A 72,089-nucleotide genomic window follows, 5' to 3' on the forward strand; every position below is an offset into this window, starting at 1 on the left:
CTCCGTCCCGTGGCAGCTGCGGTGAGCGGGGTTTTTGCTCTTTGTCCTTCAGACTCTTGAAGCAAGTTCTGAATATTTTCACGGTCAACCGTGTTTGCTAAAGTGTTCTTATAGCCAAGTTTGCTTGTTCTACTGCTTTTATGTTTGGAACTGTTGCCGCACGTTCGCGTTACGGAAAAAGTTTGCCGTGCAGTGCACACAGTGCATTGTAAAACGCTTTCCATTGTAGCAAACAGTTTTCTAGTGTCTCACTATTTCCTCATTCAGTATTTGAGCCTTCAATATATTGGCTGTTTTTCTTTAGGTTGCTCTTAACACCCTTTTTATTGCCACGTGTTGCTTGCAATATTTGTAAATTATTAAATGCTTCCATTGTGCAGAATGCAGCTAGCATGCTATCATAAATATTCCTTTGAATTCGGATAGCTGTGAGAATAAAGCTAGCTCTGTTCTCATTGCAATCAAGGGCATGTTAGCCTCACACATGCAAATAACGACAATTGTATCCTTTCCGAGATCCAGTGTGCACAGAACGAATAGTTCTTTGCAGTCAAAATTGTTGAAAAGAATGGTCGCACTGCAAAGCCTTAAGCTGCCTCTGTGGCTCCAAAGCAAAGCACCGGCCTACGGATGCCCAGGTGGCGGGTCCGAATCCCGGCCGAGGTGCCCGCAATTTGACGGAGGCCTATTGCGGAGAAGGCTCCGTGTGTCCGAGCTTTCGGTTGCATGTCAAAAGATGCCAAGGTGGTCCAAATTAATTCTCAGACCTCCGCTGGGGCGTGCCAGGTGCTCGTCGTTGGTTGGCATGTAAAATCCCCAAATTCGACTGACTGCAAAGCTTTGGATCCCCTCTCAGCTGATAACAAAATATAAAATTTCTCACTTGGTATGTAAAAATGGACTAATTTTGATGTAGAAACTTAAGATGGCAGAAAACTAACAAATTGAATGGACAACACACAACTTTCTGCTGCCAGGTGTTAGACTTGTGAGCGGTTTATCCTTTTTAAAATTTTCGACAAGCCTTGGATCACTATCATAATTCAGAAGCCCATACTAACTGAAGCCTTATTATTCTCTAGCTTTCATTGATTTCTCTGCTTTCATGTTTTACCCCTGTCATGATACCGACTGGCATTCCTGCTAGAAGGTAACGGCCTAACTTGTTGCATATTGATAAACTAAATGAGTGCTTTCCTTCTAGTGTTTTTTCTCTTTTGCTCAGACAAAGTAAAGTGCAGTTACTGAACAATTTGGTTAAAATGTCTGCTTTCGAATGCACAGTTTCTTGATATAAACAAATGCAAGCTAGGCATCTTGAAACTCGTACATAATGTGCCCTTCAAGTAGCTTGAGGTCCCATGTCACGCTGCATAGATGCATATACTAGTACCATAGGACATTGGTGATGTGACACAGCTTGGAAAAGAATAGGAACGCTGGATCTCAGTCGTTCCTGGGTTACTAATTTCTGTTGCCTGTTTTCGTTCTAGGCTGCAAGCTGCTGCTATTGACACTGCTCAAGAGGAGGATGCAACCATGGACGACCATTAGTTTGAACACTTTAAAAATTTCTTTTTGCTTTTACCCGAACTAGGTGACAATTCCTTCTAGACGCTATGACATCACTGTGGGAGGAACACTAAACAAACGCTGAATGACGTCATAGCGTCTCTTAGGAATCGTCCTACTTTCGGTAGAAGGAAGAAAAATCATTTTTGGTCTGAACTGGGTTTTAATGTTTCTTTTTCTATTGTAATAAATGTGCTCCTTATAATTTTGCTTGTTTCTTATATTTTGCAAAGGTATCTGGCACCATTTTGTGTGACTGCAAAAAACTCATAAAAAAAGACTAGAAAAGATGCGTTTTCTAAAATAATGTGTTATTTCAGAACAGGCTTCAAATGTTTTGTATATAGTAAAACCCTATTTGTTAGAAACATATCCAGCTGGCATATCTGGACATACTTATGTGAGACATGCTCAATTTGAAATTTCATTTGGGAGTCCTACCTTTGGCTGTGTAAATTGCTAATGCACCAGAAAACCAATTTCTCTTGCTAGCTATCTTTCTAATTGTTTTATAGTTTGAATTAGAAATGTACGAACTGGCTGTTTTCTAATGGGAATTTCAGACCAATTGGAGAAATACCAATTGGTGTGCTTCCGTTTCAGAACCACACCAATTGGTATTTCTCCAATTGGGCGTTCCAAAACACAGTCGGTCACGATTCTAATTGGAAAAAAACCAATTGGTATATTTCCAATTGGGCGTTCCAAAACACAGTTGGTCATGGTGCCAATTGTAAAAAAGCCAATTGGTAATATTGAACCAATTGGCATTTGTTCCAACGGGGCGTTCCAAAACACAAATGGTTTCGGCAATTGGTACCAATTGGAAAATCCAATTGGACCCAATGGGTATTTTTAACTGGGCCTGTAACTATAATTTCTAAAAAATGCCAGTAAAAACCAGCATATCCACTAAAATGTCTATCAATAAAAATATGTACCCCCAAATTCTATGAACCTACCAAACTCAACATTCTAATATGATGCACTGCAAGAACAACCACCCGAAAATATTATCAAAACCTGCAGTCATACTTTAAAAGTGACCACTTCAACGGCATTGAAACCAAAGTTCAGTCTAAGTTCGCAGCCCTTTCGGCTGACTGCTGCTCGGGAACTATCTTGATAACTGTATTTATTCTAGTGATATAGACCCACATTTGTTTCCCCTTTTCCGGCACAGCTTTTTAATATTAGAGGTCAACCTACAGTCAAAGACCAAAGAAGGTCCACCTGCAATAGATAGTACCGAGCACAATTTAAGAGTCAACTACACTGATCCAGGCGCTCCCCCATGTCAGCTGCTGCTCCCAGCACTCTCGTGCAAAGAGATGGAACTCAACGCACATGCCCTCGTACGAGGCGGTGGAGGTTAACGTGAGCGGCACAAGTGCCACAGGACACTGTAGCCAAGGCACAGAGGCATGTGGTAGACATGATAATCATGTGATATCATCAGGAGCAAAAAAAACTGGTTCTGTCTTACCACAGTAGCCGTTATCCTACTAATTCGAAAATTTTTCTCAAAATTTTTAGCTCCCGACATTGCCAACCTCGTCCGGAAATTCAGATGACGACGGGGCCAGCGTGACTGACAAGCGATTTCAATTCTTTGCTTCACCTTAAGTCAAAGCGCAGTTGACTTACGAGCCAACAAGACCAAAGTTTCAAAAGCGCGACATCATAGTGTTTTGTAATCTTTCTGTACGCGTTCTTTTATCGGCTAAACCAATCAAGGGTGGCGAGTGTCCTGTGTGCTCTTTTAGTATGTGTCTTCACGGTTGTGTGTGTTTGAGCCTCCGACTGTGCTCCAACCGAAGATGAAACAAACTATATGGTGAATAGAGACGCCGTGAAATACTTGCGTTTCCACCATTTTCTGTTTTCTTTCTACTCCTCTAAACTGCTTTTAATTTTAATTTCAGTGCGGTAGCTTTATACGGCCAACCAACCTCAGGAGTGGCGTAAGCAATAAATGTGTAGGTCAGTCAGTCCACAACCGCTAAATGGTCTTGAAAAGTATGGCAACCAATGCCAGGGATCAACCCCGTCCACCAGCGCAGAAGCCGGGTGCACTGCTGACAATCACCCAGTGCGCAGTGGCATTATGAACACCAGGGGCGTCACTTGCACGAAGGTGCAACGCTGGTCCAAGGACGCTAACTAGCTTTTTACTTCTTCGTCCCTTTTTCTTTTCTTTTTTAAACAGAACCTACTATTGTTCCACCCTCGCCACGCCCGCCATTGGTTGGGGCGTAAGATTCCTAACGTCTCGTGCTCATATGCTCCGTTTTACCTTACGATGGACCACAGACAATGCTACGATCTATAGAAGTCAATTTAACGCTGTGACTGTCACATGATTTTTGAGAGGGGTGCAGTGATGCGTTGTCACTCAATACACTAAATTGGCTGACATAGCTTGTAATGCCCGCTACAATCTATTGTAATTATAGACTGAGTATAATGCATACCCTGGGAAAGTACAGCAGTGCAGTGCAATCAAACAAGCAAAACATCCTAAGGACTGAATGTGCTGCAAAGTTCAGTTTCCATACGCAATATCAGACACATCACTAATAAGGGAACTCACAGGTTCTTTCGTTTTCTTTGTATAATGCTTCATCATGTTTGGGATATAAACCGATCAACTACGGCCACTGTGGATGTAGTGTTCGAGTACCAATAGGCAATGCGCCAGAAAGCCTGAAACAGTAGCTGACTGCAACAACATGTTTGCAGACTTTGAATTACCCATTTCTAACAGTCCATCAAAAGAAACTTAAAGAAAGTTGAGGATGATTATTTATTTTTAATTTCCGCACAAAAATAGCACAATTATGACTTTTTCAATATTTCGAAACTTCCGGGTGCAATACGAAAAAACAGAATAGTTGAGCGTAACTATTTTGTTAAAAGTGAACAAAGCATGAAATCCTCTGTACAAAACGTTTCTGCCTAGAAACTGAATATGCATAAATATGAAAGAGTTTCACAAGAGGCCAAGTTTGTCATGTCATTTCACTTCAAATATAAACTTGAATAAACTAAAATCTGACTGCTTCAGGTTGAGTAATTGGCACGCTTTATACAGAAAAATATTTACGTTGTAGAAAATGTATTTCTTATTCCTGTGACCCTAATATTTGTGTCTGCGCGCAATCAGAAAAATCAGTTCCGCCTCCTCAGACAATTTTTTTAACAAAAACATTTTTTTTTTGTATGTAAGATTTATTTTGGTGGATGGACATGTTTTGCTACCACATATATGAATTCAACTGAAAAAAAAAAAAAATAGGCATGACACCCCTATGTCTTTATGATAAATAGTACTTGAAGGGTGCTTTATTTCATAATTGTTTATGTTATACAGAAATAAGCATGAAACAAAGACATGCTGAAGACATCACTCATTCCTGAGCCAAGTTAAGGAAAAATTTGGTTCAGTAATTAGTTCAGTTTTTAGTGATCACAGTGGGAAAGAAGACTAGTGTTTCATTCTAGAATGAAGCTTACCATTGCTCTGAACCTCTCCTGCCCTGCGGTGTCCCATATTTGCATGCTGACCCGGACATTGCCGATAGTCCTAGAAACGGTGCAAGTTCCAACAAATATTACAAACCCTTCTAATACACATTATAGCTGAACCCACATAAGGAAATCACTATCCATGCATGACTGTAATTATAGCCTATAACAAAACAGTAAGGTCAGCCAATCCCAGCAGTTGAACAAATATTCAACAACAACTAATTCCAACCTTTACCTGTACATGAAAAAAGTAAGGACAGTGCTGGAAAGCATAAAAGTTTTACACTTGAATTCCACTCTTTGTCAGTGGTATATCATCTTTGTGGTATTAGATGTGATGGGTACAATAACGTTGCCATGTCCAATCTTGTTTTGCTTGAATGTATGCTGCACAGTAGTTTTAACCCTTTAACCACCAAGTTATTTTCGAAAAAAATTTTCAAACTTTCCCAAATTTCATTTCTACATATGGTTTCTTACGTCGTTCTGATATTACAAATACATTACTTGATTGGTATTAACACAAAACTTTTAAAAGAAAAAGTTGATTTTTATGGAAGCTTTCCCTCGGTGCATGTAAGAGTAATAAAATAACACGTGCTGAAATGCGCAGTATTTATTTGAACATACGCACCGTAACAAAAGATCAAGTGCCTAGACGTTTCTCTGCACTAGCGCTAACAAATAGATCTCAACTTGCGGTTTGCCAACGATTCCTTGCAAAATTATTAGCTCAAGGAACAGTATCATCTCTCCGCGGTCCACCGGTTTCCATAAAGAACCCCGCGCTGCGAAATGCGGGACCGCGTAGCGGTTTGTCCCTGTCACAATGACAAGGTCCCAATAAAAGAAAACCTCGAACCAGCCGAGAATGTTTTTTTCGTCAGTGGGTTGCCGCAGAATCCCAGGCACTGCACAAAACGGGAAACCTCGGAGGCGTGGGCGGCGGGTTTTCAGAGTTTACGCGGTTTACGTGTTGCCACACTCGAACACTACCCAGCGCGTCGTCGTTTTCGTCACTGTGGACGTCGTCTAAGTCCGTTTCGTATTCCAAATCCATGTCCGACTCACTTCCAGAGAAAAATTCGATGTCTTCATCGTCGCCACTGTTCAAACTGCCGCAAGAGAGAGCCCGTTTCCGAGGGCCGTCACCGGCATCACTCAAGCGTCCTGCCGATTCTGATCACTGTTGCAAAGACTAGATACGCGCCAAAAGCGAAAACACGCTATATTTGCGCGACCTCTCCTACCCTCCAGTGTTGAAAATTGAAACTAAAGCCGATGGACGAACCTGTATCGTGTTTGGCAGTGAGAACAAACCCTCATTTTGGCTGGACGAGTGTGACTCGTCATCGGCGATATTGGCACAACCTTCCATGTCGAGTGCAGCTCGGGCCGGGAGGTTAAAGGGTTAAAGGCCCGTTCACACTCTTGCGACCGAGTACGACTGAGAGAGACGAGATCTCTTACAACTTCTTAAATGTTTCTAGAATGAGGGAACACACTGACATTGTGGCGCCATCTATGCGGTGACCCTAGAACTGCATTTCCCAAAAGCGAAGGTTTTGCGGGATTTCCGAGGTCAAATGTGCGTAATACCCATAGAAAGGCTCGTTTATAACATTGACAAAAGTTTTTCGAGCCAAAAAAGAAAGGATAATGCACGAGAAATAAAAACAAATATGCCGGACCGCCGAGTTTACACTGCTTCCCAATAGATGGCGCCGGTGTGTTCTCTGGTTTAAGAAGTTTTAAGGAACCCAGGTTTAAGAGGTCGCTAGCAGTCGCAAGGGTGTGAACGGGCCTTAAAGGGCAACTCTAGTCAAAATTTTTAAATTCGAGATTATGACTCTTTTTAGCTCAGGTTATGTCCCTGAATTACAAGGTGTAATCTGGTTTTTAATATTGTGTAGTTTCATAAATATCACGGCTCAAAATTTGGTTTTGGGCGTATATGGCAAAACCAAAACAATCTGCTAGGGGGATGGTAACACTGATCATCTGCCATACTGCCACGACGCGACGTCACCGTGATGCTGCAGTGCACAGTACAACGTGTGGAACTAGTGCGGAATCAACCACAGCTCCACAGCGACACGACGTCACGGGGGTGTTGAACCAGTGTCCGTTGACTAAAAGCTAACCCACTTGTTGCCCGCTAAATAGCAGCCGGTCGGGTCTTTAAAATCGGTTTTAGTGGAATACGTGGCTTCCCTTTGCAAAATATTTCGGCTGTGATCATATTTTGTGCCATTAAAGCGATACCAGCCATTTATTTTGGCGTCGTTTTTGACCGTAGTTGCCCTTTAAGAAGACATTTCTGGGGAAATCATATCAACGATACTTCTTTATTGCACTGAAGCTATCATGTCAGCCACATCTTCTAAAAATAAATTTTGTTGTTTAGTTTTGTGCCTTTATTTTGTATAGAAGCATTGTATGAACAAGAGCCCAAATTCTCAGGCATATTTAGGGACTGGTTGAACACAAGTGCAATAGGGTTATACTTAAACGTAAACCTTTCGGTGGACATCCACCTGGTTAGGAATGACAATGAATGAAAGGAAAACTCTAACCAAAAATTGATACGGAGCCCGACGTTTCAAGGCCAGTTCGGCCGCTTGATCACGGGTAACTGTTTTTGTCCTTGTCGTCGTCTTGCAAGACGACGACAAGGACGACAACAATGCTTGGAAATATAAAAATAACGCACTGGGCATGAAAACTAAGTGCATTATGTTGTCAAAGGATACTGGTTTTTGCACCGATTCCAATGTACCTAGTAGTCTGTGAGCCCTTTTTGTCATGTTTTTCAAGCGTATTCCTGAATGACACAAAATCTGCAAACACTCACCCATGGACACATAATATAACAGTTTTTGAGAAGACCGATAATGCTCTTGCCACTTTCAGCATCGATCATTCCGTAGTAAAATAATGAATTAGACATTCTAAATTCGAACTTTTGTCACAACCTGCTAACATACAACCGTGTATTGTTAAAGCTGTTCTGAACTTTTTTTTTTTACTAGCATCAGAGCAATAAATCAATTTGTCATTACAAATTGGTATTTGCTCAGAAAAATAAGGATCAACCATCACAGTGCCCATTTTCAAATCGGAAGGCTTGGTAGATGTTACAAATTAAAGACCTGCTTATTTAGTGTCTAGATTTTCAAAACTTTTCAAGAGTAAATTATATGTGTACCTACCTAGCTATTTTAAAAGAAATATTAAACAAATCACAACATAGCTTTGTTAAGTCAGGGTCAGTTGAGACTAGCTTAGTAACACATTTCTGTTACGTTGGTCCCATAGTTGTGAACTGTGGGAATATTCGCATGGTTTATTTTGACTGGAGCAAAGCATTTCATTTTGGGAATCGCAACATATTAGCAGTTAATAGACTTTCACTATAGGAAGGTATGTCTATCATTAGGTTTCTCGTTTCTGAGCTACATTTCTAGATGCACTAAGTTTGCATTGGTGGTGTTTTCTCGAGATAATACATATCTCACCCAGAATTCCTCAGGGATCTGCTTTTGGATGTTTGTTGTTCAATATTTTTGTCAAAGATCTTTATCTCTCTATAAAACATTCCAAATTGCTGTAGTTTGTTGCTGACATGAAGTATAGTTTATTTCGTTAATAAACTAGATGATGAACCCTCTCACCGAGAAGATTGCTTCCGGAATTCGGAAGTCTACGCAGATTCTTTCCTTACTTTTAATAAACATATGTCACATGTGGTTATTTGTGTTTTGCACCTTATTGGGTCGTTTTCTTGTATAACTCATAAGTTGGAAGAGCCATCATGCCTTGCTAAACTTTATACCTTTAATGTATGCTCGAAAGTTGAGTTTGGCATTATTGTTTGGAGCTGTTTAGGAGTGACTACAGTTCCTATTTGTTAAAATGTGTTCATGACCGTCATTATGGTCACCAGATTTTGTTTACCTATGAATCAATGTTGTTAAGGATGAATTTGCAAACAACGGCAGCGTTGTTGGTGTCTTGAGGACATGAAGGGAAGAAAGACTGCCCATTCAAACAGTGATCGAGGTGCGCTTTACTTTTCATGAGCAACAAAAATTAATGTGTATAACACAGTTGCCAGATGAGATGAGGGATAAGAACAATGTTGACAACTTAACAAGAACACACCATCATCCCCTCCTAAGAACAAAAACAAGTAAAAACAGGAACTTAATTAAAACTGCAAAGTTGCTTCACATGCAAAAGTCCTGGAAATGTGCAGGCATTCATCGTGACTTCGTAGATGGTAGCCTGCTGCCGGATGCGAGACCTTGTGCTTGTGCTCCATGCGACATGGCCTCCGGCTGTCGTGCTGTCGTCACTGCGGGCTCCACAGCTCCAAAAACCGGGTCTGTGCTTTGGTCTCCAGGATTGAGCTCCACAGACTCTCCAAACGGGTCTGTGCTTCTGCCTCCGGGAATGGGCAGCAAGTGTAGCCGCTGCTGACCTCTGCCAGCAAGGCATTCCCTGGGAAGTAACACCAACTTTGACGCATTCCAACTCCGTCTGTCTTCAAGTCGAAACGTGCCCGGACCCAGCTGCTTGACAATCTTTAACGGCTGGGAGTAGGACAGCTGTCCCTTTCCGACACTTGTAAGCTTGTGCACACTCGCGTAGTCACCCTACTTGAACTTCAAAGTCCATGCACCTCGTTTGGCATCTATGTATGGCTTCACTGAACGCTGGCTGGCTTGGACCTAACCACGTGGCCGTTCCATATCCGAGGCTGGCTGCTGGAAGATGTTCCCTCATGGCAGGCCCAGGATATCAAGCGGGTCCTTGACTGGCAACCGTGCAGCAGTTTGGAGGGCAGCAGTTAGGTGGTTGAGTGTGGGGTAGACCGATACACACCCAGATAGTCCACGACAGCTTTTTTCAGCAGGCGACTTTCCAATATGAATAGTTGAATGAAGTCCTTAAGACACCGGTTGAAACTTCGAACCAACCCGTTGGCCTGCGAGTAATATACTGACGAGACGCGGTGCTTGAAAGCCCTTTCAGGAAGTCCTTAAAGAGCTGCAACTTGAACTGCGGTCCATTATCCGTGACGAGTTTTTTCAGATCACCCTCTTGGCTGAACACAGCTCGCAAGAAGGCAATCACCCCTTGTTATGTGAGCGTGTTTGCAAAACAAACTTCTCGCCACTTCGAATGGTAATCTATAAGGGTAATGACGAACTTGGGACTTGCCTTCATCAGGTTGAGCGGACCAACGATGTCCATTGCCAGCCTTTGCCAGGGCTGTTATGGAAAGGCGAGCAGTTGTAATGGTGCGACAGCCGGTTTTGCTGACTTGTCAGCTGCTGGGCACAGATGACAGCTCCTTACTGCATGCTCAAATTGTCGGTCCATCCGTGGCCACCAAAACTTGTCCTCAAGCCTTTGTTTCGTCTTCACGATGCCGGGGTGTGCCTCATGAGTGTTGGAAACCAAATCTGCGGTCGGCGACTCCAGCACGATAACTTTGTCCCCTCTGAAGACATAACTGTCCATAACGGACAGTTCCTCTGAAGCTGGTAGAATGGCATCAGCTTCTCACCCAACAACTTCATGGCTGGCCATCCAGTCCCGAGGTACTTGGTTACAAGCTGTAAAGTGGGATCCGTGGTCGTCGCTGCTTGTACTTGCTCCTTGGTCATGCAGGATGACACAAGTGAGAAAACTTCTTCATCCATGGCCAGCTCCATCGCTGACACCATGGGCAACCTGGACAGGGCATCTGCCACAGCATTGTTGCAACCTCTCTGGTACACAATGTCAAAGTTTTAGTAGTAGAAAAGTCTGGCCGACCATCCTGCAATCCACAGCAGCCTTCTGCCGTTGCCTCCAGATGACAGCAACGTCACCAGTGCCTGGTGATCAGTGCTGAGCAAGAACCTTCTCCCCACAGGTACACATGTCAAAGGTACACATGTCAAACAGACAGGCCACAGTGTCCTTTTTGCTGCCTGAGTACTTCTGCTCGGCAGGTGTCAGTGCCCTGGATACAAAAGCCACGGTCTTCAGTTCTTTTTCCCCTTACCACTGCAAGACAGCTCCCAGACCTGTAGTCGATGCATCGGTCGTCACCACCACTGGAAGATCTGGATCGAACAAGTGGATGACGTCGTACGATGCCAGGACCTGCTTGACCCTCTCGAAACCACTCTGTGACGACATGTTCCAAACGAATGCTTTGTTTTTCCGCAGAAGCCTTTGGAGCAGTTCAACAACAGCTCAACAACATCTGCATAATATGGCACAAAACGTGAGTAATAACCCGACAGTCCCAGGAACGATCGCAATGCTGAGACACCCTTTTGGCACAGGCACCTTGATGATGGCCTCCACCTTCAAATGCAGAGGGGCAAGGCCCTCCTTGCTCACTACATGCCCCAGAAAAGAGAGCTGGTCCACGTCAAAGCAAACATGCACTTTTCATTCAGCTCGAGTACAGCTTCTGCAACTCGCACCAGAACCTCCTGCAAGTTCTCCTGGTGCTCAGTGGAAGTCTTTTTCCAGACAATGACATCTTCAATGTAACAGAGGACTCCTCTGCATTCCTAAAAGATCACCGACATAACTTTTCAAAAAGCGGCTGCTGCCAATGCAAGTCAAAAACAAACAAGCCTGAATCTAAAACAGCCATCGTGGGTGACGAATGTTGTCAACTCCCGGCTGTCGAGCGTGAGCTCCACCTGATGGTATGCCGATGCCAAATCGAGCTTTGAAAACCTGGTTGCTTCTACCAGCTGGTGCAGTAGCTCCTCAGTGTGCGGTTGATGGAAACCATCCACGACAACTGCCTTGTTGAGCTCTCTCAAGTCAACACACAACCGTATTGTGCAGTCTTTCATCCGGACGATGACAGTTCGCAACATGCATTCCGCTCTTTCCACGCGTTCGATAACCTCCAGGTGGTTGAGTCGATGCAACTCGGCAGATACTTGCTCGCGCAACGTCACAGGCATTCTGCGCAGCTTCGCGGTGACTGGCTGAACAGACACACAAACTTTGACTTGATGAATGAAGCCCTTGACCAGTCCGAGTTTGCTTCAGAAGAGATCCGAAAATTCATATTGCAGGTTAACTGGCAGCAGCTCCGACTACTGCACATCAGTCTGTAGACAACTAACAGTGTCGCAGTGAATACCGAGCTGCAGGTTCTCAATGGCATCCAGGTCAAGAAGAGACATGCCGTGTTCCACAACGTGAAACAAAATACATGTGCTGGTGTGCCTGTAAACGACATCAACAAGAAAACAGCCTTTGATTTGGATGTGCTTCTTTGAGTAATCCAGCAAAATCGTCCTAGTTTTGGTCAGCGGGCGGCCGGCAAAATGCTTCCTAAATTATTTAGAAGCGAGACAGACAAGCCGGTATCGACGAGAAACCGCACTTTCATGCCGTCCACATACCGTAGATATCGATGTAGATACCCTTGTCTTGCACGTAGTCGGGGCTGAGGTGCAGAATGGTGGCACCATTCGTGCCCTATGACGATTCTTTAACTCTGCCGTCGGCCCGAGGCTTGTCTTGATTGGGGCTTGGCCTACACACAGAAGTGAAATGTCCCAGCTTGTTGCACTTAAGACACTTTTGTTTCTTCGCCGGACATTCCTTTGCATTCGTGCGGTGCGCACTTGAACCACAGCGGTAGCACAATGTACTCGATGTCTTGCCGGTGCTTCCACTTGGAGGCCTGTCAACCTCTTGCTGAAAGGCAGGGTGTCCACCAAGCTCCTTAAGCTCCCGTTGCGTCTCTTCCATGTGCCGGCCGAGGTCGACAGCACGAGAGAGCGAGACTTGTATCTTTGAAGAGCAAGTGCTCTCATATCTGATGAGATGCCGCCCCCTCCAACAGCTGGTCATGCACAGCCTTATCAGCTGCTTCGCTGAAGTTGCAATCCGAGGGGAGTTCATACAGGGCAGCAGCGCAGGCTTCAAAAGCCTCAGCTGGCATCTGTTGACCCTGACAAAAATTATGTCGCTCCATCAGCTCGTTTGTTGCCGTCGAAAAGTGCTTGTCGAGCACCGCGAGTGCTTCCTCGAAAACGTCCCCGTCACCCTTCTCTTGAGTCGTTTCGTTGCTTGGCTGAGCCGTGGTTGCTGGTGTCATGCTGTAGTATATCTGTTGTCCCTCGACCCCAGTGCATTGAGCAAAGTAGCCTTTCTGCGTTTCAAAGTGGTCATTACTGCAGACGACTTCCACAAAGTTGAGAAACGCGAGCTTCCACTGCCGCCACGGCTTGCAGGTTGGTCCCGGCATAGCGAGGAAGGGTGACTGTTACGGACTGCGGTTAAATATGGCGGCCATCCACCGGTCACAGTTCAGACGAAAGGGGTAGTACTTTCGTAATCCTCGCCACTCTTTATCTGGTGTCCTGAGGACACGAAGGGAAGAACGACTGCCTCATTCGAACAATGAAGAGAGTGTGCTTTACTTTTCATGAACAAAAGAAGTCACGTGTACAACACACTTGCCAGATGAGATGAGGGATAAGAACAATGTTGACGACATAACAAGAACAGAACAGGCAGCTCGTCACAATTTTTGTGACCACTTGTAAAAAACTATTTACCACAGAGTAGGTTGTACTACAGTATTGTTTCTCTTCTGTCTTTATCTGTCCCTCGAGCAAACAGTTGTGATCCTAAAACATTCTACCGCATTTACTTGAGTAATAACCGCACTGTTTATGAAGAAAACCTGAGGGTTCGCTTTTCTGCGGAGCACTCGGATTGCCAATCACCGTGATCGACAGCGTGATTCCAGCGGTTTACAGGACAGAGATAATGTCTTCGCGCGAAGATTCCATCTTTGAAGGTTGCATTCGTATAGAGACTCGTGTTCTTAAACTAGTTATTCGCTATGTTATTTATGCGCAACGCGATGATTGGCTGTATATGTGCTTTGCGATAAGTAAACACAAGGGCCTTGTTCATTAATAGTGCGGCTATTGCTCGAGTAAATATGGTATGTATAGGGAGTATTCACCTAGGGCTTATGTGCGGGTTGCGGGCACATTGCGGGTACCCAGGATGTACCCACGGGTTGCGGGTACATCCTGGGTACATTGCCATCTTTGGGCCCTTGACAGCAGGCAGCCATGCCCGCGCGGCTGCACCAGGACCAGCCGCATTATGCCACAAATCTTTCTCTGGTTTCGGTGACACCGGAATTTGCAGTGCCAGTATTGTGTCCTGCGTGATGGTCGGCTGCTGCACCGAACCACAGTCGAAGAAGGAAAAAGAGAAGAGCAAGCTTGCAGACTCCCATTTCTTCAAGATCCCGAGAGTCTGAACACACAAGTGCGAGAAAGCATGGTCACTCTCTGTGAGAAGGCAGCGTGAATGGTTTGTGCGCATCAACTGGAAAGACCTCGACAAAGGCGTCGACAAGTACTGAATGTGTTCAAGGCACTGTACTTCGTCTCGGGTAACTGTCGGCACCAGTTGCTTTTGTCAGACATCAGTGGTAAGATTTCCGCAAAACTTTGCCCGTCGCTGCTGTTCATCGTGACGTGCATCACTTACATATGGTTTCGACGAACCGAGCAACAGTGGGTCCTGTCGCGTCGCTTGGTATCGATGAAAAAAGAGCTGTAGGGGAGCGCAATGAGGGTGTGATTCTTTTTGCTTGAGCCGTGGCAACTAAAAGGCGACAGAAACAAACTCATGAACAGAGATATTTTTCGGTGCTGGTTTTTTGCCACTCCTGCGATAAACTCACGTTCCAAGTTTCTAAAGCATGTTTCTTTGTTATAATTGAACTTTCACCGCAACTAGGCCTAAAGTATGAGCTATATACAAGTGATTCTTCAAGACGAAGCGACGTGACAGGACTTGCTGTCGCTCGGTCCGTCGAAACCACATGCAAGCGATGCATGTCACGATGAGCAGCAGCAACGGGTGGCGGGAAAAGTTTTGTGGAAATCTTACCACTGATGTCTAACGAAAGCAAAAAGTGGCGACACTTACCCGAGACGAAGTGCCTTGAACACACTTGGTACTACTTGTCGACGTCTTCGTCGAGGTCTTTCCGGTTGATGCGCACAAGCCATTCATGCTGCCTTCTCACAGAAAGCAACCATGCTTTCTCGCAGACGTGAGTTCGGACTCTTGGGATTTACAAGCAACCAAAGTCTGCAAGCAATTGCTTTCCTCTTCCTCCTTCTTCCACTGCGAGTTGGTGCAGCAGCCGACCATCAAGCATGACACCATGCTGACGCTGCAAATTCCGGTATCATCAAACCAAAGAAAGATTTGTGGCGTAGTACAACTGGTCCTCGTGTGGCCGCGCGTGCTAGGCTGTCTACTGTCGGACCTAAAGATGACAATGTACCCAGAATGCACCGTGTGCAACCTGCACATAAGCCGCAGGTGAATACTCCCTATACTCTTGCCCACTTTCCCTTATCTTACAAATGAAGAATACATACAGTTAAACCTCGATGTAACGAAGTCGGTAAAATTCGCAATTTACTTCGTTACATTGAAATTTCGCTAAATCGAAATTTGGCTTTAGCATGCAAAAAAAAAAAAAAAATTCCGAAACATTTTACGGGTATGAAAACTCACCGAAAATGACATTTATTTAGGGGCAAAGTAGTCCGCGAGTTTTGCTTGAGCCTTGTCCGACAGCAGCAGCGGCGTCATACCCGTCATACGGCCTTCGAGCGCCCAGAGCGCTTGCACGGCATCTTGCTGCCCGTGCGACGCCGTGTACCTCCTCAGTACGTCCATTGCGTCGAGCACTTCCCAAGTGCTCGTGATCTCGGCAGTTTCTTCAGGATGGTGTCCAAAACGTTTGCTTTCTCATCCAAAGAAAGAACTTTACGTTTCTTTATGGCAGCAAGCACGTGAGTGAACCGCCCGGTTGAAAAATAAAGCTGTTTAGTTTAGGCGGTGCCAATGTTTCCAACCTACACAGCACTCTTGACCGCACAGTTTACTTGCCCCCTTGCGCCCACAGTGTGCTTGCGCCTTTGCTTTACTACAGCCTTACATCACGCTCGCAAGACGATAATCGGTCTTCTCGGTCTTCTCCTAGATGACACTGCCCGTGCGGTCGCGCGCGCCATCACGTCGCTCCCTTGCTGAAGTTTGCTCCCGCGCTACCCGCGGTACAGTGGACTATGATGATCAGTGAATGTCAGTGGTGATGCTGTTATGCCGTGTTAACTTTTTGCTCGGCATTTTCTGGCCGGCCCCGCGGAATCCGCTTTGCCGCATGCCTCGCCGGCGCTACCGGCGCCGCATCCTCGGGCAGCCGAGGAACGTTGGAAGGCCTGTCCCCGTGAAGTAACCTATCAAGCGCTCGCGTTAGCGCATAATTTTTTTTTAACCACAATTTTTTTGCGAAGTTATTTTTTAGAGTCTATTTATTTATTGCCTTTTATGGCGATGGCGCTTCGTTATATTGAAATAGCAGCAATATAGACTTCGTTATATAGAGACTAAAAATACATGGGGTCTATGGGCAAGAAATTGTGAAAAATAAAATACTTCGTTAAATCGAGGATTTCGTTACATTGAAGTTCGTTATATCGAGGTTCGACTGTAGTTTCAATGTGCTCAGTGCTGTTGTAGATATTTTTGGGAGTGTGCACTTTTAACAGTGCCCTGACTGCTCAATTGTACAGGCCCTATGTTCTGTTTACTTTTTCTATTAACTTGCTAGTTGCTTTTTTGAAGAGTGTCTGTATGTACCAGTATCTAGGCACTGTCTGTTTCTAGACACAAAATAAATAAATTAAAAAAAAGTACTGAATTTCAAAGCAACGAAATGTGCAGCTTAGATGAATTTGAATGAATTTTGATCTGAACTAAGAAGAGTCATGATTCTTTGCTAGAGGTACTAAAGAGGGGTGTTGGAGAGGGGGCAAGCAGCTGATAACAACGTTGGCTTTTAACGTCTTGTAAGCTTGACTCTGCAATCGTCACAAACTTTGTCCAGCAAAGTTACATGAAGTGAAGCGCTTAGAAGTGAATGTCAGGGGATTGCTTATTTGTCCAGACACAGGTGTGAAATATAAGGGATAGCCGCTATGTTACATTTCACAACTCAAGTCAGATATAAAAAAGAACCCACCTCTTTTGCAAAAAATCTCTAAAATGAATCCTTAAAAAAATGACCGCATCTCCACGTGGTGAATGATGTTGATTGGGGTGAAGCTCTGGTTGTGCTTGTCTGCATAGACGCTGAGCCGCAGCATGCCGATCCTTTCGTTCGTTTTTGATCCATGTCAGAAAGAGAATGTGTGGTATGGAATGTGGTTATATACGCATTTGAGCATTTGACTGCAGCGCCCTCTCGTCCATAAATGTTGAGCCAATGCATGCAAAGTTTAACGCGATTATATACACATTTGACCGCAGCGCCCTCTCCTGTATAATACGTCGAGCGGCTACATGCAACGTTTCATCCATGACATCCCCAGCTCTTGAGTTACTACCACATCTCAGAGCCCCCTACTCGTCCCGCAGTTGTGGCCGAGTGGTTAAGGCGATGGACTAGAAATCCATTGGGGTCTCCCCGCACCAATTCGAATCCTGTCGACTGCGCAAACATTTTTTTTCCATCATTTTTTAAAAATTTTTTGCCATACACGAGCACGTGAGCACGTGAGCTCACGAGCACGAGCACAAGCAAGATCGATGTGAGCACGGACGCCGGACGGACAAGGCTAGACCCTAAGGAGCTTCGCCCCTAATACAGAGAAAGAGGTAGCTATAATTATAACTGATTAGGCAGTTCATCCTAAAGTATAGGGAGATCATACGGATTTATGTGGTGATGAAACTTGACAACACAGAACTGGTGTTAATGTCCGGTAAAGCATGCTTACACTTTTACTGTCTGGAATGATGCCCCTATCGTCGGCGATGTTGCTCCGACAAACTTCTTCTCCAAGTACCGTGCGATAATGCTTGTTTTTCCCACACCTGTAAATAATAAAAGAAAAGAAGCTGTAATTGATTTTATAGTGTTATCACAACATTAGCAGTGATGGGATTGGTCCAAGTAATTTTGGAGCACCTTATGGAGCAGCCAAAAGTCAACTTTGAAGCAGCAAAGAAAACTTTTGGAGCAAGCATATGCTTACATTTAATTTTCGTTCCTACCACTGCAAAAGTTAAGATTAATGTGTTGGCCTACTCATCAGAAGACAATGTCTACTTTGCTCTCCCACTTCTGTGCAACTTTATGTGAGTCATTTTAGAGAATATTGTTTTCTGAGTCAGTTTGGAGCGCTTTTTGGAGCAGCAAAATTAACTTCTGGAGCATATCTTTAACTTCATTTTCAGCCTATCACTGCCAACCTTAAGATTATAATGTGTTGACCTGTTCAACAGGCCTTCCCACTTCTGTGCAACTTTTTGTAAGCAACAATTGCACGGCAGGTTTGATTCCCTCAAACACAGAACTAGCTGTTGCACGTAGAAGCCCCAGGCATGGCAATAATATGCTGGATGATGGACAGTATTATACTGCTGTGAATTGTTATTTTAGGTAGAGAGACAAAGGTAAAGTGGATAGTATATTCCACGGAAATCATGTTAGAACAGAAAAATATTGAGCACCCAAGTTGATGTTTCATTGAAGGCCTAAATAAAAGTGCAATTATTAATTGAGATAAAACAAAGTTTTTGTTGTTCGATTATTAACATAAATTAATATTATATGCGAGACTTCATGGTAACAAAAATCGACATGTGAACAATAAATAAGCCCTAGAAACAATCCAGTCGAACTCGTTAAGGTTATTCCCAAGTTTCCATCCACTCCTACAGCTAATTGAGTTTTGAAATAAAATTCGGTTGTGTGTGTGTTTATACAGCCTCAAGCTTAGTCTATCTGAACGGACAACTTGTCTCCCAGCTGTAGATGAGCAATATAGCCAGTGCAGTACAACCGCTAGCCTGGGGTATTTAACGTGCACCACGCAGTAGTGATACACGACCGCATGCCGGTACAATGATCATCCTGATCGAAACAGGCATAAGTGGGGACTGAACCCAGGATCCCTGGGTTCTGCAGCGTGATCTTTCACTCCACGTGCACCGAGCTGGTGTGCGCTAGGCCACTCAGCCACCGATCCCCCTATCGAGTTTTAATTTGCTCTGAATTCCCTCTGCCCCACAAAGATGGAACCTATTTAAAGGCAATAACCAAACCAGAGTTGACATAAAAAATAAGTTTACCGTAAAATACCGCGGAAGCGCCCACTTCGTTCAAGTGCCCACTATTAAAATTTCTCAAACTTGGAAATCATATGGCAAGTGCCTGATTTGACCGGACAAGCACCCATGTCTAGATTAACCCAGTTTTCACTGAAAGTGGGGTGGGTGCTCCCCCAGTATTTTACAGTATAGAAAACTTCAGATAAATCTTCAAGTAATACACAAGCACCCCTGCTAAATCTTGAATTTGAAAAAAAAGTCATCAGAATACCACAGTCTATATAATGTACTAGCCACAGTTTTATTCAATATCTTTTACTGCAAGGTAGAGTTGTTACAGCAGCACCCACCAAGTTTGCCTTTCGTAGTATGCTTCTCCAGAGCAAGGCTTTGCCTTGCTCTGGAACAAGGCGTGAAGTTGAGCCAGTTGGTTCATGATGCAAACTTGCAAACAGCGCAATAAAGACAAGGGACAAGAATGAGAAGTGAACGAACACAACGCTGACTGGCAACTGAAGTTTATTCCTGCGAGGAACAGAAAAGAAAACATAAAAGATGCAAGATAGATAAAACATAATCCACCCCCTTGAGGCACGTGTGAGCACTTAAACAAATCTGCCGAATTTCTTAAGGAAAGTCACTTCGTCATCCGCCAGTGACACGGGTGGGGCACTAACACACGTGTCCGCTCCGCAGGTAGAAATAAAAAATGCCTCATCAATTTCTCTAGTCACTTTGTTACGGTGACGAGCCAGAATCTTAATCTCCGTGAAAACCGGAGAACACGAACACTTCTCGCAGTGAACTGCAAGGTGTCCCAATGGTGAAGACCGAAGGGAAAGGGAATGCTCCCTGGCCCTAACATTGACACACCTCCCCGTCTAACCTATGTACATCCTGCCACACGACAAAGGGATCAGATACACGACACCCGTCGCGCACGTAATATACCGGGTTCGGTGGCTAACCACACACCGAGGCCCAGATAACCCAACACGATTAACTGTGGCTTAAAGACGGGACAACTTTGAAGGAGCTGAGAACACAACAGGCACGTCAAACTTTTCAGTCACCTGCTTGATCCTATGTGAAAATTTGTATACATACGGCAGAACAACCGGCCTGGAGGACATTCTCCTCCTTTCCCCTCAAAGTCAAAAAACCTCTAAACACTTTTCTCACAGCTATGGTGACAGCCCTCTGGTGAAATCCTGTCACCATAGCTGCAAGAAAAGTTTTTTGTCTCAGGCCAGCAGGCTGCATTCTGCTGGATTCCCGTTCGCTGTGGTTGTGGGTGTTGCGGAATCACTTCTCAAAGTGTTTAGAGGTTTTTTGACTTTGAGGGAAAGGAGAAGAATGCCCTCCAGGCCGGTTGTTCTGCCGTATGTACACAAATTTTCAGATAGGATCAAGCAGGTGGCTGAAAAGTTTGACATGCCTGTTGTGGTCTCAGCTCCTTCAAAGTTGTCCCGTCTTTGCGCCGCAGTTAATCGTGTTGGGTCATCTGGGCCTCGGTGTGTGGTTAGCCACTGAGCCCGGTATGCTACGTGCGCGACGGGTGTCGTGTATCTGATCCCTTTGTCGTGTGGCAGGGTGTGCATAGGTTAGACGGGGAGGTGTGTCAATGTTAGAGCCAGGGAGCATTCCCTTTCCCTTCGGTCTTTACCGTCGGGACACCTTGCAGTTCACTGCGATAGGTGTTTGTGTTCTTCGGCTCTCGCGGAGATTAAGATTCTGGCTCGCCACTGCAACAAAGTGACTAGAGAAATTGATGAGGCGTTTTTTATTCCTACCTATGGAGCGGACACGTGTGTTAGTGCCCCGTCCGTGGCTTTGGCGGATGACAAAGTGACTTTCATTAAGAAATTCGGCAGATTTGTTTAAGTGCTCGGATGTGCCTCAAGGGGGTGGATTATGTTTTATCTATCTTGCATCTTTTATGTTTTCCTTTCTGTTCCTCACAGGAATAAACTTCAGTTGCCAGTCAGCGTTGTGTTCGTTCACTTCTCGTTCTTGTCCCTTGTCTTTTTTGTGCTGTTTCCAACCTTGCTCTGGAGAAGGATTTCCTCTAAGTATATGGCGGCCCAGCAGCAAGGCAAGATATGAAAAATATCAATGCCTGTTTTGCAGTTTTTACTTCTCTGCAGTGCATCAGAGTGCGGTCAGATGAGCACTCAATGAAGCTATCTGACCCACCAGAACAGACTACAAGCATGAGAATATTGCACGACGTCCGAATGCTGTCAGTATTTGATATGGAGATTTACTCGAGTAGTATGTCATTTAAGGCAATAATCAGAAGTTCTGAAAATTCGGAAAAGCTATACCGCAATGACCCGGCCGTGCAGTGGGTCCTCAGCTATTCCTTTTTCAGTATTAACAAAGTGAAATTACATTTTGGTGCAAAACTAGCCCAAATTCATCACATTTTGTGGCAATGTAGCAGGATATAGCAGGGTTAGCACTTCGGTGCAGTTTGGCGCAGCAACCATATCACTGCATTAGGGCTGTGCTTCACTAACTTTGGACAAACCGCCACCAAAGGCTTTCCAATTTGGTCAGTGAATAGGATAGTTTACATAACTGCCAGACTAGAAGCATGCACTCAACTTCCAAGTGCTTGCAACTAAATTTTTGTGCAGAACATTCTGAAAAAGAACAAATCTTCCATTTTAAAATTAAAACTTAGCATAGGTAAGGTAAGTGAGGCAAGCAGGTATAGTAATTAAGTATGGCTGAATCAGTGCCATGAAGGCTTCCTCAACACACGGGAAAGGGGGAAGGAGGAACCTTGGCATACTTTCCTGCTGCACCGCAGATCACAAGCCCATACAGTCACGTCTTGTTAATATGGAGCCCGTTAGTATGGTACTTTGCTATATAAACAATATTTCCAGGACTGAAGTGGGTAAATACATGTATCTTTGTCTTGTTATTATGGACAACTTACATTATGAATGCTTTTTGCAGGTAACAGATGTCTATATCAGAGCAAAAAAAGCTAGCCAGCTTGCCATCCTCGAATAGATGAGCTGGCTGACCAAACTGGGCACGAGTAGCATTGTGTGATGCACTTGAGCATGCAGTGAACGCGCACATACAAGCAGCAGAAAGGAGGAAATTAAAAGCGGAGACGGAACATCCGTGCCCAGGCGCCACGCCAGTGGAGGCAATGCCAGGTGAGGAGGAGGAGGAGGAGAGGAGGAATACCTCTTCTCTACATTCCTAATGCTCTCCCTTTTTCCACTCTCCTTCCATATCCTTCCTCTCCCATCCCAACTTCCTAGTGCTGGTCCTTTCTCTCTTCGCCTGCACTGCACACAACTAGTGACACAGAGTATAGTGGTTGAACAAACCGCTTGTTCGAGGTGGCTGTTATGGGGCCTCAGCCTTAAAGGGTTACTGACAACCCAAACATTAATACTTTTTTTTATTTTCTCATATGCTTGAAGAGCATGTGACAGAACCCCCCCAAAAAACTTGATTGTGAAAAAAAAAAAAGTTCTAGAATGCAAAAAAGTTAGTCAAAAATGCCCCCCTTCCCCCTCCCCCTCCCCCTCCCCCCCCCCCCCCCCCCCACACACACACACAAGCCGAGCTGCTCCTTGTTTCTTTTTTGCGATAAAATAGTAGACGAAGGCATTTCTTTTAAATTTAGGTGTGTTGCAAGTTGCACATCTGTAACAATTGTTGACATTCAGCCATATGTATTTTACAACTGCAAATATACCAAGAAGTGTCCTCGACGAAGCATCGGCCGTCTCCTGGGTTTTTCTGATCACTTCCAACCTAGTGATGCCCGGCAGCTGTGCCTAGGGCAGCATGGGGAATGAAGACAATTGGGAAGCCAGCGACGACTGGGATGACTTTTTTTTTTAATACGAAAGCGTTACCCGTTTTATGAATTGAACCGGCACTCTCAGCTTTTGAAGCTGCGCAAAATGACACCTTAATTCCCCTGTCCCATGGAGTGAAGCCTGTAGTGTGTAACAGTTATTTGATGGATAAATTTTCATTGGCTCCGTGACCTGCGTGCCCCATGGCCCGCGCTCGGTCGCCGCTTTCGTGTCACGCATTGCCAGAGCTGCAGCCGCTTCTGCTCTTTCGGCACCTGGGAACATGGCGAAGCCTGAAGAATCTGTATCCTCGGCGGCCGCAACCTCAGCAGTAGCAAAACGTGACCGTCCGTGCCAGTACACTGCATACAAACTAAGGAAGCTGAAGAACAACATTCATGCTTTCGCATTCACAACTCATAAGAACTGCTTAGGTGTCCTCTTTTTTGGTGCCAGATTACCTCTTGGATTTTGAATGAGCAATTGTCGGGGGATCAAAACGTTTGGGTTATCCCCCTTGTCGTTCAAAGAGTCTGCAATACATTGCTTTGTTCTTTACCTCTTCAAAAAGTATCCACTAGGAAGAACACTGATCAAAAAGGAACTCAAGCTGAGAAGTGACGCAGCATCTCCATACAGAAAAAGGGCACATGGCAAGCGCAGAGTGAAATACACATGCGATTAACAGGTGCATGCTCCCGTGGTTGCCATGGTCGTTGAGACGGAAAGAAAGAAAGTTAAATGACACTTCTGGTTTGAAGTCATCCAGAAAGTGAGGAGTGCACCATTTCAACAGTAAGTCATTGATTTGGGCAAGAATTTCAAAACGGGCTTTCTGAAATTATTATTTTTTTTCTATCCCAATATGCTGTTTTCAAGCTCAGCATTTTTAAGGATGATGCCCAGGGAACATTTTCAATCATTTCGAACAATAAAAGTAAAAATATTGATGTTGGGGTTGTTAGTGGTCTTTTAAGGAACAAAATACCTCCATATGCTCATCACTCTTTGGCAGCATTGGGGACAGCTCAAAATTATTGCTCGATTAGGGAGTATGTGCACTAATTAGCCAAAACATTATGACCACCCATTTAATACCGTGTTGATCCACCTTTGGCAGGTCAAAACAGTTGCAACGCATCTTGACACAAATTCTAACTAAGTCCTTGGTAAGTGGCTTGAGGAGAATTGTACCCGATTTTCAAGCACAGGTTGCACAATTCCTGCAAAAATTACGAGGAGGCGGTTTACGAGCTGGGAAGCAGTCCCATCCCACATGTGCACCATGGGATTGATACCTGGCGAGTTAGGCGGCCAGGACACTAAGTGGAATTCATCATCAGGGTCTTGGAACCATTGTAGCACAATTTTGGCATTGTGATTAGCGATATAAAGCAAGGCTGAAGCCATGAATGAGTTTAGCTGGTTTAGCGCGAACATCAGACAAGCTTTTCACGGGGTGTCTAGCAAATTATTTTTTTGAAATTCCCTGACTTTTCCAGGTTTTCCCAGACAATTTCAGGTGAAATTCCCTGACCACCCTAGAGGCGGTTAAATATATAACATTACAACACAAGCCATTGAGCACAATGAAGACTATCTTGCACGGGCCTAATCTAACTTGCATATTCCGAAATATTTGGGTTCGTCCAGCCAAGATTAAATGAGCGCTTTCTTGCCGCTGACATCGTCGGTGAAAAGGCCCCTTCCGGAAACACGATGAAAACACGACGCTCAACCACATACAACAATAACCAAATGGCAACATGGCTGCCAGGTGCACTTTCGGATACTTTTGTCATAAGGCTTGGATTGGATTGGAGTCTGCAGCTTTCCCATTTGTCACTGAATCTAGTAGCTCTAACTGGATCTAGTTTAGTGTCACACTCTCAATCCAATCCCATCCATGGCTTCAACTGGATTTCTCGATTCTCTTTGCATTAATAGCACACTCTACATCGGGGGAGGAGAGCCAGCGCCTCACTCTAAGCAGAATTTATTGCCTATATTATTTCTGCCCCCAAGTCCTCAAGTTTTCGCTCGGGGCACTCGATGGCGTTTCCGGCTCGTTTTCCCTGACTGGGCTTGCTTTTTGACAATTTCCCTGACAATTCCCCGATTTTTTCCGGTGATTAAAATTTCCCTGACTATTCCCGGTTTTCCCGGTCGCTAGAAACCCTGTTTTCAGTTTCCAAAATACCTGTTCTGGGCCATCAGGCCATCATGATCTACTCATCGTCGAAGTCACTTAAATCCTGAGCAGCAGGTATCTACCTCCCGCAACTGGTAGATATTACGAATAGCACCGTCAGCTTGGCACACCCACTCCAACAGCACAGGAGTGGTCATAATGCTTTGGATATGATCAGTGTATGTCACAGTTATTCAGTGGACCTCACACAAGCCAGAAGAGACATAGCCCCTGAGGGAATGGTTTTGGAAGAAGTGTTTACCTTTGACAGTTACATCTCGGGGATGCTTCAGGGTTCATGCAAAACTTGTTGCCTTTGCAATTCTTATTGGTTTTCAGGTAATTTCTTTTTCCTCAGATTAGGGTGAAGATTAAAGTGCTCCCATTATTTACAGTTGAATGCATTCTGACTGAAACAAAGTAGTTCCCAGTATGTTTATTCTTTGTGCTCTTTAAAAGGTAAAATTTGTGGGCAAGGTAAGCTGATGAGAGCACCAGTGAAGCAAAGCAATGATGTAGTTATGGTCATCTGCAACAAGCATGACAGTTGGCCATCAAGGCAGCCCCTGTTGGTGCCAGAAGATTCAATTCTCATTTCTTATTGACAGAGGTTTTACACTTAAAAAGTTTCGCCTGGTGAAAATGACAACAAAAATATAGATGCAAGGAAAGTTTGAGCTTGTTAGGTCTTGACATCAATCTTGTCATACACATTTATAGGGCAAGTAATGGTTGGCACGCTGAATAATGGAGGCATGCCATTGCCAAATGCTTTCTGCAGTAGGAGGCTACGGAGGTTCTTTAAAAAAACAAGTTAGAAGTGAATTCTAGTGTATTTTTACCCCCTGAACCCGAATACCGGAACCATTTGCTGCGCAAGTATTGTTAATCGCGAGAAAACGCGAAAGAAAGTCGCTGTACGTGACGTCACCAACGGATCTTTTGGCTGCCCAAGGCTAGGGTGGCGGGGCTTCAGCCCTATCTTGAAATTGCTCTTATGGCTCTCCGGCGCGTCACATTCAAATATAATTGTGATACCTGTTATTCTAAAGGTCAAATGAATGCAATTCAAGCGTTTTTCTCAAATGCAGAAGTGCCCCATCTTCCCTTTAAAATTGCTGTGTATAAAAAAAAAACAAAAAAACACACACACTACTTTATTTGCTGCATATGTCGAGAACGCATAAAAATCTGTGTGTTAAGAGGGAGACATGTTGCATGTAAGACCATGTAAATTGTGATTTCTGTCCAGGGCTGAAGTAGATAGTAGCTTTTTATTTGTTTCAAAGAAGAAAAAGCTGTTTACATCCAGGGTACTAGGAAAACAAGCATGTAGCCAGACTATATGACAAAACACTAGAGAAATGGCACGATAAACCTACTGCAGAGAAATCTACTTAACTAGAATACTTGCAGTGAGCACTCTTCAACTGTCTGACTGGGAGTGACCAATTACGAAAGACTCATTATGGAACTTAGGCTATTTTGACATACCTTATATGTTAAAAATATTTTCCAACATAATCTGTTGTGGCAGTGCAATATTTGGGCTAACAATAATCACTTTAATGCCAAGAAACATGTAGCCAGCAATTCATTAGAGGGGCGAGCTCCGGCATCAATTTTAACGTTTTCAACTAAATATATTTTCCAAAAGAGCACAAGAAACTGAGCCTAGAGCAGAAAATAAATTTTCCCCAACTCTTTAAATAATTCTTAATTGCAGAAGTATGATAAAATTGAAACAGAAACTAACTTGCAACTTTACTTGTCTGCCATTTTGTTGCGACGTTAGATGATGTATAAACATCAGCAGTCAGCACAAGGGCAGCTTGAGCCTGTCTTGCACAGCGTCAGAAGCCACCAAAAGGTTGTCGCAATCATCCGCGGGAAAAAATAGACTATGGTTTATCAAGCTTGTCCGAGTCAAGCAATGATCAGCAAATGTATCAAGATTTTCAGCACGAGATGATAGACAATTCGCCGATCACATTTGATCCGCTGTCATTGCCTCCACGGGGACAACCTGCCACGGCTACACTTGCGGACTGCCGACTTGTGGACCCAGATGATGCTTCAGAAGCAAAATGATATAGAAGGTTCTTTTTTTTTTTAGCACAATGCGAACTGTTTGATCGCGTGACGAGAATACTGGGCACCAGCATTTGCGTCGGACTGCTCGCACCAACTTCTGTCGCAGACTTCTCAATAGGAAATCAGTGAGATTTCCGATCGAAATGCTGTGCTATTTTATGATTGTTACTGCACTCCACAGCACAGCACCAGTTCCCCCACCTGACATCAGATGCCATGACTAGCCTAAAGCAGACATTACCTGCAAGACTACAGACGCTCACTATCACTGCAATCGAAAATGCTATAAGGAGGGGGTGTCTGCTGTCGGGTACAACATTTGACGGCACAATCGATCCCAGCGCCACCGTTGCTCGGTTTTGCCAATAGAGCGAGAGCTATTGCCATTCGGACGTGTACACATAAATTTCAAAATTCGTTTTCTCAAAAGAAAATTAATATTTTGATATTTTATAGACATACTTAGGAGTGGATATTTAGAGCATGGTAAAAGTTTTATAAAAACCTATGGCCATCAATATTTCACCGGTGCTCCCCTTAAATGAAAATTGAACAAGGCACCGGGTAATTTAATTTCACCTTCTTAATTGACCCTTATTAGTTAGAGTAAAGCTATACGCACTACGTAGTGCACTTCGGCCGGAAATGGCTATACGCACTACGCAGAAAGCTCATGCCGCTTGGGTCACCCTTTTCGAACGGCGCATGTATCACTGGAGAGCTCGTTAACGCACACCCCTGCCTGCATCCACACCGCTTCGCAGCGACAGTGTACGGCTACAATTAGAAAACGTAACCCGTACACGCTGCTTCGCGGCGTCCAGCCGGCAACCCAAGCCCCGCTGTCCCCGATCGCACCTCCGGAAAGGGAGTCCCATACAATTTAGTTCTGTAAAGTTCCGTTCTTTCAGTGTTCATCGTAAATATCGCCAAATGCCTCGACAAAACAAAACGTTCGAGAAAAAAAAGTAAGCCCCCACCGCGGATCGAACCCGCGTCCACTTACGTATTAAGCAGACACCTTATCACTATGCTATGCTACCGCTTAGAAAACTCGTTGTAACCATTCGTTTTATACGTGGCTTGCACATGACGTCATTTCCGATGACCTCCAGAGAAAAGGGGAAGAAGGAGCTCCCCACTTATCAAGATCCTCCTTTAAGCCGCCCGGATTTTCACAGGCGTCGCTATTCTCCCAGAAGATTATAGATTAACCTGTCACTCAAAATTCTTACAAAAGCAGCTTCCCTCTCCTCCTTTTACATGGTGTTCAAAAGTATGCGATGTGACGTCAATGCAAAGAGCCTATACGAGTTTTGCGTAGTGCGTATAGCCATTTCCGGCCGAAGTGCACTACGCAGCGCGTATAGCTTTACTCTATAGCTATATCTAAAACAAGACAGGGAGGAACTCTACTTCCCGATTAAATAAACACTCCAGAAGCCGATAGAAACTTGCTCAAAGCGCTCATGCTTCAGAAAATAGGACCCACGACAGAGCAAGGGCCCTAAGTGGAACGAGGAGTGCGTGGACGGAGCAGCTAATCTTGGAGAGATAAAAATCGACGTGCGCGGCATTCGCACTTCGCTCGGTTACTTTCGCATGTAAACATAAGACGACATCAGCAACTACAGCGTTTAGTCATAAAATCCTACACCATTTTACGAGCGACAGCGACACATGAGGGGTTCAAGCACACGCGCTAACAAAGAGCTGCACAACGACGCCTAAAGGCGTGGCAAGAAGGAGAGGAAAATGCACTCCAGGCAAACGCAAACCTTGAGATCCAAGTACCACCACTTTGGCGTTGACGACTTTCACATCCATTGCAGTGAACGACGCGGCTCTCAGCGTACTTGTTGGGCTCAGAGATTTACTTGCTCCGTTGTCATGCCGACGTCGTTCGCGGTCAGCAGCAGCCCGCGCGAAACCGCGCGAAACAATCGTTCCCAAATCAGCGCAAGCGAAGGATGCAGACAACCGCGCTGGGCGACAGAACTTTTCTCGTTCATCAGAAAACCTGGTTTCGGATTCAGTTGGATATGGATCGGATTCAAATGGCTCGCGTGTTTTTCGTGTCAGTGTTGCAGGATCAGCCAGAGGTTCGCACCAATTCTAGCCGTACTCATCTGCCTAATTTAGGTACTGTTTCGCTGGAAATTTTTTAAATACCCCTGCATATTTTTCTATATTTTTTAAACCTTTATTTTCGGAGCAGCTGATTTCTGCGCGCATTTTAGCACAAAAGCCGCGTGAAACCGCATGTTTAAAGAAAAAAAAAAAAACTGTTACTGGTCAGTTTTATGTTTTTATTAACTAAATCACATAACCCTGCAACGACTTATTGAGTAGTTCTTAATTTGCACCGAACCTGAGCGCACTGAACGTAGTACCTTAATGAAACTTTTCTTTTCTCGAATTTCGCTTTATTTTAAAAGTTACAGGCAAATTAAAATGACAAAAACAAGCAAAAAATAACCTCCTTCATGACGTCATTGGTCGCTTGAGTGGCCGTAAACCAACGTTACTAGATTACCTCAGCTGTGGAACTCAAGCGGAAGGGGGTACCCCCCCTCAGAGCCGTATATGTAGAGAGTTTGGTCAATGGGAGGTGCGGGCAAAGCCAGGGCGTGAGGCAGACTCGAAAAGAGGCTTGGCATAGAGCACTATATAGCTCCTACGGAGCAGAGTAGCGCAATCCTTTGATCCGCGTGTTTCGCCGACAACATGGCAGACAGAGCAGCTCGGCGCGAGTCACGTGGTACTCAGGGTTCCAGGAGGCGACCCGCCCTATGGGAGAATACACGGACATCGATACAACACGGCTGATTAAAAAATGAACGGCGAGTTCACACTTTTCAAAACTAGTCTGCCGTGAAGTTAGTAAAGCACTAAACACTTTATCAAAGTTTTAATAATATCGGATGCGTGTGCAAATTTTGAGAAGGCAATTTCCAAGGCAATGGCGTTTGAAGCAGACGATTTTTGCTTGCAGCGGAGATGGGCTTTTCGGGTTGGCCGGAGCGGGTCACGTGAATGGTGTGACGTCGCCGTGTCGTCTGCTGCATGATGCCGCTCAAGCAATTTTTCAAAAAAAGTCAGCTCCTTGCGGGGCACAAAACTTAGCGCAAATTATTCTAAAATGTTCCATTATTATGTCAAAAACAATTTCCACTCCGTACACCCCCACAATACTGAAGAAATAGCGATTGTCTCACGTTCTCCATGCATTTCTGACCGCAGTTGGAACCTCCGGGCGTTCGCCGCTAGTCGCCGAGAGGCGGCGTTCTAGATTGCGCTACTCTGCTCCGAAGGAGCTATATAGTGCTCTAGCTTGGCATGCTCTCTTGACCAACCAGAAGCCGAAAAGAATCCCCTAGCGGTGGTAGCGAGAAACAGTTCTGATCAAAGGTATATGTTCGTAAATGGTTTTAATAAGCGCGTAAGAGTGAAGTGTAGTAACTCTTCGTGGTTGATAATAGGGTCACGTGTTGTTTTGATCATGATCACGCAGAAAGATGTAAGAAACGAATGCGCCGCTCAGCTCTGTTTTTCTCAGACAGAGTGTGACTGCTCGGACGGCAGATTCCCGGCCCTCGGCGCTTGGCGTACGGATTATGTCGACCGTTTCGCTAGTCGCGCTCTTCCACCATCATTTTGGATGAGCGTGATTGAAACATCACGTGTACCATATTTTCAGTCATCGAGAGTTACTCTAATGCAGTTATCAGGTTTGTTTCTCGCGACCACCGCCAGGGTATTATTTCCGGCTTCTGGTTGGTCACATTCGAATTTCTGAAGACGCCCTGGAGCACGCCCAGCCCGCTTTCGGCCAATGGCGCCTCCTCATTTCCAAACTCTCTACATATACGGCTCTGCCCCCCCTCACTCACTTCAATCCGCCAAGTGTCGTTCGAAGCGCCATCTAGATTTTCGTTTCATAACTGTGCGTTCCAAAGAGCAGAGATGAAGCGCCATCTAGACGCCGTGCTTCGAAACGTACGTAGCGATTCCAGCGATCCCGACCCGATTTCACCGTGCCTGATTCCCATAGAATACGCTGCAGTTACTAAAGCAGCCGTCCGGCTCTGGTCCGGCGGCACGTCGAGCGACGCTTGGCGAGTCGTGGTGAGTGAGCGGGGGGTACTGTTCGTGCATGCAGCGTCTATGAGCAGTTCCGTAACTGAGCTAATCTAATAACGTTGCCGTAAACCAACGTTACTAGATTACCTCAGTTGTGGAACTCCCGCTGAGGGGGGTACCCCCCCTCACTCACTTCAATCCGTCAACCGTCGTTCGAAGCGCCATCTATATTCTTGTTTCATAAGCATCGTAATCAACCTATGTGTAGCAGTTGCAAGCGAGCTGCCATGCCGCGCAATTTGTGAGCTATTCATACTGGGCTAAAATAAAGCGCAGCGTGCCCGTGAAAGTTAGCTTCGGTTCGGGCTGCGCCGGCTGTCGGAAATCGATAGCGGATAAACCAGAGTTCTTTTTCCTGAGATCCCATTGTTTGTTTGCATATCAATTAAGTTATATCACAAAGTGCGTTACGGAATACGGTGGTCTGTGCTACATGTGCGAAAAACTAGATGTTTACAAGATAACGCCCCACCTTTTCAATGAGTACCTACAATTATCACGAGGTTTATAAAAAAAAAATGGCGAAATCATTGCGAGGTGGTTGTAATAAACGCTAGAGGCTCAGCTGGCGCTAGTGTCTACGGGACTTCCGGTTGCAAATTGAAGCAGACAGCATGCAGTCTACTTTTCCAGTCTTCCTGTGTATTCCTATGGGAAAACGCGCGTGAATTTTGTCTCGTCGCCGGAAAATAACATTAATAACTTTTGTTATTGCGGTTGTACCGGATAGTATGTACCTTTATTAATATTGCGAAAGTGTAATGGCTTTAGTTACAGCATTTTCCCTTTACCACTGAACGATGTTAAACTTCGCTGTATTTCAGACCCAAACCTGTTTCATGGCAGGTATAGAAACGAGCGACGATTCCAAGCAAAATAGCAATCGAAAGGAATGTAGAGTGTGTTCAAAGTTCGCCAGCATTCCGTTGGTGCTTATATATTGCTAATATACCTGTCCTCTCACTATATGAAAATGCCCCCGTCGTGCATCTTTACGAGTGGCTAAAAAAAAAACGTTCGAAACGTAAATAATAAAGTACGTGGGCTACGAAAGGTGTATTTTCCTATTATTTCCTATGATGGGCAGTTTTTATCGCACACCTGTTCTCTGGCTTCCCTCTATTTGCAAAGATCTGGAGATGATTTGAACACAGAACAAGCATCTTCGCATGTATTCATGAGCAGAAAGAATAAAGCAGTACTTACTTATTGCAAATCAAACTATATTACGCGACTTTCAATTTATTTTGATCGTCGGCAAGCACAAGGAGTTACTTATCCAGTGTTACTGCGTAGTTCTTGCCGTCTCTCTTGATTTTCCACATGTCCTTCGTTCGCTTGGCACGTATACACCTTTCCAAAAACCGCTCCTAGGCCGCCGCCATGTTGCTGATGCTGATGCGGTTGGTGCGACTCTCGCGCCCTCTATCAGCTAGAAATTTTCTGCCACTCTCTGGGACTGTGAAGACCCGCTCAGCGCGGTTCTCTACCTACGTTTTTGCGGTTTTGCATTCGACGTTTTCTCGCCCCTCTTAATAGTTTCCACTTAATTTTTTTTATGCGTGCTGCGTACCCTTTCTGTGTTATCTTCCATTGTGAGAAATAAGGCTGGTAAGTGCCTGCCATTCAAGCTTTCCTGCTCGACATTCACGCGAAACGAAGGACGTGAAGGACGTCGAACGACCCTCGACGCGATTTTGCGAACATTGTTCTCCCCCCTCCCTGAGATAATCCGCGTAAAATCCTCAGCCATCTCCAAAAACAGTTGTCCGGGTTGGGGTGAGAAACGGGTCAGTCACGTTTGTTTCTTTGCCTTGGTGCGGTTGTGAAAAAAGGAAGCTCTCCCCAAAACGTGCCCCAAAACGAAGTCATCCCGGATTCAGTCCGATCGTCAAGATGTGACTGTCGTCGACTGTGACTGTGTTATTTGAGATGTTTCTCAAATAAATTCGTTTCGGATAACGCTGCATCGTGTGGTACGTACGAATGTTAACACTTCCTCAATTGTATGTCCGTGTCCTGTCCATCGGTAAACACGTTATTTGTGAGCGTGAAAAATGCATGCCTTTCGGCCCTCTTCTGTTGCAATTTATTTTTGACAGCAAAGCCCTTTGTCGTTTCGCATGCGGCGAATCCAGCGGTGCCGTCAAAACTTATCGCAAGAAAAAAATAAATAACTAGAACTATTCATTCCAGTCGCATTCGTTCTGTCGCGCGTGTACCCAACAAAAATAGTTTAGATTTTTTTTTTTTACTTTTTTGTTTCTTTAAATGTGACGCAATGCTTTCTCAATGTCCTCGGGAAAATACATGTACCATGAAACACAAAATATAGCGGGAAAAGACGAAAATTTAGCCGCCAGCAGCGTTTGAAACTGCACCTACGCAGGCTGCGCCTATTGAAGTCACAGTCCACTCGGTTAGGGTTAGGAGGGACGCCGGTGAGAGTCTAGCCTCAAACTCAGTGACTGGGCTCGAAAACGGTTTGTTGCCCCTGGGGTCGAGTGTTTTTTGGAAAGGTGTATAGACCGACACGCGGGCTTGACGTCACGGAGCTGCGGCGGCGCTGCGATCGCGCCGGAGCCGGGGGGTGTGGGCAAAAGCGCGCACGTTTCGCATGGGCGTCATAGCATTTGAGCATGCCGCGAAGCTTTGTTGGTGTTAATTGCACCGAAATGGTGCAATTAACACCAACACGAACGACCGTTTCTGAGGCAAACACTTTCTTGAAAGCAAGTGCGGCTTCCATTTCAATCTCCGTCCCGAGGCTTGCTTATGTGCAAGGAAACCGTTGTCTGATCGAGACCACCCGGATTTTGTTCCCATGGTGTTCGCGCACAAAGCACCGGCCAAGCGCTCGTCGGCGGCTCGTTACGCCCGTGCTACCCAGCAGAAGGGGAACGGCGACAGAACGGCAGTGTTGTAGGCGTTACCAAAAAAAAAGTAACGAAATACGTTACTCGTTAATTCCAAATAAAAGGTACGCGTTACTGAGCTACGTTACCTAAAAATAAAAGGAACGCGTTACCGCTACCGATAAAAAGTAACGCACGTTACTTCTGATTCTGCGTTACTTTTTTAAATTATGATTTAACACATTTTACAGTTTTGACGATACAGGTAAGATATCAAGAAACATTATGTTCATGCAGAAACTGAACATAATTACTTTATCTCTTTTTACGGTTTCACCTAAATACTTACGAGAAAAAACGCACAGAAAATCATGGCTTGACGCCTAAAACACGTAAAAAATTGAAGTGTAATTTCTTTAAGACTTAGGAAGTAGTAACGAGTAATGTAACTACGTTACTTGAAATAGTAACATAAGTACGTTACCCGTTACTGTGTCGAAAACGTAACGAGTGGGTTACTACGTTATGAAAAAAGTAACGCGTTACCAACAACGCCGTTACTTGTAACCTGTTACAGCCAAGACTGCAGAAGGGACAAAGCGTTACTGCTTGTCATGCCTTGTGGTCATGAGGGCAGGGAAAATATCATACCTTGACTTGAAGACGCTGTGTGTATTTAATCAATTAATGAATACACACACTTCCGCGGACCCACAGGCTGCTGATCCCGCCGGCAGTGCGGAAACCAACTCGAAGTAATCGTAGACCTCGAGAGACGTGTACGCCTGCACCGTGTCAACCGTGAACTGGCTTGGCGAAAAAACTAAATAAACGACGACCTGAGCCATCGACGTCGGTGGCAGCAACTTTACGTCGGAAGTCCAGCAGGTCTTGTTTATACGGCGTACGGATCCTCGTAGCCAACGCCGTCCACGCACGGTTTGTTTCGATACCGCTGCCGTTCAGGCTCGGGCAACGAGCTCAAATAGTCGGGCATAGCATACGACATACGCTGTGAGGAAATACGACGCACAAATAAAAATACAAGCGTCCCTACAACGTCAACAGCGAGCGCACGCCGTAGAGCGCAATGGCGAAAACACGGAGAGCCGGGCTTCTTTTGCCCACATAGCTACCGCGCGTGCGCGGTCTTCCGGTCGTGTTGGTAAACAGAGCCGCTCCGCGCGTCGGTCTATACACCTTTCCAAAAAACACTCGACCCCAGGGGCAACAATCCGTTTTCGAGCCCAGTCACTGAGTTTGAGGCTAGACTCTCACCGGCGTCCCTCCTAACCCTAACCGAGTGGACTGTGATTTCAATAGGCGCAACCTGCGTAGGCACCGTTTCAAACGCTGCTGGCGGCTAAATTATCGCCTTTTCCCGCTATATTTTGTGTTTCATGGTACATGTATTTTCCCGAGAACATTGAGAAAGCATTGTACCACAATTGAAAAAACAAAAAAAAAAAGCAAAAAAAAAAAAGAACTGTTAACTATTTTTTTGGGGTATGCGCGCGACAGAACGAATGCGACTGGAATGTATAGTTCTAGTTATTTTTTTTTTCTTACGATAAGTTTTGACGGCGCAGCGGGATTCGCCGCATGTGAAACAACAAAGCGTTTTGCTGTCAAAAATAAATTGCAACAGAAGAGGGCCGAAAGGCATGCATTTTTCACACTCACAAATAACGTGTTTACCGATGGACAGGACACGGACATACAATTAAGGAAGTGTTAACATTCGAATAATATATCGTACGTACCACACGATGCAGCGTTATCCGAAAAGAATTTATTTGAGAAAGATCTCAAATAACACAGTCACAGTCGACGACAGTCACATCTTGACGATCGCACGGAATCTGAGATGACTTCGTTTTGGGGCACGTTTCGGGGAGAGCTTCCTTTTTTCACAACCGCACCAAGGCAAAGAAACAAATGCGACTGACCCATTTCTCACCCCAACCCGGACAACTATTTTTGGAGATAACTGACGATTCTACGCGGATTATCTCTGGGAGGGGGGAGAACAATGTTCGCAAAATCGCGTTGAGGGCCGTTCAACGTCCTTCACCTTCCCCTTGAATGACGAGCAGAAAAGCTTGAATGGCAGGCACTTAGCAGCCTTATTTCTCACAATGGAAGACAACACAAAAAGGGTACTCAGCACGCATAAAAAAAATAAGTGGAAACTTTCAAGATAGGCGAGAAAACGTCGAATGCAAAACCGCAAAAACGTACGTAGAGGACCGCGCTGAGCGGATCTTCACAGTCCCAGAGAGTGGCAGAAAATTTCTAGTTGATAGGGGGCGCGAGAGTCGCACCAGACGCATCAGGATCAGCAACATGGCGGCGGCCTAGGAGCGTTTTTTGGAAAGGTGTATACCCCCATGCTGGAAAGCTCCGGCGCCGTGTTCGCGCTAACAGTGTCCGACAGTGCCCATAAATACATGTACGAAGCGGTTTTAGCACCGTTTTTCATGCCACGATTTTAAAATAAAAACGCCGTAACTGAACAATTATTTCATCTGCGTGTCTGGGAAATGTTCCAATGTGCCTAGTAGGTACGAATTATTCGTGATATTTGCTCTTATAATCGAGCGCAGGGAGGAAATGCACTCGCTTTTTCCTGTAGAAATGCATTACCGGAAGTCAATTTCGGACTGCTTGCTGTCAGATTCAATTTGCAAACAGCACACTAGCGCCAGTTGAACCTCTAGCGTACATTATAATAACTCTATGGTTGTACCCAAAGGTTTTTCCCCAAACCCGGGGTCACGCTGCTTGTACATCATACAAAAGACAGTCTGCGAACAGATTCACACTCGAGTCACCACGAGATCTGAGCTTCGAATGCCGCAAGGCAGTTCAATTAGAGAGTTGGCACGCAGCGTTTGAACCACGCATATTGTGGTGACTGATATCTACAGACTGTCGTTTATATAATGTATAAGCAGTGTGACCTCGGCTTAAAGGTACTTCTAGTTGAAGCAAACACCGCAATACGACCCGCAAAAGTTGCATTATATTAAAAATATTAAAACAAGGACAACACGGACTTCATATATAGTATCAAACCTCGTGAGGCTCAAAAAGCTACGCCAAACAACGTGCGAAAGTAAAAAAAAAAAAAAAAAAAAAAAATATATATATATATATTGCAGCATGAATATTTTTATTTAGGGAAGTACTAATTTTCTTATATACGAAGCTTTTCTTTTTTTAGTTTTATACGTGCTACAGATTGCAATCAAATATATCAAAAGGCGCGCTTGTAGCGCTAGCCGCAACATGTCCAGATGAATATCTCAAATTAAATAAGCATCACAAATTTTCTATCTACGTCCCCGGAGCAGCTATTCATCGTTCTACCACAATACACAAACATTTTTAATTAGAAGTTGCAGTAACTCGACGTAACAAGACTTTTTCTTGAACTCTTCAGCTTCGCTCCATGCTGTCGATGACTGGGCTGGGAGCGCCTCCCCGCGGAGACACGCCGCCTCCTTCTCTTTTTCCAATTACGCCCTCTCGGCACGAATGGGACGGCCGGAGAAGCGTTCGCGCGCTTCGGGATCTCGGAGGCCATGTCCAAAGAGCACAGCTGAAGCGACAAATGGCGATCACAACACCGCCATTTCTCCCGCAGCGGTCACTCGAGGAACCGCTCGTGACATCTATTTTGGCTTCAATCGGCCATTTAGAGCCGAAACAGAGTTACAGGGGTGCCACCGACGACTCCCCAGCGGACGCGCCGCGAAATACCACCCAAGTTAAGATGCGCCAAGGTCGGGCCCCGCTACCTGAAATCACCGATGAGGCATGGTTGTAAAAAAACAATATTAATTGTGCTGCGAAACCTTGCAAACTAAAGATTTTAGAAAACATCACACTCATTTTGTACTAAACTTCAATGAAAGTTACTACAAAAAGAGTTTTTTCCATTGGTTTTTACGTTTCTAGTAACGTTGAAACGTACGTATTCCGATTCAGTTATCAAAGCAGCCGTCTGGCGGCGCGTCGAGCGACACCGGGTTAAAGGGGCACTGACACATCAAAATCATATTTTTTTTTATTATCCGAAACGATTGAAAACGATGCCGGGACATTACCCTCAAAATTTGAAATTTGGGAATTCAGTATTTGTGAAGTAAAAAAACAATTTCCAAATGCCGAATTCGAAGTTCCCGCGCGGTCGGCGCCGGTGCCTTGACGTCAAAAATTGCGGAGACCTGAGAGTCGACTTCCTTTCACCACTCTCTGCTGTTGCCATGGCGACCCAAAGCGAGGAGGAAAGGAGTGCGCGGCGGCGTAGCGGCGGACCGGTTTTGAGCGGTGTCGCCTGTTTTCCGTTGGAGGATACAAATCCAGGAGACGGCACCACAACGAACTCCCGATTTTTGGTATTTCAAAAAGAAGGGCCGTAGTGCGTTCGCAATTGCGTTAAAAAAACATGTTTTAGGATTGCCGTAATTAAATGTTATAGAGATGTCGTCTACAAAGCTTCTAAATTTCCTGATTTTTGACGTCACCGATCAAAAGAAGCGAGGAGGCGAGAGGCGGGAAAATCAAACGCCAAAAACAAAAGGCCGAGGCTACATCCACGCGCGGGGACGTAGCCAAGTCGGGAGGAGATAAGGCTCCATCCACGCAAAAGGTCACGTGACTTATAACATAAAGAGATAATTTGTTTTTATGTACATATTATGCTTTCTTACAAGTAAACATAGGATCTAAAAATAAAGAGGTTACATTTTATTGTTGTTTTAAAGTTAATATATCACGTGACCTTACAAATTCTTAGATAATTTATCAATGTTTCACTGTTTTCTAACACTGATAGGAAATATCATGCCTCATAAAAATAGTCTTCGTAGATGTCTTTATATTTATGTTGTCCAGAAGTGACACACACGTGTGGGCAGCGTGCGTGCCATCCGTGCGTGTGGGCGTGCAGCCTGCAGCCATGTGCTGTGGGCTTGGTTGGCTTGGCGCGGCAGCGGCCTCTGGGGCCTTCGCCCATGTGCACATCGCTGCTGAGGCAAGGCGGCGAGGCTTCGCCGTGTATGTGATTGGCTTAATTTGGTTAAGGCGTTGTAGTGCGAGCTTATGTGCATCGAAGGGGACAAGTGCGAGCACACGCTTCGTATGTTCTTGACTGGCGCGCACGCTCGCTATCTCGCAAAGATTGTGCGAGAAGGGAAAGCATGCATTAGACTCAGTAATAACAAACCTATTGAGAGCATTCAATCGAGAAAACTGGGTAAAAGATTCCAGAAACAGTTTATTTCATGACAAATAAAACAGTAGCCGATGCACAGATGCCACTCGTCCCCGAGATCACCGATGAACACGAAGCCCTTCTTGCGGCAGAACTCCTGCAGGAGCCAGTTCACTTCTCTGTGCCGATCATTCTACGCCTGGATCACTGCACTCTGCCTACGCTGACACTCCAACCGAAAAGAACCTGTTCTCCCAACTCGGAAGAAAAAGCGATCTGCGTCGTCGGATTGCGTTCCAAGATCTGAGCAGCCAGCCGACGGTACTTGTCAACGTACGCGCAGGCACAAACGCTGGTGTTGTTTGTGCCAAAATCGAGCAGGGCGTCAGACACTTTGAGAAGCAAAGCCTTGATCCTAATGTTACTAAACACTCGCACTTCGACAGCCACCCGGTTATTCGATGTGAAATACTGGGACAAGTATTTCACCATCGAATCCCCGGCAACCAAAACTGGAGGCATATCAGAAGCGCGACCGTGTGAATACACAAAGTTTTCTTGACCAAGAAAACAATAAAAAAAAAAAAAAACACTTCAGATAAACCCGCTCAGGGAAGACCAGGCAGGAACAGCAGTCCGCGCACGGCAGGAACCCAAGGAGCAATGGCCACCGAGCACAGCGTGGACGGAGAGAAGACGGAAAAAGAACTGCTTCCGTCCTCGCAAAAACGTGACGTGAGCGCCGGAAGTGACGTAGGGCGTGGATGGAGCCTTATCTCCTCCCGACATGGCTACATCCCCGCGCGTGGATGTAGACACTCCCAAAACAAAAAGGCGCGCGCGCGCGGGAAAATTTTTTTTCGCGATGCGGTTTTTTTTGCGTGTCTATGACTGCAACTTGCATCGTTTTAGACAATAAAAATAAATGCGACCTTTGGGGTGTCAGTGCCCCTTTAAGGTCTCTCCTCCTCACCCTTTACGTTTCTCTCTTTCTCTCCTTTTGGCGCCGCGCGCGCCGCCTAGGGGGTACCAAGAAGGAGAACTAGCAGACGACGGCCGTGTCCTCTCCGCGCATTCAGAGAGCACAATCTTTCGCGTTGCGTATTCGAAAGTGCAGGTTTCTGATACATTCTCACATCGCATAGTGCCAAGGAAGTGTTAAACACCAAGAAACAATAAGTTCAACGTGACGGCAGCGTTTTCAACCTTCGGATAAAGCTCACAGAACTGAGTGCATAGAAAATAGAACACAGCTTTATTTCCACGAGTAACAATGCAACGATATGGTTCTCACGAGCGTTGTAAGCACCGTCTTTGTCAGTGATTAAATACGTAAGAAAGCCTTAATAATATTCGGCCCCACATAATCCCGAGAATTTCTAGATCCTGCAGTCTTTTACGAGCTTAACGACTACAAGCGCGAATTGCGATTGCTGCTGCCTCCGCGCTAAAAAGAGCATGAAACGCTATAGCAATCATACCGTAGATAAACATGCATGAGCTATCGAGGACGCGGACTATTGCGATCATTACTGTCGATCTCGTTTCGACCGGGGCTAGTTTGTCACTCCTCTTCAAATTCGTTTCCTTTTTTTTTTTGAGGGGGGGGGGGGGGGGGGGGGAGGGGGGTACGGTTGACGTTTATGTAGTGCTACTGTATTCCGATCTGTAAAGCCCTTCTGTACTTACGAATCGGTGGTGTCGGCTGACCATACTACTGCAATGCCGTTGGAAACTAGTGTTCCTTCGGTTGTGCCGTAACTTCAAGCACTTTTTTTAGGTTTAATAAATTTTACAGTTATATGCCATAAATAAACATAAGCACAAGCTATGTAAAAAAAAAAAAAAAAAGATCGTGACACATTATTCATATGATGTATTACATAGCATCACAGTTAGAAAGTTTTGCCTCCTTTATATTTACTGAAAGTAAAAATATCCAACTTTGGTTTTGGTCATTACCAGAATGGGGAAAAAAATTGCAGAGAAAAGGCAACTGACTCTAGATTAAGATATGTGGCATATATTCATTTTCAAATTACCACAGACTACCATAGCCAAGACAGCAGTGAAAGGAAGCACTTATACACATGCTCAGGTACAATTTTTACAACAAAGACAATAGATGAACAATTATTAAAAGGAGTCACTAGACAAATCTAACAGGCAAAGCATAAAATTATAAGAAGGTCTCACACTAGCCAGTTTTAACAACAAATACAGTACACAAAAGTATTATTACAAAAAAAAACCTCATCTGAAATTTATGTATACAACGCTAATATATACATATACAACACTGAATGTTTACAAGAGGTTTAAGGGGAGGGCTGACAGTGTACTTATGCTCGCCAAGGTTTTTATTTGTACATGACATATGAGAGCCCAACTACCCAGAACACAAGTCGTGACTCGAAACTCATATTCTTTCCACCCGAAAACCGCATATCAAGAACTCGCCGGTGTGATTCACACTCACTCTGTTCTCCATGGTCACGTGCCATGACCTGTTCGCGTGCTGCAGTTCACGGCACAGCAACCGGGCATATCGGCCGTTCGACAACGCAATCCGTGGCGAAACGCGAAACGGACATCCAGCTACAAAAATAAACGAAAAGCTACACGACCAACGACAAGAGCAAAACTGGCACAAACGTCTAAGCAAGTCCGGGTCTGTCCGACGCAACGCGAGTCCGGCGTAGCTTGCGGCGGAGCTGGCGACGAGACACACGAGACACGGGAAAATCTGCTGGCTGGATCCTTCATGGCTGCCAAAGGGGCGGAGCGTTAGGAGAAGGTCACGTGCCACACACCGGCCTACCGCTGAGCTCTGCGGCATGATCAAAGGTTGTCGCTACTTTCCAGTACACCGAATCAGCACCGGGTGAGTCCTGGTGAGTGAGGGGGGCGGGGGGGGGGGGGGGGGAGCACTGTTCGTGGATGCAGTGTCTATGAGCAGTTCCGTAACTGAGCTAATCTAATTACGTTGCCGTAAACTAGAGGAGGGGTAGTGAGCACTGCGAGCGTTCACGGCTGCCGCACACCGTGTCGACCGACGGCTCGAGAGGGCGCCACTAAAGCATATTCTGGATAGGCTGTGTGTAGCGGGCAGCCAGGGCGGCTCGCACTGCATTTGCTGCGCGATTAAACACTAATTCGGCATGACACTTCATTGGCCACAAACGACAGCAAACACGGGCTAAAGAAAGATCAGTTCAGAACGGACCCGCTTCGCGCTGTCACAGGCCAAACCGCAAGCCAAACCTAGCCGAACGCCTTCGGAACGCTCGGAACCGGTCGGATCCTCGAGCCCGTATACGACCGCAGCGCCGCCGCGTAAATCCGGAACCTTTCTACGCTCGCCGCTCGTCGGAGCCTGATCCCACTACTCCTTTCGCCGCCTTTGCCACCGCTTGAAAGCGGGTACGTCGACGGGTCATTTCCTGCTTCCGTGCTTTATAAACAGCATTTGCTTCCTTTTGATCTGAAATACTGTCACGAATGACAAGTGATGTGGCGAGGAAGACTGAAGTAAACTAAACGTTTAATAAGGCGAACTTGTGCCGAAAACAAAAAGGAAACAGAAGAAAACAATAGAGCGTCGCAGGCGTCGAAGTCGGCGTAACAGCGGGATCGAACGCTGGGGCGAGACTGACTCGACAAGGTCGCGGGCAGGGAGGTAAAGGTGGGTGAGGAGGAGTGGCAAATCCCGTGCGCCGACACCCGGGGTCCCGAGTGAACGATCGCAAAAGAGAGCGACAGAACACGAAAGAAAGAAAGCAACGTTGCCATGGTAAACGCGAAGAGTGAACACTCTCAGCAATATAAACAGTGATAATTTAACGTTGTAAACTAAATTCTGAGCTATTCTAACGCTTATGAAAAGCAATAAAGTCATTACGCTGCATTAAATTCCCTTCTGTCGAAATCTCGGAAATCTGGTGGTTGCGCAGTTTCGTATTCCTCAACCGCGCCCAGCCGCGCCCCACCGGCGAAGCCGGGTATATGGTTTAGTTTAGCGTTAACGCGAGGCCGTACATCTGCGCGCTATGCAAAAAGAAAGCTTCGAAAGGAACGCGAATATCTTTCTACCGGTAAGCTCGTGGATTGTTGAAGTTCACGAAACTGCTCTGATGATGTAACCGTGTTTGGGACCCCGAGGGTCTGCCTGCATGATCCGCCGCTTGCGGCAGCCAGAATGTATGGGAAAATGGCGGACCTTTTCCTCTAGAGTTAGTATGTATGATCTCTATGGTCGCGGGCGGCCTCTTATCTGGAGTGCATCACTATCTCGAAGATTCGGCAAAGAAGGCTCCACCGTCGCGCGCTCGGGGCGAGAATAAACACGCACTTTCTACGTAAAACAACAAAAACAGGAATAAATGATAAAGTTATGTCCGGAGCAAGAATAAACTAGAGCACTATATAGCTCCTACGGAACAGAGTAGCGCAATCCTTTGATCCGCGTGTTTCGCCTACAACATGGCCGACAGAGCAGCGCGGCGCGAGTCACGTGGTACTCAGGACATGAAGATCGGCTCAACACGGCAGATTAAAGAAATAAACGACAACTTTACACTTTTCGAAACTAGTTTGTCGTGAAGTTGGTAAAGCACTAAACACTTTATCAAAGTTTTCATAATATCGGATGCGCGTGAAAATGTTTAGAAGGCAATTTCCAAGGAAATGGCGTTTAAAGCAGACGATTTTTATACGCAGCGGAGATGGACTTTCTCTGAATTGGCCGGAGCGGGTCACGTGGGCGGTGCGACGTCACCGTGACGTCGCCGTGACGTCGCCGCGTCGTCTGCTGCATGATGCCGCTCGGGCAATTTCAATTCCGTATTTCGTATTAAGGATCATGGCCCCGATCCGGGGCCATGATCCTTAATACGAAATACGGAATTGAGACGCTGCTTACGTGCCATGTAACAAGCTTCTAGTAGTGGCATGTAAACAAAATAGCGCCCACGTTGCCTTTATTTAAGGAAATAGAACCCCAGCATGCTTTCGCTAGCTTCAATGTCCAGTTCTGGCGAAAAAGTAACGCTCAGCACCCCCCCCCCCCCCCCCCCCCCCCCCCGGGAAAGTGGAAAGTCTAGGCCGCTGATTGCAGGGCCCCTTTAAGATGCGACCGTTTCGCTGCATCTACCCATCCTTCCTACACCGCGACGTTTAGAGCGCAGCTCTTAGGGCTCATTCACACTGGAAGCGGATCCGCGTTCGCAAGGCGGTTGCGAACGCGGTTGTATAAGGATTCAGTACAATTGCACGCGCACACGATGACATCAAATGCGCGTGCAATTGCACTGGATCTTTATACAACCGCTTTCACAACCGCTTCGCGAACGCGGATCCGCTTCCAGTGTGAATGGGGGGTTACCGCTCATTCACACTGGAAGCGGATCCGCGTTCGCAAAGCGGTTGCGAACGCGGTTGTATAAAGATCCAGTACAATTGCACGCGCACTTGATGTCCACGAGTGCGCGTGCATTTGTACTGGATCTTTATACAACCGCGTTCGCAACCGCTTTGCGAACGCGGATCCGCTTCCAGTGTGAATGAGCGGTTAGGGGCCCGTTCCCGGCTTGAGCGCCGTCGGCGTCGGCGTAACCAAGGTCACCCCAAGGTCACGCGACCCCCAAGGTCATCCCAAGGTCACGTGACCCCTCCCCAGGGTCACGTGACACCCAAAGTCACGTGACCCCCGAGGTCACGTGACCCCCGAGACCACGTGACCCCCCGAAGTCACGTGACACCCCCCCGAGGTCACGTGACCACCCCCAGGGTCACGTGACCCCCCCGCCGAGGTCACGTGACCTCCCTGATGACGTCATCGTCACTGATGCCGTCACCGGCATCCGCATCGTCATCATCACTGATGACGTCATCAGTGACGTCACTGATGACCTCACCAGCATCCGCATCGTCATCATCACTGATGACGTCATCAGTGACGTCACTGATGACGTCACCGGCATCCACATCGTCATCATCACGAATGACGTCATCAGTGACGTCACTGATGATGTCACTGACATCCGCATCGTCATCGTCACCATCGCTGATAACGTCATCGGAGTCCGCATCGTCATCGTCACTGATGACGTCATCAGTGACGTCACTGATGACATAATCGGCATCGTCACGTGACCCCCCAAGGTCACGTGACCCCCAGGTCACTTCACCCCCCCAGTACCCTTCCCTCCTCCTCCTCAAGAGCTGCGCTCTAATTCGGTGTGACAGGGAGTTGTAAACGGCTTTCACTTTTTAGAGCGCAGCTCTTAGGGCCCGTTTCCGGCTTGAGCGGCGTCGGCGTAACCAAGGTCACCCCAAGGTCACGTGACCCCCCCGAGATCACGTGGCCCCCAAGGTCACGTGATCCTCCCAAGGTCACGTGATCCTCCCAAGGTCACGTGACCCCCAAGGTCTCGTGACCCCCAAGGTCTCGTGACCCCCCGAAATCACGTGGCCCCCCAGGTCCCGTGGCCCCCAGGTTACGTAACCCCCTCCCCGAGGTCACGTGACCCCCTCCCCCGACGGCAGGTGACCCCCCGGAGCATATTAAAGAATGTGGGGAGGAGGAGAAGGAGGAGGAGGAGGAGGAGGAGTCTACCCTCCCCTCAGTACCCTTCCCTCCTCCTCCTCAAGAGCTGCGCTCCAATTCGGCGTTACAGGGAGTTGTAAACGGCTTTCACTTTTAGAGCGCAGCTCTTAGGGGCCCGTTTCCGGCTTGAGCGGCGTCGCCGTCGCCGTCGGCGTAACCGCGCGGTACATTATGGGAAATGTCCCATAATGCACCGCGCGAGCCCCCCACCGGGGTCACGTGACCTCGTGGGGGGCACGTGACCCCCCCCCGAGGTCACGTGACCCCCCGAAGTCACGTGACTCCCATGAGGTCACGTGACCTCGAGGAGGGTCACGTGACCCCCCGAGGTCACGTGACCTCAGGGGGGTCACGCATCGTCATCGTCATCATCAGTGATGATGACGATGACGATGCGGATGCCGGTGACGTTATCAGTGATGATGACGATGACGATGTGGATGCCGGTGACGTCATCAGTGACGTCACTAATGACGTCATCAGTGATGATGAGGTCATCATTGATGATGACGTTGACGATGTGGATGCCGGTGACGTCATCAGTGATGATGACGATGACGATGTGGATGCCGGTAACGTCATCAGTGACGATGACGTCGTCGGGGGTCACGTGACCCCTGCCGATGTCGCGTGACCCCCGATGACGTCACCGTCACTGATGACGTTACCGGCAGCCACATCGTCATCATCACTGATGACGTCATCATCACTGATGACGTCATTAGCGACGTCACTGGTGACGTCACCGGCATCCACATCGTCATCGTCACCAACACTGATGACGTCACCGGCATCCGCATCGTCATCATCACTGATGACGTTACCGACATCTCCATCGTCATCATCACTGATGACGTTATCAGTGACGTCACTGATGTCATCACCGGCATCCGCATCGTTATCGTCATCATCACTGATGACGTCATCAGTGACGTCACTGATGACGTCACCGACATTCGCATCGTCATCGTCATCATCACTGGTGAAGTCATCAATGACGTCACTAATGACGTCATCGGTATCCGCACCGTCATCGTCATTGATGACGTCATCAGTGACGTCAGTGATGACGTCTTCGGCATTGGGGGGGTCACGTGACCTCCAAGGTCACGTGACCCCCCAAGATCACGTCACCCCCCCTGGTTAGTTGAACTTCCCCCCAGTACCCTTCCCTCCTCGTCCTCAAGAGCTGCGCTCTAATTCGGCGTTACAGGGAGTTGTAAGCGGCTTTTTTTCACTTTCTCTTCTTGAAACTTTTGGACCACAGCTCAAGACATCTTTAAAGCGATGTTAAAGCGATAGCCTTACGGGCGACACTTCGCAGAGATTTCGCCCTCGCCACAAGCGCGAAAAATGGGGAAATTTTTTTTACCCTCTTCTCTTGTCGTGAGGTGAGGAAAGTCGGGACTTCCCGCCTGCCGTGCCGCACGAAGAGAGCGAAGGAAGCCCTGGCGTCCAGCCCAGAATTGCGGACGTGACGTGGCAAAGAGCGAAGCGTGCCGACGGCACGTGGCAAAGAGCGATGCTGTTCATCTGTCAGCGTTGCATTCCAAGACAACCATTGCCCATAGCTGCCCTAGATTGATCTAGCTTACACACCACAAAATAGGGAGGCTCAAGTGAGGGTGGGTGAAACTGCTAGATCGAGTCACCGTGACGTCTGCTTGAAAGACTTGTTTTCAAACATTACTCGCGTTAGGCGAAATCCAACTTTGGCAGTATCCATTTGCTACGCGTAATGTTGGATGATTTTAGAAACTGCCACCGCGGTCACCCACCTCACGGATCACCGAGCACTGGTGGCGGCCGTCAGTGGCTCCACGACGCCAACCACGACGGGTATGATAATTAACTACGTCGCACTTCCGCCCTCGGGACGTCATGGCACTATTCCACACGCATTGTGCGACCGTGCTACAGCTGTTGCTTTCGTTTCTTCGCACATTGGGCGAACTGACTAAAGCTGACTACCAATGACGAAGGGTGGCCGGTAAGGCACAACTCACCGAGCTGTCAAGCGTGTTCTATGCCGTGGAACGGCCCCGGTGATTCCGACTTGGGGCATCAACCGTCAATAGGTCCGGTCAAGGAGACATCTCGTCGAGGTGGCGGTTCAGGCAAAATCCCTCGCGCTCCCCGAGCGCTGCCCCTTTTAATAATCTTTCAACAATTGATGTAAATGCGGTGCAACCAATCATGACATCCTGGCTGCTGTCGTGCAGACGGCACGTGGCAAAGAGCGATACCGTTCATCTGTCAGCTTTGCATTTTAAGACAACCATTGCCCATAGCTGCCCTAGATTGAGCTAGCTTACACACTACAAAATAGGGAGGCTCAAGTGAGGGTGGGTGCAGCTGCTAGATCGGGGATCATGGGACATGAACGCCATTTAATTGCTAAATTTTGCTGGGAGTCTATGGGGCAAAGGGTCGTTTTGTTTCCTAAATCAGGTCGCAAGAGCCCATTAAAGGCCGACGACCAGTTCGAGCTTTCCACTTTTCCCTCGCTTCCTCCTCGCCCTCCTTCTATACAGTCCACCGTTGCCTGTTTCTTCCTCCTCCATGGTGAGGAGGATCTTCTGCCTTGCAGAATTTCGAGTCTGGTCGTCGGCCTTTAAGGTGCTTGAATAATTTACACAAGGTTTAAATGATTACTTTTCTATAGCCACCAGTTTTGTTGCGATAGGTTAAGCATTTTTTAACGCAAAAAATGGTAAATTCCGCCGTCTTGGACGTTGCTGCTTGTCTGGCAGCCCTGCTTTCTCATCTCACCAGCCAGTTTGACAACGCAACTTTATAGCGAATTCCACTGGTCGTTTTGGATTAGCTCCCGCTCCAGATCTCGATCTAGATCCGAGTAAAGTTGCTCAGCCGATTTCAGCGGATTTAACCGGATTTAGCCTTCGGCAGTGTGGCGAGCCAATACCTCCTAGACAGCTTTCTATACTCCTAGTCAGAAGTCCTGTGCAGGGCTGTGGAAGCTACAGGTGGCCGCAACCAATAAGGAGGGCGAGCGCGGAATAACACATTTATACAAAGTGTTACCAGTGTTACTTCGCGACGCATTCTCGTCTGCTTGTCGTGTGCTCGCGGCAGCGGCACCCACTGTTGAAAATGGGTATGACATGATGCACTATCTGCGAGCTGCAAAAACATTAAAAACGCGTTTGAGGTTTGTCAGTGTCTTTTGTTCCTGTTTGTCACTCTAGTGTGGCTCCGGCATTAAGCAAACTAGGCTTAATAATCGGAGGAATGCCCCGCCGCTTCAGTGAATCGGGCCTCCGAAGTCTGCTGATGTCGGCGACATGAATGCCCCCTCCCAAGGTTATGTCGCGCGCGAAAAAGCGATAAAACGTAACGTGTCGATGAAATGTCGTTTGATTTCTAGTATAAATCGCATGTAAGTGATGTGGCGAGTGACGAAAGAAGCGACGGCGACCCGTTTCGCTGTCGCTCGGTCAGTCGCGCGACGAGGCAAGCCGCGTGAGAGCGACGGGAGCTAGCGACCAAGGCGATCAGCAACGTTTTCTAAATCCAAAAACCGAGGCATGCGACGAGTGACAGAGAGAAATCTCCGTCGCTCGTCGCTAACTCTCGTCGTTCCCGCTGTCGCTCGCTAAATCACTTACATGATGGTCCTAACTGCAACAGGGTATTGCTACATTTGAGCGACTGTATATGCACGTCCGTGGTGACGCTGCAACTGAGGCACTGACGCCCACAGCTGTACTGAAGATCCCGGTAAATTTGCCTAGTTCAAAGGGCGATGCTGTTAATATTAACAAGGAATTGCAGGGTTTGGCTGTTGTCAAAACTACTTGTGTAATTGAAATAGGCCCATTTGCGGCATTCCTCTCGGTGGTAAAATATGCCTGCTAAAAACGTGCCTGCCAACACACGTTGATGTCTAGACATAGCTTTATCTTATGCCACACTTGCTTTAACTTTTTGCGACTGTCGTTTTCTAAGCTGTATATGTTGGTTTTGTTAGCCACCCTATTAAAAAGCACCTAATTGTGTTAGACATCTTTGTTGCAGCTGCCATAATCTGTGGACATCCTTACGTCTCCTGCTTCTACAGCTGTATATGTTGATCATGCATGCTGGCTTGTCGCAAAAGAAAAGCATGGGTTCATGTCTAGACGCCCATGCCACATGTTTGCGTCTTTTCCTCTGTCGTTATCTGAGCTGCATTGGTTGATTTAGCTTGCCACCCTATTAAAAAGCACCTAATTGGGTTAGACATCTTTGTTGCAGCTGCCATAATCTGTGGACATCCTTACGTCTCCTGCTTCTACAGCTGTATATGTTGATCATGCTGGCTTGTCGCAAAAGAAAAGCATGGGTTCATGTCTAGACGCCCATGCCACATGTTTGCGTCTTTTCCTCTGTCGTTACCTGAGCTGCATTGGTTGATTTAGCTTGCCACCCTATTAAAAAGCACCTAATTGGGTTAGACATCTTTGTTGCAGCTGCCATAATCTGTGGACATCCTTACGTCTCCTGCTTCTACAGCTGTATATGTTGATCATGCTGGCTTGTCGCAAAAGAAAAGCATGGGTTCATGTCTAGACGCCCATGCCACATGTTTGCGTCTTTTCCTCTGTCGTTATCTGAGCTGCATTGGTTGATTTAGCTTGCCACCCTATTAAAAAGCACCTAATTGGGTTAGACATCTTTGTTGCAGCTGCCATAATCTGTGGACATTCTTAAGTCTCCTGCTTCTACAGCTGTATGTGTTGATCATGCTGGCTGGCCGTAAAAGAAAAACACGGGTTGATGTCTAGACCTTTTATCCCATGTCGCATTTGCGCAACTCCTGCGTCTGTAGTTTCCCGAACTGCGGTGCAATAGGGAATAGAGAAAAACATGCTGGACACGGCGCACCATCTCTTGATTCGATACGTAACTGCTTGGCACAAGGGGCAATGCAAAAGAACCTAACTTAACAATTGACAATATGAAAAGCACAACATAAGTAATTTTTATTTTATTATCCATCAAATGTAGATCGAAAGTATGTTATATGAGGGAGGACAAATTTGAGCAGGTAAATCGATCAAAACAGCTGATTAGAAACATGGTTCATATAAATGTTGACAACGACAGATTAAAACTATACATGTAGGATATACAGGTGGTGATAACTAAACATGAAAATTTTGAACAGCTTGGAGGTATTCCTTGCACAGATATCTGAATTTATAGTTATTAGTTTAATTTACAATTAATCGAAGAAAAAAAATTTAGTGTTGAATGGCTAGAGCCAGTGGGGAGTTCTTAAATTTATTAGTCCTCGGAAATAATGGGCCAATTTTTAGGTTAATGTCAACGCGTATGCAAATGTATGATGCTGGTTGTACATAAAGGTCACGAAAAGAGGAGGGGGAAACGAATAGTTTGTGGAAGGTGACAAGACGGGAGATATTAGTTCTTTCAGACAATATGAAAACCCAATTAGGTCGAGAGCAGATTTTAGTGCAGATATGCTGGATTTTTTAGAGTAATCATGTGATAAGAAACGACTAGTCACTATAATGAAGCAATGGTGAGGGTGCAGGCTAGCTGGTGTAAATTGAGCATAGTTGTAAACCCGAGACTGGGGATACGGACAAGGGACAAAACACAGAACGACACGGACGAAGTCTCAAACGCAGCTACAAACGGCGTGCGCAAAGAAGTTCGGCGCCGACGTAGTTTTTGAGAGGGATTTCAGATTGGACCGGTTGACCCCATTTTTGAGAACACCCAACCAGTGTAAAAGGGCGCACAGAGAGAAGTCTACAGTATGCGCGATCGGTGTAGTGTACGAGATACCAATGAAATGTGGCGTCATTTATGTAGGTCAAACCAAAAGATGTGTGAATGACAGATTATCGGAACATAAAAGAAATGTAAAAAACAATGATCAGAATTCGGAAATAGCTAAACATTTGAATGAATGTGCCGACTGCTCTCCAGCCTGGGGAGACGTAAAGATTGTAGAAAAGGAAAACAACGACATGAAAAGATTAGTGAGAGAGACCATTAGAATAAAGACGTCTGCCGAATGCATCAGTCACACGTCCGTCCACTTAAGTTCGGAAGCCGAAAAATTTTTGCGGCTGACTGGTTCGAGAGAACCGGGATGACCTCGGGGTGTCACGGGGTGTGTGTGTGGGCAGGGGATCTGTCGGCGTCTTTGCGACTGGTTTGGGAGAGCCGGAGTGACCTCGGGATGTCGCGGTGTGGGCTGTTGACACGGCATCTGTCGGCAACTTTGAGTTGGCGCCATCTAAATTGTTTTTGAGCATAGTTGTAACCCGAGACTGGGGATACGGACAAGGGACAAAACACAGAACGACAGGGACGAAGTCTCAAACGCAGCTACAAACTTTATTTCACAGGACAAACATATATGTCACTCGCCACCCTCGTCCCCCTCTTTTTCCCTTCCTTTTCCCAAAACTCCACCCCTTCCCTCTTCCTTTTCCCAAGCCCCCGTACATTCCAGTCAAAAACAATTTTGATGGCGCCAACTCCAAGTTGCCGACAGATCCCGTGTCAACTGCCCACACCGCGACATCCCGAGGTCACTCCGGCTCTCCCAAACACAGTCGCAAAGACGCCGACAGAACTCTTTCCCCCCACACACACCGTGAAACCCCGAGGTCATCCCGGTTCTCTCAAACCAGTCAGCCGCAAAAATTTTTCGGCTTCCGAACTTAAGTGGACGGACGTGTGACTAATGCATTCGGGAGACGTCTTTATTCTAATGGTCTCTCTCACTAATCTTTTCATGTCGTTGTTTTCTTTTTCTACAATCTTTACGTCTCCCCAGGCTGGAGTGCAGTCGGCACATTCATTCAAATGTTTAGCTATTTCCGAATTCGTATCATTGTTTTTTACATTTCTTTTATGTTCCGATAATCTGTCATTCACACATCTTTTGGTTTGACCTACATAAATGACACCACATTTCATTGGTATCTCATACACTACACCGATCGCGCATGCTGTAGACTTCTCTCTGTGCGCCCTTTTACACTGGTTGGGTGTTCTCAAAAATGGGGTCAACCTGTCCAATCTGAAATCCCTCTCAAAAACTACGTCGGCGCCGAACTTCTTTGCGCACGCCTTTAAGTTGTGTGAGACGTCATGGTGGTACGGGATAACCGCCCAACGACCCCGCCGGGGCTCTAGACTTCCTTTATTTCCCGAAACTATCTTTTTTATCTGTCCAATTATGCTATCACCCGAAAACCCAGCATTCCTCAGTCGACACATCTGCTTCTCCACTGCCTTACTAACGTAGTGTGTGCAAGATCGGTTTAAGGCATTGCCTAATAATGATCTAATAATGCCGCATTTAACTGTCCTGGAGTGGCAACTCGAGCGCGGCAGGATAGGTTTCGGCATGAGTTTTCCGTACTCCCAGCATATACCATTTTTCACGTGAATCTGCAAATCCAGAAACTGCAAGCTCCCAGCTTTCTCTCTTTCTAGCGTAAATTCCAATTCTGGCGCGGACGTCCTGACTATTCTTTCCAAAGCTCTTCCCAGCTTTTCTTCTGCCGTACACACTAAAATATCATCGACGTAACGTCGGACAAAACCTACGTTCTCTGGCGTTCCTCCTAGAAAACTCAACACACTGGAATCTAGACTGTTTAAATAAATCTCCGACAGAATCGGCGCCACCGCTGACCCGATACATACACCCTCTTTTTGAATATATTTTCGTCCACTGTACTCAACCACTGTTGATTGCAAGTAATAGTCTAAAATACGTAAAAAACTGTCAACCGAAATTCCTGCTCCAGACTGAAATCTTACAAGATTTAGCTCCAGGTGGTCTTTGACCCGTTCCATCAGGAGATTTTTCTCCAAGGAATAGTATAAGTTTTTTATGTCCATTGAAAAAACAAACCGACGCTCATGGTGATGTTCCCCCAAAATTTCGATTAGTTCCGCAGTGTTCCTGAGCGATAACGCGTTCGCCAACGGCACAAAAGAAAACCCCTTCTGGATGAACCCCGATACAACTTTCTGCCACGTTCCATTTTCATTGATTACAGCACGTAATGGCATTTCCGGCTTGTGATCCTTCAGAAAAAATTTGATGCCCAATGGACCTTTTTCATAGTTCGACCACGATCGTGGCGCGCCCTCGCGGAAATCGCTCGAAACACTTTTGGTGGCTCTGGTACCGTCTCTCCGTCGTCTGCGCCAGGCCTGGCGTTCCTCCCGGTCCATGTGTTTACGTGTCTACACTGGTGGCGTTGTTCCGTCTTTCCCCATTCTGAACGTGTCTTTCTGTCTTCGTTTCGCGTGCATATTTTCTTCGAAATGGCTGAGGACGACCTGGAGGATTAACAAAAGCTACTGTCTACGATACAGAGGACCTTGTTCGTTTTTATACCTTCAAGGGTGCGTAGACATCCGACGCTCCATCAGTTCCTACCATCGACTCGGAGCCACTTAATCGTCACTTCGGTATCGCGTCTTGCAATTGGCTACTTAAAGTGGGGTCTGCTTTCAAGGAAGAGTCGCAGAGTGTCATGTAAGGAAAGTAATGGTGACCAGTTTCGATACCGCCCCAACCATCTACCCTGTGCGGAGCTTGTGAGCTCCGTTTATAAGGCCCGGCCACTACAAGCAGCTGATATTTCTCCCCTCGATCGCTTAAGTTATTCGAGCTTATTGCGTCCGTCACTTCGCCGTCCTGTGTACCGCACGAACGCACGAGCATCACCGTATTCGGGAATGTGTAAACAAACTCGGGCGGTCCTGATATCGCGAAGGCTCGCCTGCACGAACAAAAAGAAAGGAACGGCATGTTAGAAAAATCTCTCTTTAAATTCAGCACGTTTACGAACCTTCGACAAAGTGAGCCCGGCAAACAAAGGAGTTCACGGTTGGTTGCCAAGGCATTCCATCAGGGTTCTGTCTCCGAAAGGCTTAAATTCGTCTTGCACGCTTTAAATATTTTGCCAGCGACTGATATTTTTATGTGATTTTTCTTCTCTTTTAACATGGTAAGACGCGAATGTCTATAGCGCACGCCTGAAGGACGGAAAGATTTATCATGTTATTCTTTACTTGAATACCATGTACGGCATGATTACGTCACACAACCTCGCGTGCACATTTACTATTAACGGACAAATAGTCAGAGTGTAGGCGAGCTGTTGTAAGTTGAACATGGCGGTAAACTTGATATACGAATACATGATAGAACATCGAGGACAGGGACGGAAACAGGACTTCTTTGAGAATTCCTGTGTCCTTGATCTTTTATCCTTTCATGTATTCGTATCTATTCACCAACACGCTCATTTTCAAGCATTAAACCTGAGACTGGTGTAGGAAAAGGAAAACGCAAAAAAAGAACAGGCATCGTCTCAAGAGACGTTGCCTATTCATGTTCTGCCTCCTTTTGCGCTTTCGTTTTCCTGTCCCAGTTTCTGGTTTACCATCATGTTTAGATTTACTGTATTAGTTAAAATCAGAATGTCCCGCCGCCACATTGATGACCCAGCCAGCTGACACGGGGGATGCGCGTCCTATAGGCTTTTGAAAGCAGGGCAAAAAGGGCGGGGTGTTTGACATCGAGTCTTTTTGTGCACCCCCCACAAAGGCTGCTGAAACTCCATAAAGGCTTCCATTCGAACCATTTTTGCTTTTATTTGTTCAACGTACAGCTGCGCGGTGGTGAGGCGCGACGACTTTGAAACCAAGCCGCGAGAATAGCGGAGGAGTCAAGCCGAACCAGCACTGTCTGTGCGACCGAGCGGACGAGAGAGCCACCAAAAATGGCGCCTTTCCCTTTCCTCCCTCTCTCTCAGAGTCGGCGCATGCGCCCAGAAATCTCTGAAAAAGGTCAATTCTGAACGCTGTGCGCCTCTGATTCTAGTGACTAATTGGTCGAATTCATACTCCTTAAGTTCTTTGCAAATACCTCCCCTCAGTCGTGTCAAGTTTTTGTCAGATTCATTAAATAGGCCTCTCATGGTGCACTCCGCCTTCTCTCTAAACATTTGAAACGGAAGCACAGCAAAACTTCCCGACTTATCCGTTTGCAACAACTGTAAAGATTTTTCTTTCAACTCTCTCTCAACCATTCGGACCTCCCGAAAGTTTCTCTTTTCAATTGGATAATCGTCTTTCATTAGGTTTTCCATCCGGTCAAGTGCCTGATCAACAAAAGCAGGTCTTTCATCAACATCAATCGCCCTGGAGACCGTCTGGATATTCGAAAAAACATCAAGGCGCGATGGCTTGACATTGACACAAAACTTAGGACCCTTCATCAACAGCGTTTTTGCACGTTCCGATAACACAGCCTCACATGGATTGACAATCCCATGTTCCGCTGCGCTGCCCTGGCCAATGTTGCTCTTCTTGGGGGCGAATCCCGTGTTCGATTTGCGTGCACCTATGCCTTCAAGTACAAGCCTTCTTTTCACGTACCAGAGTCTCTCGAAGTCAATCCGCCTGAGTCCAGTCCAATCTTTGTAGTCCCTCGCCTTTCTGAAGTCCTGTCCCAGGACGTTGCCCCACAACTGGTCACACACAACTCGGATGTTGCCAATTAAGTCGCTTGTGCAGTTCCTGTAAGCCTTGAGCAGCCTTTTCTTGTATCTCCACGGGATGCCGGTCGACGAAAGGTGTCCAAACATAGTCGGGTCTACATGCTTCTTTCTTAGGCAGATCCCGAAGAAACACACATCTGCTTCTAATTCAGCCAAACGATGGCCCAACTTGCACAAAGTCAGCAACGTTTGCACATACACTGCCACTGGTGACGAGTGCCACAACTGGGTCGAAGAAAATGGGACGATGCCTGCCTCAGGAACAAGTAATGAAGCAATGGTGAGGGTGCAGGCTAGCTGGTGTAAATTGAGCATAGTTGTAACCCGAGACTGGGGTATCGGGTCAGCGGTGGCGCCGATTCTGTCGGAGATTTATTTAAACAGTCTAGATTCCAGTGTGTTGAGTTTTCTAGGAGGAACGCCAGAGAACGTAGGTTTTGTCCGACGTTACGTCGATGATATTTTAGTGTGTACGGCAGAAGAAAAGCTGGGAAGAGCTTTGGAAAGAATAGTCAGGACGTCCGCGCCAGAATTGGAATTTACGCTAGAAAGAGAGAAAGCTGGGAGCTTGCAGTTTCTGGATTTGCAGATTCACGTGAAAAATGGTATATGCTGGGAGTACGGAAAACTCATGCCGAAACCTATCCTGCCGCGCTCGAGTTGCCACTCCAGGACAGTTAAATGCGGCATTATTAGATCATTATTAGGCAATGCCTTAAACCGATCTTGCACACACTACGTTAGTAAGGCAGTGGAGAAGCAGATGTGTCGACTGAGGAATGCTGGGTTTTCGGGTGATAGCATAATTGGACAGATAAAAAAGATAGTTTCGGGAAATAAAGGAAGTCTAGAGCCCCGGCGGGGTCGTTGGGCGGTTATCCCGTACCACCATGACGTCTCACACAACTTAAAGGCGTGCGCAAAGAAGTTCGGCGCCGACGTAGTTTTTGAGAGGGATTTCAGATTGGACAGGTTGACCCCATTTTTGAGAACACCCAACCAGTGTAAAAGGGCGCACAGAGAGAAGTCTACAGCATGCGCGATCGGTGTAGTGTATGAGATACCAATGAAATGTGGTGTCATTTATGTAGGTCAAACCAAAAGATGTGTGAATGACAGATTATCGGAACATAAAAGAAATGTAAAAAACAATGATACGAATTCGGAAATAGCTAAACATTTGAATGAATGTGCCGACTGCACTCCAGCCTGGGGAGACGTAAAGATTGTAGAAAAAGAAAACAACGACATGAAAAGATTAGTGAGAGAGACCATTAGAATAAAGACGTCTCCCGAATGCATTAGTCACACGTCCGTCCACTTAAGTTCGGAAGCCGAAAAATTTTTGCGGCTGACTGGTTTGAGAGAACCGGGATGACCTCGGGGTTTCACGGTGTGTGTGGGGGGAAAGAGTTCTGTCGGCGTCTTTGCGACTGTGTTTGGGAGAGCCGGAGTGACCTCGGGATGTCGCGGTGTGGGCAGTTGACACGGGATCTGTCGGCAACTTGGAGTTGGCGCCATCAAAATTGTTTTTGACTGGAATGTACGGGGGCTTGGGAAAAGGAAGAGGGAAGGGGTGGAGTTTTGGGAAAAGGAAGGGAAAAAGAGGGGGACGAGGGTGGCGAGTGACATATATGTTTGTCCTGTGAAATAAAGTTTGTAGCTGCGTTTGAGACTTCGTCCCTGTCGTTCTGTGTTTTGTCCCTTGTCCGTATCCCCAGTCTCGGGTTACAACTATGCTCAATTTACACCAGCTAGCCTGCACCCTCACCATTGCTTCAATAAATTGTTTTTGACTGGAATGTATGGGGGCCTGGGAAAAGGAAGAGGGAAGGGGTAGAGTTTTGGGAAAAGGAAGGGAAAAAGGGTGGCGAGTGACATATATGTTTGTCCTGTGAAATAAAGTTTGTAGCTGCGTTTGAGACTTCGTCCGTGTCGTTCTGTGTTTTGTCCCTTGTCCGTATCCCCAGTCTCGGGTTTACAACTATGCTCTAGTCACTATAGTATTACAAACATCACTGATAATGTTTTGTTTAAACATGCTAATACTAATATGTACACTTTATAGTTGATAATTTACAGCTCTCATGCCTGTTCAAGGCACTTGCCTTGAGGGTATTTGAGCTAAATAATAAATAACCAAAATATGGGCATTCCAAGTGAGCTATGAAGGCTACAAATGTTGCTACAAATCTTACAAAGGCTGGCACCCCAGGTCATCATCTGACATGCTAGCGTATTCCGGGCTATCATCCTCAGAGCGTTCAGAGTCCTCGTCACCAAGGTTGATCAGTATCCTGTCGGCACTGTCGACGACGTCATCGATGATGTGGTCAACTTTCCTCATGGTGTCCTCTTCCTTCATGACATGGCGAACACATTGTGCCCACTTCTCAGGTGTTACTTCAGCGAAGCCCCCCAAGACCAACGGTTCAAGATCGACAAACTTGAACGTCTTGTTTTTGTCGGCCACATACCCCTTCACCATACTCCAAAACAGTTCGATTGGGTTGAGCTGGCAGTGATAAGGGGGCAAGCGTAAAACTGTGTGGCCAGCCAGGGAAGCCATCTGATCAACACGGTACTGGTTGCCCTGAATCTTTACTGTTGCAACAAGCTGCAGTAGCTCGGCCTTCACCATTTCATTGCTCCACGCAACACCCTTTCTGGAAAGCCAGTCCTGAATATCCCTTTTTCGTGTCGACATCCGCGGAACTTTTTCAATCTTCACCGAATGATAGGGTGCATTATCCATGACGATTACGCTGTTGGGGGCAAGCTTTGGGAGCAGCTTCTCGCTGAACCATTTTTCATAATGCGGACCGTCCATCTCTTGGTGATAGTCACCCGTACCTTTCCGCGCTCGGAATACTTCTCCCGCACCATCTACGAAGCCCTGTTCGTTGCCGCAGTGGGTGATAATGAGTCGCTCACCTTTACCGCTTGGATTTTTCAATCCGGTAGTAAGTCCAGAACGCCTGGCCTGACTTGAACTTGCGATTGTTGTGTCTACCCAGACACGATCTTTCGTGTGCCCAGCGCTTGCCCAGGTTTCGTCCGTAAAATATATCTGCCTTCCCTCTTTGCGGAACTCTTTGATCTGCCGGAGGTAGCTGCATCGCCACTGTATGGTGTTAGGGCTCTCAATCAGATGCGCGTTTCTACTTCGTTTGCGGTACTTGAAGCCGAGCTTCTTAAGCATTCGGTTTAGCGTAGATACCGAGACTTGCGGTAGGTCGTCGCTCTCACTGAAGAGCTTTCTCACCTTCGCAACCGTTGGCATCTCATTCCTGCGGAAGAAATCGTGCACCTTTCTTCTCAGAACACCAAGGTCGAAGTCGTCGAGTTTCTTCGCTCGTTCACAGTTCTTCCCGCCTCTGGACTTCGTTTGCGGAGTTGACACTCTGCCGCTCTTCTGAAACTCGGCAGACCACTTATATAGCGCCCGTTCACTCACAGCAGTGAGCTGCGCCGTTCTTTGAAAGATGCTCGTAGTGCTTGCAGATTTTCCTGCCTCTTTCGTTAGAACTCCTAGCACATTCATTGCTATTTGTTTTGCTTGTTTTGGATAAAACGAAAGCTTGGAACGATACCTCACAGGCGACACGGCGGTAGCCATCTTGCAATAACCGAAGTACTACGTGCAAAACGCCCTCCGCCGTCACGAATTCAGAAAACAGTAAAACAGCTTTATAATATAACTCATGTCTATTTGTAGGTTTAATACAAAGTATGTAGTGTTTCCACATAAACAAAAAAATTATATAAGTGCCGCAAATAATTTTTCTATTTTTGATATCTTGGAACTCATTCTTGAGTATTACTCAATTAAGCAAGCAAAAGATACAGAATGAATTGTTAAAATCAATTACTTTCAAACAGAGTTGTGCGATTAAGTACATAAATATTTACCTTTACGGTGTATACTCAAATATAAACGCCAAAGGCATGTATTTTGTTGGAACTCTGTTTTTTCGCGCAAGAAGTTGCCTGTTTACATCTCATAGGCTCCACTCTCCTGCACAGCGGAGGGGGGGGGGGGGGGGGGGGGGTTCTTTCATCGATGACCGGATCGACGGCCGCGAGAGGGCGCAACGTGTGGCAGGCGTGCTGCCGGAGTGCGGAGCCCAGGCAGCGTTAGCGCTTGGCTGGCTTGGCGTTCCGCAGGGGTCCAACTGTTTAGTACTGTTTGGCTAACTCTTTACGGTACTCCTTATTTATTCTGTTGCACATACTATTTATCGTACTTTCTTTGCCAAATGCTTTGCCAGAGACGTGCATCTTCGGGCAGGACGCCACAGTACACATCACGACACTGCTAGCGCGAACACGACATTAGCGCTTTTTCCTCATTTACTTCGAGAGAGTATTAGCAAGGACGAAATTTTTATCACCTGCATTATAGACCCAAATGAGCTCTTTCCGCAGCAATTAGAACTTTGCTGAGATCCTTTGGTTAAACCGGCGATCGTTTGTTCGCGCTAACAGTATTTCGTTCTGAATAGGCGGAAAATTCCTCCACCCGGGAAAGGTTCGGGACGTCTCTTGAAAGAGACGTCCCAAACGTGTCTAATCCCCTGGATAACGTAGGATAAGCGTGCTGGTGGCATGGTACCTAAAATGTCGTAAATTTTTACCCTATAATTTAGCTATCACCGTAGTTGTGATCAGTGAATTCTGTGGTTGAAGGGCACTACCGTAATGAATTGTTTCAAAATTCGGGAAAACAAAATGGGGCTTACAAAATAGATTATATCGTCCACATCCGTAGGCTGTAGGTACGATAGAGGTGCCACTGTCGTCTTTCGCAACTACTTCCACGGGCTTTTGAAGGAGTTTCCAGCACTAGCCTTTATCGTATTTGCTAATACTACGTAGGGTCTTCGAACACAACTGTGCGAATAGTTAGAAAAATTTATCCTCTCACCAGCTCTGGTAGTGACCAGAGTGGATAAATTCTTATTTATCCACTGAGCACCAGCTATCGATATGTGTGGGTACCAGGGCGCACAGATAAATTTTTGATTATACACTGGGCGCCAGCGCACAGATGAGATTAATGAGGTGCACCCAAAGATTCCGGAGGCGATGGTACTTGCTTTTCCCAAGAGCTCGGGAGCGGGGGGCTCCCAAGCTGTACCTCTACCTTCTCCAGTGTGACGTCATGATCTTGATGAGCTTCGACATCTTCAGGATCAATGATCTTGCGCTGGGCCAGAAGACGTTGCAATTTTCTCGCGATGAAAAAGAGGCCTCTGAGCACCTCCTCATTGAAGGGACGGAGTGCTGGGCCAACCCTCATCTTTTCAAAGCAGTTAGAAAAAAAAAATGCTGATGTGAGGCCCAATAACGTTTAACGTCACATTTTCACAGTCACTTCTCCAAGCCTTTCTAATGTAGGCAGCGTGCACAGGACCCTTCGGTGTGTCGAAGCCAGTGTCTATAAAACCGATTTAGCAGATACTTTACCAAGTGAGAAAAGTAAAAATAAAAAAAAAATGAAAGAAAAATGTAGAGGACGTCATGCATGACTGCCTGCATTACATGAAGCAGAGTCTCCCTGTCACATCTTTTAATGGGCACTTAAAGTCGGCACTCCTTTACTCCTACTCCGACGCTCCGAGTTTCATACTCCGAGCGCAGCAACTAAACGGCGCATAGCGTACAAGAGCGCGATACGCCGAGGCTGCGTTCCAAACCTACTCGAAAGATTCCGAGTTACACTGGCGGATTATGTCACGTGACAACAAAAATAGAGAAACGCTGGACGCGGGTAGGTTTTCCATAACCACCTTTACCCTAGAGTTAGATCGAGTGAGTTTTGGAAAACGGCCAGAAACTATCAACGAGCCACACGAGCTCCTTCTGACCACTGATCTCAATGACAATTGCTGGATCGCGCTTCCCGCTCCCGCAAGTGAAGCCACCGGACGCAACCTCGTTGGGATACGATTTGCGGTTTTGCCAGCGTTTTGCTGCGGTTTTCCAGCGTGCTGTAAACACGTTTTCTACTCGTTCGTCGTCATTCGCCGAAGAAGTTTTTTAAGACTCTGTGTATTGTTGAGACTTGCCGTTGTGAACACGTGGAAAATTTTACGAAAGCGCAGTGTCGCAGGAAAAAGGCACAACTCGTCGAAATCAAGGGTCTGGCGGCGTGTTCAAAGCTTCCTTGGCACGCCGAAGTGCCGCGTCTCTGTGCCTTCGCGCGCTTTGTCTTCGGCCTTACATTGCGTAACGTCCAATAAAAAGTCATGTTTGTCCAGCGAGAAAGCTTCCCTTTCGAGTGACCTCTTTTTTTATTGATAATTTTCTCCGTATATAGGTGCTTTATTTTAATCAACAGGATTGATTAGGTTTGCTCCCCTAGTTAAGATATTTTGTTGTCACATGCGGCACTAATCCTAGGCACGATGTATGCCACGGTGGTATTGTGAATTGGTTTGCTTCCAATGCTAAAAGTGTAACAGGTGGGACCATTCAGTTTGCTAAAAATGTGCCGATATGGTAGTTTCGTTGCATAACTTGGTTGCAAACATGTTCATGTGATGATGCAGATCCAAAATGGGTGTGCTATAGGCTAAATCCTCAAGACTTTTAATAAGCCGAATTGGTGATTACACGGGAATAAATATTGTGGTGGAAAACCGATTATTGAATTGGTGGGTTTTGATCGTGCCCATTGGTGTGCTGTTGGCAAATTAGGTAATAGCACTCCTTTTCCCGAATCCCGGAGAAAAGCTCACAGGAGAAAAACTCACCGGAGAAAAGCTCACCGGAGATAAGCTCACCGGAGAAAAGCTCACCGCAAAACCGGCGGATGCGGAGAAAAGCTGACCGGCCAATGAGCGTATGCGGAGAAAAGCTTACCGATATTTTTTCTTCTTTTTATATGGAGGCTGTTGAATAATGCGTAACATGTATCAATTTATAATCATTAAAATTCGTCAGCTTTGTAAAAAAGAAAACGTCCTTTTTCTAATATTTGTTAAGCTGAACCTGAAGAATAAAAAAAAGATTTAATGATGTCTGCCTAAAGCCTAAAAAATCAAAGCTGTAACTGCCGAAAATTCAAAAGTGCATGCGAAACAACGCGGTGCCTGAAATTCTCTTTGAAGCTTTTGTTAGCCTTTGAAAACAGGATAAAACAGTCAATAGGATATCGAGGCTTCTTTCGTCCACGGACATGCACGCTTTCTAGCCGTTCGTGCTGGTGTTTTCACACGTTCCCTTTGTGTGATACTGAGTGCCCTTCTACGGTGAGCCACCCATGACCTTCGGAGCTGCGCAATGGCACCGTTGTTACTCGTAACCTATAGAAGAAGTAGCCTTCTGTTATGCAGCGAATAGGGCGAATTGGTAAACGTTATACATGATGAAAACCGCTCAAACGACGACGGCGGTGTGAAGAAAACTAACACGAAAAGCGAAGCTGTTCTCGCAACTGAAGTTTTGTTAGTGAAATTAACAAAAGAAAACAGCGTAGGCGACACTGACTACATCAACAAACACCTTCTTATCTATTAGGCACTACACAATATTTGGAGCTGAACCGGTTCACACACCGTTATTCATTATAGCTCGCAAAGAACAAACCTCTTTATCTGACAGAGCTAGCGACGGCGCGCTGTCAGCTGTCAATAAATTGTTGCCTTTTTTATCGGTGTACGATGTTTTGATTTTATGCTTGCGGCTTCATTAATTTATAGAATGGGTGATTACAAATTTCTGAGGAATTGGTAAATATGCCCAATGAACTTCAAGAATATTAAAAAAGAGGGCATATTTTTAATGAAGTGACGAATGTGAATTGTGTTAAATTGCCACGTTTGACGCAGAATCAAGCTAAGCCAGAAAAATATCGGTGAGCTTTTCTCCGCATCCGCTCAAAGGCCGGTGAGCTTTTCTCCGAATCTGCCGGTTTTGCGGTGAGCTTTTCTCCGGTGAGCTTATCTCCGGTGAGCTTTTCTCCGGTGAGCTTTTCCCCGCCGCCCCCTTTTCCCTGACCACGTGACTTCAAGGGACATTGCATCTAGATCTGCTTAAATATATTTATTTCAACGTTCAGTTGACCCCTCTGCATCATTACAGGAAGGCAGTCTAAAGCCACAACAAACATCAGTGAATATGCAATGCATAAGTAGATTTTTACAATGCTTAATTAGATTAAAGTCTTGGATCGCAAAAACTTTTTTGTTCACGGAATTGAGTTACTTTACACCGGTTCAATGCTACTACCGTAATTGTTAAACTATAGTCCACGGACTATACATGTTTAAAAGTTGAAATTTTAGGCTCTGCAGACTATCTACAGGTGTGGACTATACATATGGTTTTTCAAAATCGTTCAGTTTTATGCTGTGTGGACTATCCACAGAGGCGGACTTGTTTTTCAGAATTGTTTATACCTTACGAATATCACCCGGCATGTGTGACCGCTGAAATCAGGCTGTTTTGACCTGCAAATGTAACACAGGGTCATGCAGGCACTGTGTTTCCTCTATCCTTTCTGCACTCAGGGGTGACCACGGTGACACACACATTGCCCCCAAGGGGACAGGCACGACCTTATGCAGGAGCTTTGTGATTGGGCAAAATGGAATCCCAAACAACCAACAGCTTTTATTGTAAAAAAAGTTGTTTCAGAAAGAAAACAGTCAGATAAAAATTGCATTATCAATCACCGTGCTCACCAAATCAGTCAAGTTTGTGAATAAAATATTGTGAAACTAAGTATGTTGCCTGCCTTTCATAACTACAAAAGTTAAATACCTGTTGATGAACAGCAATGCAGCCACAGCATGCTTGCAGGTACCTGAAAGGCCTGCCTTATAAGAGCATTTTGCCTGAAATAAAGGTGTGTGAATACGTAATGAAGAATACATTAGGTTTTACTTCGCGTAGTTTGAGTTGCTCAACATGTCAGTCAGCCTAGTACATTACAAATTACAACTAATTATTTTCGAAGGAACATGCAGCAAATGTTAGGAATGTGGAAGTAATACTTAGGTGATTTCATCTATAAACTCAGGCACGGGTTTAGGGTTGATTTTTTATGTTAGACAAAAAAAATGTTTTCGGGCAATTCCTATATTAAAAAAGACGCAAACGGCAATTTCGTCGGATTTTTTTTGTTTTCAACTTATGGACCGTTGAAGCGGCCAAGGTGGAAACTGTCGTTTTTCCAGCTTATCGGAGGTGCCATATTTGACTCCATCGCTTTTCTCTACTTTTTACGCTACATCAATATAACTTTTTGGGAACACTGTAGACATAGGCTTTTTCATGCTAATTAGGCGTCTAGGTCATAATATTCTTAATTACTTTTTTATTTGTCAAACCGCCTCTCTGCGACGATATTTGACGAAGTTCAGCAAGCTGTGCTGTGTGACCTAATCAACATATTTTTATGATCTTTATACCACCGTAAAGCTACAATTAGGCTCTTTCTTTTGAACATAATTTAAATATTTTGCGATAAGTATATAATGCACTACATGTGTCTGAAAAACGAAAATTTCGAAGAACTGGCAAGTTTGGAATCAATTTTCTAAAAAAAATTTACTTTTATTTCTTTTCAAACATTGTTATCCTCGGTGCTATATGGCGATCAGCTGGTCGCCGACCATCCTGTTTTTACGCATAATGTAAACAAGCCCCGGAAGCGCCAAACACATTTCGATGTTCTGTGCACTCCTGCAAGCCTCCTTTTGGCTCTCGTGGGAAGCTTTATCGTAATAGCAATAGCCTCATCGGTCGTTCGAGTTGTATGTGCCACGGTGACATGTGCTGTGTGTGATCTGCTGACAAATAAAGTATGTATTAAATGTCAGAAGAACAACAAAGGTGAAGTTTTTTTAACTTTTTTTTTTTTTTTTACAGAACAGGGCAGAGCTTTTAAAACAAGTGCAACTTAAGCTGATATTTCAGTGTGCTCAAGAATGAATGGCAAAAGGTGCTTATGCTAAATGGTAGATGTACACAGTTAATTTTCTTTTTGCCTCTGAATTGTAGATTGGACGATTCCTTTTGAAAATGTCTTATTAGGGCAAAAATAGGTTTTCATATACAAATACGTACACTGAAAATTACAAATATGGCGGATAGTATTGGTTTAAGGATTTTACGTCTCTGTTATTCAAATGTATGGTGTTGTTTACAGATTGGACACACATCTAGTTATATGAATGTTAAATATAACTTCTAGAGAAGTTTGGCGGAGTCGCGGGGCCAGGGTACCTACCACAGCATTTGTACCGGGGTTATCCCTTTACTGCCTGACCTTTTTATTTTGACAAAAAGTTGCTTTGTATAGGTTGTAGATTATAAACATCCCCTAAACATTTTTTCAAGACTTTTTTTTTTTTTTTAATGGAGATTCTCCCAAGAGAGGGGTTTTGCCCTTTGTGTGGAACAAACATAACATGAGGCGAAAATTGGCCACGAAATTTATTGCGTTTGCATCAGCGTTTGACTAGAGAAACCCACATACACGGCAAACTCAAAACTAAAACCCAGCCGACATAACGGAGTGAATAGCCATTGCAAGCGAAGATGTCTCATATTTATATCCGCACGCACAGCTTGAGTAAAAACCATTGCTCTCATGTACTACGCGAGGGTAATTAAAAAAAAGCAGCAGAGCATTTTTAGAACTTGTCTTCGGCCAGTATGGAGAAGGATAAGTTCACAATGCCTGCTGCGACCTTTATCACATCATCCAAAACAAGCACCAGTGTCCATGAGAGAGGCCCCTTATATCTTTAAGCGAGCAATGAGACGTTTCACATGAACCCGTGCATGAGCGATGCTTGCAGTCCTTGTGGCGTCTTCTGAAGAGGATTGACTTCTATTGCGCAAGTATGGAGGCTGGATAATTTCTATCCGTAACTTGTTACATTCGTCCTCTATGTAAAAACCATTATGAACCATGACGTAATCAGTGAACTAATTAAGCTTTTCTAAGATGTTCGACTTTTGCACTGTTGCCTTATCTCCCGCCGAAACCATCACTCAACAACGTGATCAGCCCTGCGGGAGAAACACCAACTAGAAATTTTGCTGTGTGCCTTCCCTTGTAGTGTGTGTAGGTCCATATTCTACAGGCCAGGCATGCTGCTTTGTCGGTTTCGATCTCCGTGCCCTCAAGGACGACTCTTAAGGCCCGTTCACACAGTTGCGTTCGGAGCGACCACTACGCTTACGAACGAATGCAACCGGTTGGAGCGACAAGTTACCATAGCAACGAAGCGCCAAACGGTCGTTTCGTTCGTGTTCGTTCGCAACGCAAGGAGTTGAGCCGGGCTGAACTTTTTCGTTACGTTCGGGAACGACGGGAGCGACAGACCAATCACAGGTCAAGGAGCTCGGTCGCGCGCGTTGCATGCCGGTCGTTCCAGGCTCCTTCTATTTGCAAACATGGCGTCGGTGGTGATCGTCGGCAGGACGGTGTGGTAAAGTCTCATCGTTCCCCGTAAAAGGGCTATCCTTGACTGTGAATTTTCGTCGTGTGTCGTTAGGATAACCCAGCACGTACTAGAAGGGAAGATCCACCTACTTGTGCGGCGATCTCGTGGCGGCACTCTCAAGACAGCAGAAACGCCCGTGCCGTCGTGTTTGTTTACTTCGACTACAGTGGTGCTTTCTTAGCATTTGTGTCCTCAAACATCACCCGGATTTCTTTTTTGGCGCATTCCTTGCGTGTGCTCAAGTTCAAGGTATTACTGGTGCGTACCGTACAAAGGATGCGAATTTTTTACTCGTTTTCATCGCCCGAAAAAGGTGATTAGTGTTAGCAATCCTGAACGCTCGCATCGTCTGTCAAATTATATTTCTACGTTGCTATATCGTTGCTAAGATTACATCGTCTTTTATAATCGTAAAAAAGGCGTGTGGCGAGATTTGTACTGTTGGCAAAGTCGTGTATTAAAGCCGTGATCGTCCAAGACGGCGTACTGCATCTTTTTGTTTTTTTAATGCACTACCCTGCAAGCGTATCCTGAAATAAAGAGTAATAAAGCTTGAGGTCATAGAAGGCAGTCTGTCTATTTTCTGTTACGCAAGTGAGTGGCAGCGCGTCCCCTTCTTTTTGGAGGCACCGCTGAAACAGCTGACGGCAACGGAGAGGCGGTCGCCGTGCTGCCGACCCGCTGCGCTTGTTGCAGTGGTAGCAGGAGTGTACGCGCGGCGCAGAGCGATCGTTGCGGTCGCTCTGGTCACAACGGACGCAGTCGCGGATAGCGGGTTCGTTTTAGATGTCTGAACCAGCCTTTACACAGCTATTGTAGGCGCACAGCAGATCTTCGTGACTGTACGCCGTAGCCGAACCCTCGGGCTGCTCCGGTGAGGACCCCGCTACCCCGCGTCGGGCACGAAACCGTCCGCCATGTTTGTAAGCGTAGCTGGGTCGCCTCCTATTGGCTAGGAGCAAGAGCTGAAGCTCGTTTCTCATTGGCTGTTGCTTCGTATGGTTGCATGCGGTTGCATGTGTGTGTACACGTCGCGCACAGTTGTCGTTGAAGTCGCAGCGGTTGCATTTGTTCGTAAGCATAGTGGTCGCTCCGAACGCAAATGTGTGAACGGGCCTTTACATTTGCAAAGTTCTGAAAACATCTGGGTAAGTTATTGACGATTTCGTCTTTGCTTGGCCATGGCAAGGCTGCTTTCATGATTTGATTGAGAAGTTGCAGTGTGGTGTGGAAGTATCGACTGGTGGATGCTTTGCTGATATTGAAATTGATAGCTAAGCATGTGAAACTTAAATTTGTCTTAATTTTTGTAGGTACGAGGATCACCTTTTCTCTCATAGTGAGCTCAGACGTTTGCGAATGAATTTTCTCGGCACACCTTACAATGGCATTGGATAAAGCCATTGACTCCACGCCAGTGTAGGCTCTGACAGACGTGTCAGTGGTGAGCAGGTCGGACAACCTCTGGTTTTGCACTGAGGCAGTAGAAGTGTTGACTTGCACTGCCTTGTCTTGGGCTACTTCTCCCTGACCCAAAGGTTCTTGAACAGGTCTGGCCAGCTGCAGCTCAAACAGCATTTCGGCTACTTATAAATCTTCAGGTAGCCCTTGCACTGGTCTCCACTTCAGTCGCTGGATGATGGTGGTGGTGGTGGTGAATTCCTAGCAAGTTCTACAAGTTAGAAATAGGATATCTTAACTATTGGCATGGAACTACATTGGTGCTTCAGCGAAACCTGAAGGTGAACGTGCTATATAATAGATAGTGATTGCAAAGACTCACGAGGTACATCCTGTCGTGTTGCAGGCCTCCCCCGCTCTGCACGGCCTCTTGTGCTCTCAGCTGAGCAGCGCCAGCTCTTCTCTCATGTGTTCCTACCGGCAAGACGTTGAAGGGACAGCTCCTTTTCTTTTGAGCCGTCTTTTTTGTGTTGACTGGATCGCTGAAAATAGTGAAATAACTGTTTGATAGTTCCCGAAGTTCACACTAAATGATATCACGATTGTCATGATGTGTACCAACCATTGGATATAATATTGAACACTGATTAATGCTTACATCTTTCTTCAGTGTATTTGGCTAACCAGGCGGTCTTATTCATTGGACAAACTAGCTGGCTCAACCACACTGTCAACACTCCCTACCCGTACGAAAATGTCAGATTCAGGCCGGAATGAAAAATGCCGGTTCCGCCTAGACCCAAAATTGGGGCACCAGTTTGTATCCAGCCTGAAACCGCGCATTTCCAGCCCCAATGTTAAACCCAGGCGGTGCACCGCCGGAATTCCCGCTACGCTCACCACTGGGCTCCACAAAAGAATTTCGTGTTATGCCCTTAGCCGTTACAACCGAGAGATCGTCGCGATTTCAGACCCAGGCGGACTGGGTCTCAAATCGCGACAACCTCTCGCTTGTAACGGCTAAGGGCATCGCACGAAAGACTTTTGTAGAGTCCAGTGGTGAGCGCAGCGGTAATTATTGCGGCGCACACGGTCGTCCAGGCGTCGTCATTAAACACAGCGCACGGAAAACACACACAGCACGCACAAGCACAGTATCCAGTGTTGGAGTGCATCGGGAAGTTTCGGCGGGCAAGCGGTATCCGAGTTGTCCAAGCATTGTCACCATGCACACTAGCGCCAAGCACATCCAGATGCCGAGCCAAAGTGCAATAGGTCGGCAGCTTCACACTAAATAAAGATTCAAAGCCGAGGTCAGTGGGTATCCATCCAGGGAAACGATGGGCGCGTCAGTATCGTGCGCTCGCAGCGCGAACGTCACCGCCGGTCGAGCGCTGACCGACCATCCAACGAGAGCGAAGAACAAACTAAACTCTCCGAGACAAAGCCTGGCTGGCCTGGCTGGCCTGGCGCGCGCGCGGAGAACGCCAGCTCGCAGCGCCCGCGTAGCGGATGCGCGTGACATGCGAGACCGCGGAAGTTCTCCGCCGACCCAGCCGACCCCCTCCCCCCCCCATCCCCCCTCTCCCCTCCTCCAGTCAAGCATATGCGCGCCCGCTGGCTGGGAGCAGACCCTCCCGGAACAAGGGGAGCGGATCGGATTCACCGATCACCGTGCGATTCCAGTGCGTTGCGTCTCACTGGATCCGACTGGTTACACCTAGAATCGCGCGGATCGGAACTGTCCACAAGTTTAGAACCCCGCGGATTCAAACTGGAACCGTTCCGATCTGACATTTTCGTACGGGTAGGCACATCGTGGCATGGATGCGGTTGAGCAAGCCTTCTTATTTATGACAAGTAGACTGACAGTTGTGTTTAACTGGCATTACTTACCGAGAGTGCACCAGGAAAAATCTGAGCGGGTGAAATGGCGACTGCACACGCGCATGGACGGTGTGATCGGCTTGCCGATCCGCAACTTAGTTTGCCAAACCTTCTTCAAGCGGGCGTCTGAAGGGAAGGAATTAAGGCTTATACTCCCTTTCGCAACTAACTGTGAAGTCGACTTAAAAAAAAAAAAAAAGCCCTCGATAGTCCCTTGTATGCTGTAGCTGTCATACTTCCCATCCAACAGCTTTTTAGCTTAATTAACCAGAACCACTACCGAAGAGTTCGCAGCACCGTTTAATGCGAGGCCTGAGTGGCTACATCATCTAAGCAATGTCAACAACAATGTTTGTAGCCGCAGATCGATCAATTACGGTTTAGATAAAGTACGCATTATATTTTCAACGCGCGAACATTGTTGATATGTACCTTTTTCTGGACCCGCGTACCTTCAGTTCAACTTGATGACAGCTGCACCAGCGTGAGAAAGCCCACGTCGAACACTTG

At 46.1% G+C, this 72,089-nt stretch overlaps 2 protein-coding genes across 2 annotated transcripts; both read right to left on the minus strand.

The window, feature by feature from the left end:
- Positions 1-5,052: 5,052 nt before the first annotated feature.
- Positions 5,053-29,449, minus strand: LOC120839694 (ras-like GTP-binding protein RYL2). The gene is made up of 3 exons (XM_042290003.1): positions 29,205-29,449; positions 17,970-18,066; positions 5,053-5,158 (listed from the first exon to the last, which is right to left on the minus strand). Exons 1-3 carry the CDS (start codon positions 29,251-29,253, stop codon positions 5,068-5,070), a joined length of 237 nt encoding a protein of 78 aa, XP_042145937.1. The 5' UTR covers positions 29,254-29,449; the 3' UTR covers positions 5,053-5,067.
- A 29,571-nt stretch (positions 29,450-59,020) lies between these two features.
- On the minus strand, positions 59,021-60,445 carry LOC115308429. The gene has a single exon (XM_040210015.1). It carries the CDS (start codon positions 60,443-60,445, stop codon positions 59,021-59,023), a length of 1,425 nt encoding a protein of 474 aa, XP_040065949.1.
- Between the last annotated feature and the right edge of the window lie 11,644 nt (positions 60,446-72,089).

The sequence above is a fragment of the Ixodes scapularis genome, unplaced genomic scaffold (genome assembly GCF_016920785.2).
Source record: "Ixodes scapularis isolate PalLabHiFi unplaced genomic scaffold, ASM1692078v2 PGA_scaffold0__279_contigs__length_252992795, whole genome shotgun sequence".
Classification (NCBI taxonomy): Eukaryota; Metazoa; Arthropoda; class Arachnida; order Ixodida; family Ixodidae; genus Ixodes; species Ixodes scapularis.

Bases quoted from the DNA above. Each gene is read 5' to 3' on its own strand.
- LOC120839694 (XM_042290003.1), bottom strand. From the start codon at position 29,253: ATGGATGTGAAAGTCGTCAACGCCAAAGTGGTGGTACTTGGATCTCAA. The intron at 18,067-29,204 runs GTTTGCGTTTGC...TATTATTTACAG, and splicing joins GGTGGTACTTGGATCTCAAG to GTGTGGGAAAAACAAGCATT. The intron at 5,159-17,969 runs GTAAGCATGCTT...CACCGTTTCTAG, and splicing joins TCATTCCAGACAGTAAAAGT to GACTATCGGCAATGTCCGGG.
- LOC115308429 (XM_040210015.1), bottom strand. From the start codon at position 60,445: ATGGCTACCGCCGTGTCGCCTGTGAGGTATCGTTCCAAGCTTTCGTTT.